Genomic DNA, 70,313 nt, shown 5'->3' on the forward strand with positions numbered 1-70,313 from the left:
TCTGGGATGCTTTTTGTATCTGAATACGGTCTCGTGCTAAGAGAAGGTTGCAGTGCACAAATACAGTTGAAACATTGCAAAAACGTACAGATGAGACATTGCAAAAATAAACATAGGCAAAGAGGGCTGATCCACTGATCCACCGTTCTCTGCCAGACCTGAGCACTGCTGCTGTGCTCTGACAGTGCAGCGGGCAGCAGGGAGCTCTCCCAAGGTCCAAGGACCACACAAGGTTCTAGGTGGAACATAGGACTGATGCAAGGGAAAATTGCCTCTTTCCTGGAAGGGCACAAGATTTCTCAAAGTCAGTCTATGATCCATGGGGGGGTGGATCCTGTGCTGGTGTGAAGTAGCTGAGAGCTCTGTTGCTTAATATCAATTGAGAATTTTGCCTACAAGACCGATGCAGAATTCGTTTCCAGGAGGAACTGCTAGGAGCTCCATGATAGCCAATGGCTGCAGTTCTCTATTTAGCCCTCTCATTGCAAGGAGATTTGTTTCTTTTTTTCCTTTGTTCTGTCTTCTAGTTGTGTTTTCTAACTTCTCCTCTTTGCCCTCTGTGGCTTCCTTTCCCAACAGGTTAAAAAAAAGGGTCTTTAAATGGGATCAGTTCCTCAGTTTTGCTAGTTGACCACTGCAAAGTAGGATCTGCTTCCTTTTTTAAGCTTTTGCATGTATTATTCCCACTCTTCTCAGTACCTGCTGGCATATGTCATGGGCAGTGCTCCCGCTGTTTTCCTGGCTGCAGTGGAAAGCATTTGTTGAGACAAGTATTTGTTAAGAGACAAAATCTTGTTCACTTATTTGAAAATAGGTAATTTTTTCCTCTTTGCTCAGACCATGTTATCTTGCTTTTCAGGGTAGGACTAGCTGGCACAACCAGCATAACCCAAGAGCCTAGGCCAAAAGCTCTGGGAAGGAAGTGAAGTTTTGCCATAGCTATTCCCTTACCACCTGTACCCAGAGAGAACATACTGTGATGCCAACCTTTACTGTCCTTCCTTAGTCAGTGGCTAAGGGTATAGGTCCAGACCCAGCAGAGAAGATAAATATCTGCTGTGCATTCAGCTCCTGGTAATATGTGCAGCCATCAGTCAGTCCCCATGGCTCTCTAGATTGTGCATGGAGGCAGAGAAGTGCTTCCAAATGGAATTTGTGACATCCTCCTCAGAAACGTCAGACACAGATAACGGAGGAGTAAGTCTTAATTCCCGTTGGTCTCTGGGAGGGCAGAGCCTTACTTGGTGTCACAGAGAAGCACCCTGTTCCATGCAGGGTAAGTGGCTTGTCCTTCTTTCCTGCAAGTGGGTGTTGAGGTCCTTTTTGGGAGTCGGCAGAGGAATATCAGCCTTTAAGGCTAAGCAGATGGCAGGTGTTTTATCCTTCTTGCCAATAATGAGGTCTGTTAAAAGCTCTCTTCTGTGACATGAGAGACCCAGATCCAGTTCATGCCTCCTTCTATGGGAATTCTCATACACACTTCCCATTTCCCCCAACAACGTTGGGGACAACATGCAATAAACTATTGTGAGGGAGGGGCTGGGGGAGAATTTTTAGTCTCTCCTGTTGAATTGACACCTTTTTTTTGATTTTCACCATTGTGTCTGTGGACTGATTCAATGTCATTCAGTGCTGAAATAAGCTGAAATGGGTATTTTTGTTTTGGAATGAAAATTTTCATCAAAAATACTCCTCTGTTGCCAAATTTTCATCTTCTAGCAGCAGAACTTCTTTCTTCCTGAAATGCTTTTAGGTGGGGAGGTTTTTAAAAGTCTCTGCAGAAAGTGGATTCCTGGTCAATAACTAAATTTTCAAATTATGGGGAGTCCTAGTATGTTATTTATGTTGTGAGTGAAGTGAAGAATACATGAGACTCTTTCTGTATGTCTCATTTCCAGCCTTAGAATGAAAGAATGTTTCATGGACTAATCAGTTCACATTGTTACCTTCAAAGTAAGAAAAAATTCTGCAAAGAATGAGTGAATTCTAATTTTGTCTGTGAAGTTTAGCTTTGTAAAATTTATGACTGCGGAATTCAATTAAAGTCGGTGGAGTTGAGCCAATAGACCTCAAAAGAATAAATTTCTCTCATGGTCTCCATAGACCTGTTTATTAGTGGGCTGTCAGTTGCTAGAAGTCAACTGCATTTGCTCTGGATAACAGTAATAACTGTAAACAACTCTAGCAGAAGCTTTAAAAAATATTGTTTTCTTTCATGCCTGGATCTTCTATTTCATTGTGGGGTGAATGTGAAGAGTACCTAGCTCTGAATTATGCAAAATTGCCCTTCTGAGTTGGAAAGAGTGTTGGGATGTCTCTAGGTAAAAGGGATGAGATGGGCATTACTTGGAAGAGGAGGGAAAAGAGTCAAAATAGCTGAGTGCAACAAATTTGCTGTGTATTTTCTGGGTTTTTTTGTCTTAGAAATATTAGGTGCTTAATGAAAGCTGCTTCTCAAATTACCATGTTTCCACACCCCTGGCAGCAGTACAGAGGTGGTATGTTCACACAGAACAATTCTTTGGTGACCTCTCTGATGTGCTGAGCACAAACACACTTTCCTTTGCCCTGGGCATGCTGTACTTCTTCTATTCCCACTTGTTTCTTCACTAAACATACATATTGTGTCAGCTATAGAAAACTGCCACTGTCCTCTTTTCTGGAAGCTGCCCCTGTGTCCATCTCAATATATCTCACTGAGGGGCCTGGCAATTCACAAGGGCACTTTTCACTTGAGCGGTCCCGTAATTTCCAGTCTGTCACCTTTGGCGATTAGTGGCAGGAATGCGGACAACCCCTGCGGGCAGACATGACAGCAGTAGGTGTAATGCATGTTAATTTTTGACCCTTCCCAGGTGACAGCAGCAAGCCTCTCTTTGCAAGAGACCAGAATGGAATCATTATGGTTTTGCTTGAATGTTTGAACTTTCTCTATATATTTTTTTGACTTGCAATTAGGATAAGGTAGCATTAACAGTTACTTCTCCTGCTGGATTTTTCCTATGGTTGTATGCAGGAATGGATGCAATTTTCTCATAGCGTCAGGTTGTTCTAAAAGTCTGTGCAGAGTCATGCAAATGCACATAAATTAATGCAAAAGTGAACTTTATGTTTCTTAGAGTGTGTAGACTGGTTTTTAACTCTTTTTGGTTGTTCTGACCCTGCAAGTCCCTATTTCACAGTTTTCTCCTGTGCTTCATTGTCCAAAAACCTCGCAAAGCTACACCTAGTGCATATTAAAGGTCTGCTAGAAACATGCAGGAGAGGCAAAAGGGACCTGGAGGAGATGGCCTGTGGGTCACAGATCAGGTTGAAGGCAAGTATTGACAGTCAGACTCCTAAAAAGATGTGAAATTTCAAATTCCTGTCTGGGTCAGAAAGCTCTGCAAAGGAGACAGTTTAGTAGTGACAAAATTCAGCTTGTGCAGGGAGCCAGCAAAAAAAGCCTCTGTACCCCTTCATGCTCCCATTAAGCTCTTCATTTGACTGCTGTATGCACCCCGTCGAAAGATGTTTCACCCACAGCAAAGACCGTATGTACACACTGGGATTTTGTCTGTGATGCTGTCAGAGTCCCATATTCTCTGACCAGGCTCCTTCAGATATACCACAAGGAGTGTTTAATGTTTAATATAAAATTGACTTCTTCGATACGTTTGGCTTTACACGGGATTTTGGTTTAGAGGAGTGATACCAGCAATGTGCTGAAGGCACAACACAAGCATGGTATCGCAATAGTAATACACAGTGGAACCACAACACAACCGCGATTCCTGGTGCTGGTCGCTGTACGCTCCGCTGTCACCGTGCCGGGTGTCCCCAGTCGCCCAGCCTGTTTGGTGCTGCGCTTTGCTTCGTGCACAGCCTGGCCTTCAGACCCGTGTTGTGCCGCACAGATCCCGTGGCTGCAGGATGAGCTTTGCAGCTGATTGTAGTGGAGGCAGGCCTGCAGGCAGCTCCCTCTTGGCATGGGTGATCAGGCCTCCTGTGTGTCCCTGCCATTATCGGGGTGTGCAGCAGCGAGTTCTCATGTGAACGTTCTTTCTGTTTGGCAGTGGAAAGGATGGAATAGGGTTGTTTCTTATAAGAAAATCTTATAGCAGCTCTAGTGACCGAAATGGGGGAATATCTCCTCTACGGAAGGCATGCTGCATGTGAGTTGGATGCCCATCTGATGCTACACCAGCTGTGGCTTCCACCAGCTCATGAAACTATACCATTCTCTCCTCATAGAGTTAGCTATAGTAAATAGCATTTAAAATGATACCTTACAGAGTCCGTGTGCCTTTTTTACTGTTATCATAATGGACCTGTACCTCCTGGTGCAAAACAGGATGAAAGGCTCTGTGCCTGCAAATTATTATTGTTATTATTAACATTATTACTGCCCAGGCTTTTCTAGTCCTATTTGGGCTTACACATGCAGTTCTAGGAATCTGAAGCAGTAACACTAGAGCATTTCATATTTTCATTTTTCATCATTATACTAAAACTAATAATCTAATCATAAGCAGTAGACAAGCATAAATACACCCTGAAAAACCTACAGTTATAACAATGGATAAATATACCTCAGTTTATAAAAGAATTAAATGTATCTCATGGAATTAAAAAAGACATTTTTGGACAAAATTTCTCTGTGCAAGTCTGGAACTTACTGAGAGAGCCAAGCTGATTAAACCAGACTGCTTCTGGCATTCAAGCTGCTGTTGAACTTTTGAAAAACAGACAAGCACCTTGTGGATTTGCCTGCTGCCCATGCGTGGACTCAAAAAGCCATCAAACACATTCAGAGACAGAGAGGTCCATCTGGGGCTATTAGAGTGGATACAACATCTGGCTCAAGGAGTCTCCAAGGGCTGAGAGGGTATTTCAGAGGAATTACCCATGTTGTTGCCCAATCCCGACAGCCTTCTCATAGACATCTGTTCCTGCCAATGTTTAGAGACAAGATGCATCCACTTTCTGTCTGATCCAGTACGTCTGTCAGTTCTTTTGTGTTAGTCTTGGGAAAGCAGGGTTGGATTAGAGGTGAAGAAAGAGAAGCAAATTGAAAAATACAGTATTAAAATATGCATAGGCATGTTCTTGAAATACAGTTAACCTTGCTCAGCAGATAGAAGCAAAAATGAAAATGCCTGTCTGGCAGCCTCTCACATTCAAAACTTTGCATATACAGGTTTATGCAAAAAGCTGGATATATACAATACAAGATGAAGCTGATTTGTTTTTGGCAAGTAAAATAGCTTTGAAACCATAGATGAGTGGTTTGTTTTTATGTGGGTGATAATTGTTCGCACTGCTGTGAAGTGGCCCTGGGGAGGTCAGCTTTTGTGCTCATGGATCTTAATCAAAGTCAGCTGGACTATGAGCATGTGTGGCTTCATGGAGCCCCGTTTCAGGTTTGTGATGATTAATCTCTTTTGTCACGGTTCTGCCCTGTACCCTGGTCAAATGAGGGCTCCGCTGTTGTTGGCACCATGCCTATTCAGAGATCATCCTTTCCTCAGACAGCTGACAGGACAGACCGTGATGGGGGGCAGGTCAGAGGACAATGTTTTCACAGAGCAGCTGACCAGGGTTTAGGCCCAGTGTATTGAATCCCTGTCCATTATCCAGTGCTGCTAAAGTCTGTAGCCCACTAACCATGGCTCCCATGACTATAATGAACCAATGAAACTCAGGACCTTTAGCTTTTGGTCACCTGGTCATCCAGCAGTCATCCAAAAACTTTTAAAATCAGACATTCAATGAAAATGTTACGTTCATGGTCCATTATTGTTTCCTTCTGTCTCTCCTTGATGCTCTGTATTCCCATATCTCTTATTTCCCAGGAAATAAGTATTCTGCCATCTGTCTTCCCCCTATTGATGTCTGCTTTACTTTAAAGAATGATCTTTTTTTCTTCTTCTTTTTTTTTCTGTTTTTCAGAAACAGTCTACCAGGTACCTATCTGCTTAAAATCCAAGCAATTGTTCTAAACTTGTCTCTGGGTTTGAAGTCTGCTGCTGCTATTTCAGGCCAGAAGAAGGTCTGGAGGGCTCAAAGCTTGTCTAATTTTTCCAAGTATCCCATCTTTATACAAAGTCTAGTACAAGATACTGCCTCCATCTACAGACTTGTCCTGCCCGTGTCCTTATACCATCACGGCTGCAAGGGCACTTGTCTTTTCATGCTTGCCCAGGATACAACAAAAAAACATTTATTCTCACCATGCTGATGTACAGCATGTCCCATTTGTGTCTTCAGATGTCCACAGTAGATTGGCACACATATGCTTTTTTAAGGAGAGGATTTTTTTTGTCCGGAATTTATTTAAAGGAATCTGCCACCACTGGTAGAGGGAAACATTTTGAAGAGAGGCCTTCCTTATATGTGTGCATATTTGAGGAGGAAAACTGTTTCACCAGAGCAGCATGGCCATTGGGAAGAGCTGAAGAAGACTGAGCGAGGAGCAAAGCAAGACAGGTAAGAAGGAGCAGGATGACTGTCATGCTGAGGGGCCGAAAGGCGGGTTTGGCTTTGGAGGAGGAAAGACAAGACAGGATACTGTTAGGATACCTGACTTGGGGAGAGTTCTTCTTTGGAAGAACCGAATACCTAGGCAGAGACACCAGCTTTCCAAGTATGCGTAGGAAATTATCACCCTTCTTATTTTGTGCTCATACTGCTGGTATGGCCAAGGAAGTAACTGCAGTGTTTTGTGTTTGTGTCTGAGAGTCACAGCACTACCAGACATGGCTGGTCCGTACATCAGCTGCCTTTAATGTGTCTGGCTCTACTGTGCACATACAATGGATCCTGTGGCTCACAGGGCCTATTCCTGAGGACTGACACAACAGACTCCAGCTGCAGGCAGGATCTGTGCTGCTTGGATTTTACATTGTCTTTGGCCCTCACACCCAGGGCTGACCCAAGGCACAAGCCTGCCTGACTTAAGCCAGAGGTGCTACTGTGAGAGGGTTCATAAACTCATAAGCTAATGCTAAAACGGTGTGTGTGATATGCTCTTACGCAGGTCATAAATGTTCAGGACACCAAAATGGAGACCAAGGGAATGAACAAAAGGAAAAAACCACATATATACCAAAACTGGATGCATTTTTCACATCAGGTGTGCTATTTACATTACTATCATGAACTGAAGAGATGGTACTGTACTCGTGACTGCAAAGGGGAATGGAGATGATGAAACACAGTGAAGGTTGTAGGAACATCCCAGTCAACGTGCACCTCATGCCCTCCAACAGACCTAGCTTTGCACTCTAGTTAGCAAGTTCTCTTCCTCCCTACTGAATAAGAAAAGGCTTTTCGATCTGTTAGAATCAAAACTGTGATTTTAGTAAGTCTCTCCATATTTATTCAGTTGGTGAACAAACAAGCTATTTATTCAAGCAAGAACTACATAAGTGTGAGTCTGCAAATTAGAAATGGTGGTTGTAATCACTATTGCATTTAATGTGTTGTAATCACTATTGTATCATTCTACTCCATTGTGTGCTGGTTGTTTTCTCCTGCAGGCTTCTTGGTCTCTACAACAGACTGTCATGGCTGTAATTGCATTTCTGAACCTATGAACAATCCCAAACAATTGCAATTTAATGTTAGAGCATAGAAAGCGACAAAAAGAACTTGTTACATGAATTCAGAGTTAGTAAAGCAGTGGCAGATGGACTTGGAAAGAGTTCTAACAGAACTTTGTTCATCCACAGATCTTGTACTCAAGGAGATAACCTGACTGTGGAATTGCAATGGAAAGGATTTTATCTAGGAATTTTAGAGTTCCTCAGCCAATTTGATTCATTCCTGGAAGAGCACAAAAAAAAAGCGACAGAAATGTTGCTACAAAGAATTCTTTGTACTTCTTTGAAAACGCAAGGGGATGAGTCTCTTCTCCTGAACTAGCAATTTGTCTGCAATTACTTCTGAACAAAAAAAAAGTGAAACATTATTCATTTAGAGTTGTCAGCCTCACAGAAATATTCCATGTTGAGCAGTTTTTAAAAGATCAAATCTCAAGGAGTAGTTTCTGGAATTTATTCCCATTCACTGGACATGGTGTATTTCTCTGAGTACAACACTAAATTTTTTGTAAGAGTATGGTATTTCTTTATCAGATTGCTGTGGTCACTTTTATGACAACGGAATATATATGTTAGGACATAGCATGTTTGCAGGCATGGCTAAAAAACATGGAATGAGTTTGCTGTAGAGCTCTGTGGGCTTGGCTTGCAGCTTGAGGGCAGGGAGCAAGACAGGAGGGAGCAGTCGCTTGGTACTCCTGGGGAGCTCCTCTCCTCCCAGCAGCGCAGCAGGGCCGGCCCACACCCTCTCCTGCCACAGCAGCTAGTTTGGATTTCTAGAACTCGGGCATAGCAAAATAGACAAAGGGCTGTCTTTTTCTGCTGTCCTAGCGATCTGCTGCCCTAATTATGTGCTTATTTTGCCCGTGCCTACAACTTGTCCTGGCTCATAACCACGTGATCAAGGCTGACCCTGAGGGTTTTGAAGTCATTTAAAGCAGCTCTTGATTCTTTGGACATGAGATGCAAGGTATAAAGCTTTAAGTCTCACGAAGGGAGATAAATAGATTAGAAACTATTTTGGTTCAGCTTCAGAATTAAATTCTTATTTGTTTCCAGACCTCACAAGAAGAAGATGTGGACCAGAAAACTGTTATTACCACAGTCATATGTATGAGATGAAAATTCAGAAACTGAATCTAAGACACAACATTAGCTTCAGTGCTGTGGTGAAGGAATGAAAACATAAACCAACAAGTAGCTGTCTAGGGTATTTAGAAGAAGCCGTCAGTGAAACTCTGAAAGAGAGAAGGCAATATCTACATCCAGCCATTATTCAAAACAAAGAGGGACAAACAGAATTTCTCATGCAATAGCTGTGAATTTGCTTTATGGGTTTTTTTTTTGTCAGCGATGACAGAAAACTATGGGGCGGCAGATGCTTTAAAGATGATTAACAATGAGTTTTGCAACTGTGTAAAAGAAACAAAAAACTGCATTCTTGGTCTCTGAGGAGAATCACATCTGACATTCTTCAAAATGTAGACTTCAGATGTGGTTTGTGACTTCCTTGCTTGAAAACCTAGGGACCTATCTTCTTAAATTTGGCAATTGACAAGGTATGCTGCTGTAATCACAGAATCGTTTAGGTTGGAGAAGACCTTTAAGATCATCGAGTCCAACCATAAACCTGACACTGCCAAGTCCACCACTAAGCTGTGTCCCTAAGCGCCACTTGTCCAGGTCTTTTAAATACCTTCAGGGATGGTGACTCAACCACTTCCCTGGGCAGCCTGTTCCAATGCTTGACAGCCCTTTCGGGGAAGAAGTTTTTCCTAATATCCAATCTAAACCTACCCTGACGTAACTTGAGGCCATTTGCTCTTGTCTGATTGCTTGTTACTTGGGAGAAGAGGCCGATAGCCACCTCTCTCCAGCCTCCTTTCAGGTAGTTGTAGAGAGCGAGAAGATCTCACCTCAGCTTTCTTTTCTCCAGACTAAACAACCCCAGTTCCCTCAGCTGCTCCTCTTAAGACTTATGTTCTAGACCCTTCACCAGCTTCATTGCTCTTCTTTGGACGTATGGTATGTAACCATTTGTCTGAAACAAATAGAACAAGTGCTTTCTGACTTGGAATAATATGTTGGACACAAAAATGGCCTAGAAACTTTATTTAATTTAAATGTCCTAACTCCCGCTGGCCTAGAGGGCCCCAAATTCTTTAGACAGCTCTGCCTTCATTGCCAGTTCTCACAGCTGGTCATGAGTTAGAGGTGAACATGAAGACAGGAGGTCTTTGGGAGCAGAAAGCTAGTGAATGAAGGGTCAACACTGATGAAAAGTCCTGGGAAGAAAGTGTCCAGGAATATTGACAGAAGTGATGAACTGAGCTAAAGGGCATCACACCCTTCTGCTGACATCAACACAAATGGTGGAAAAGGCAGTGAAAGCTTAGGAGAAAAGGGAGAAGCTGTTTCTTTATTGGACTTTGCAAAGAATGCACAGGAACAGGGGACAGACCTCACTCGGTGAGCTTGCAAAATACCATGCAAGAAACCAGACTCATTGTAGCCACCAGTATGTTCTCACCTCCATTTTTACGTTAACATTTCCCTCCATTTCACCGTATTGCTCTCTCTTCAGAGGATATTTTGAGGCCTCTTAATATTACAGCATCAAATGCAGTATTGAGCCTTACACGAGCAGCAGATGCAGTTCTGTGGTGTCTCGAGGTGTATAACCATACATCCCCTCCCCTGATGTTGCTGCTGTCACTCTGTGGGGAAATGGAGCAGATCTGCTGTGTACCCTGTGTAAAAGTGAGACCATAAATGCATTGTAGAAATGTGTCTGTAACACTTTATTCATGTCCACAATATTTTCTAGTTTATAGAGATTTGCTATTGATCATAGCAACTGGTATTCATCTATGAATCTGCCAATATCAGTCATTCTCTTTTAACTCCACATATGCATACTTAATAGTAGCAGAAGCAATAAATTTTTCCTTGGGGCTGTCAGCAATCCAGCTCATTTGTCATTTTTAAATGGACACCTGGGGCTGATTCTGTCCAAGCAAAACAAATCAATACAGTTAGTTACTCTAAATGCATTCAAACAAGGATACTTGAAGGGGGAGGAGAAAAAGGTGCTGCAGCAAAGGAAATGATGGAGAGGAGAGGTATGCGTGCTACAGGCTTGGCGAAGGCTTGGAAAATGGTCTTGGGAACAAGAAAGGGACTGAGGATCGGGTGAAGGGAACTATAAAAGGGAGGATAGGGTGGAGGAGGAAACTGAAGAAAAGCCAAAGTGGTAGGCTTAGGGAAAAAAGAAGCTAAAGTAGTGGATCTAAGATGGGTCCCCAGGGTTGAAGCAAAGGAACCAATGGAGCCAGTTACTGTGCCACAGATACTGGAAAGACCTGGAGGGGAATCTTGTTTCCAGTCCGTCTGATTGAGGACCCATGTTCTGGACTTTGAAGCAGTTGGGGGATTTTATAGCTCATATCACTAATGCTGCTATCAGGGCTTTAGCACGGCAATAAATATCACAAGAAAAGCAGCTCATGCAACAGCCCAGCTCTTGGAAATGGTGCATAAAGAAAAAAAATCTCTTACATCTGTTTTTATAGAAGTAGATGGTATAGAAGGTAGGGTTTGCTTTCTTTGCCCGCATTAAATTTTAGTCACTGGTGGGGGTTAGTTGTAGGACTGGTTGAAGTGGGTATTGATGTTTTATTTTTTGTTTCAAAATGTTTATGTTTGACAGTAGCAAAAAGAATATGCTTTTCAGTGGGGTAAGCAATCCAGCTAGCTTGTCATTTTAAATGGACACTTGAGACAGATTTGGCTGCAGCAGAGCAGACCAATACAGCCACTTGGACTAAATGCATTAAAACAAATACACTTGGATGGGAGAAGAAAAAGATGCCGCAGGAACAGAAACGATGCAGAACAAAAAGAAAGGAGTTACATGCAACGGGCGGGGAATCAGGAGGGGTGGGAGGCTTTGTCTTCGTGTGCCCGAAATAGCTGAACTGATCCACCAAGGTCGTCATTAAACCAGCTTTAATAATGTGGTGTCATCAAAAAGAGGAAATTGCCTCCACTCCCAGAAGGAGCAGAGCCGAGAGGAGGGGGCTGCACCCTGGCCCCCCCCCCCCCCCCCCCGCCCTGCTGGCAGGCGCTCCGAGGGCCGCGCCGTCTCCCTCTTCTCCTCGGCCCGGGGCGGAGCGGGGCAGCGGCGGCTGGCGGAGGTAGGGCGGGACGGGGCGCGGGGCTGGCGGGGGGCGCGGCGCTGGCGGGGGCCGCGGGTCCCCGGGGCGGGGGCCGGGGCCGGGCTGAGGGGCGGTTTCCCGCCCGACGGCCGCCCCGCTGAGGCGAGAGGCTGGGCGCGGCGCGGGCGGCGGCTCCGCGGTGGTTTTCGTGGGGGGAAAGCTCTGCTTTCTGGCAAGCTGCTTCCCCCGGGACGGCGGTGAGCGGACGGACGGCTCTGAGGTGCGGCCGCGGCCTTTTGGGTCCGTCTGCTCGTTTTTGCTCCGTTTCTCCCCCGAAGGCAGGACTGCGAAACCTCCGCACAGGTTTTCACCGCGGGTTTTAAAACGCTGTGGGGGTTGGGGTTTCGGGTGTTCTGTTTGGGGTTTTTTTTCCAACACTTGAAAAGCACTCGCCTGTACGCCGCTGCTGAAATAGAAGCTCATGCGGCTGCATCGCTCCGGTTACGGGGTGAAGAACGACACTTGCACCTTGTGAACAGGCAGGTCGGTGTCTGAAAGAAGTGGGTTTGACCTTTCAAGTAACTTGCGAAAAGGAGTTTCAGCATGTGATATGCACTGTCATTTATATGGATGTGTATTTAACCCAGTTAAAATGTTGGCGGCATGAAGAAGTTTAGTCCATTTTCCTCTGCAGGCTGGAATTCCTTTTGCTTGAAGTCCGGTGTAGAAAGTGATCCTTCAGATACAGTCCTGTGTGGCCCACTGTTCTTAGCTGGGTGCGGAAGATACATATTTATGCTGTTTCTTCCTGCAGGAGGGTGCTGTTTTAATAATGGAATACAACTGCTTTTTGATACTTCATTAAAATTTTTTTATTTGGCTTTCTGCCAACAGGTGCACAACATTGGCGAGAGTTACTTAACGTTACAACTGTGTTTAAACCGTGGGGTGAATGGACTCCTCTCCGGTATCTGCGGATTGCAGTGAATGGGCAGGTATGACTGTATGGCCCGACAGGTGTGTGAGACTTAGGTGAGTGCAGCTAAAAGGAAATACAGCCCTGTGCTGCTGGTCCAGTTATGTGAAATCTTGCTATCTATTCAGATAGCGAAGATGTCAACTGTGTGATGACTTCGAGCGGGCGTGAAGCATGAGGTGTCCTTCTGACACAGAGGCTGTTACTTAAATTGGAATTTGCAGTTTATTCTCTGATGAAATTGTCCTGATTACCAATGGGACAAGATTCTATGAGGAAGGTCTTAAGAGACGCTCCCTGCAAAAAAGATATTTGAAAAGAGAAATAATCTGTGGTGATGACAAATCCCAGTACCAGGGCAGCACATGAGAAATTCAACAAACAAGATTTCAATTTCCCCTTTACAAACAGATGCAGCAGAAAATATTTCAGCAGTTGTCATGGGTGTTCTTAAGTGTTAATAGTATAATAGTGGTTATTGCTTTGCTCTTTAGTAATGCTTTAGTTTTTTCAAATAGTCATTTGCCCTGAGTATTTTTTTCTTTGATAATGGCTTATTTTTTCCAGTGCTGAACATCAGTGCTTTGATCCAGGAGTGGCTGGAATGTATTAGGCTGCAAGCAGATAGTTTTCTTTCAGTCACTTTACAATTATAGATAACTCCTTGTACAGTTGAAAGTTAATGCAAAAGATTTTTTCTCCGCCTAAAGACAAGTATTTTATCCAGATGGTTATTCATAAATGTGTAGTTGAAATCTGCCATATCTTTTAAAAAATGAATTGATCTGTATAAATGCTTCTAATTAGTATGCCCTGTTATCATCTACAGGTTACAAGGAGAATTCATCTTAGGTGTTAACATATTTTGTAGTAGTAAAAATAAGATTTCATTCGATCATTTATGCATTGCGTACATGATATTCCAGTGCCTCAGGACAGTAAAGCAATGGACAGCAGTAAATAAATCATCAGTGTGGCTGGTAATTTTCTTTTAAAACTGGCTGATGCTTAAGATGATAAAGCTATTACCAAGCCAAGAAAAGAAAGTACTGGAAGAGTAGATTGGCAGTAAACAAGGAGCACATATGGATTTGGAAAAGGGGTTTAATGAGTGTAAAAAATGACATTCTGGAAGTGAAATGTGTCAGGCTGAAGTGAAGGGTTTCCAAAAGCCGATCTGAGTTAGATTTCACAATGGAAATCAGAAGGCAAAGAGGGAAAGCAGCAGCCATCGGCCAAGCTCAGAGTGAAGCTAGTCCCAGAACAAAACAAATAACTTGCTTCTGTTTTGAATGTGAACATAGATGTTGGAACATGGGTACACAGGCTGAAGATCCTATGGGGTTTAGAATATGGCAAATGTGTGAAGAAGCATTTGTTCTGCCTTCTCCCTCAGCCCTCTGGCTCTGGTTGGAGGTAAGGAGAAGACCCTGTGTTGCAGGTACAGTGGGGCTGATGCAGTGTGCTGTTGCCATGGACTGTAGACCACCTTTTAGCTCCTGTCCTCAGCATAGACTGACATTGGTAGTTGCTGAAGCAGCAGGGCAGCCCTGAACAGCCATTGGTATGCTCCACTGTCAGCATAGAAGAATTAGGAGATGGCAGTCAGGATAGATCACGCCAGGCTAACCTGGTATTTCCATGTCAAAATAACTGGGTTCTGAAAATGAGAAAGGCAGGAAAGTTCTCCTTTTTGTGTTCCTCTGAAACTTCTAAGCTTGCCACCTCCCACCAGCCACTTCTTTCCTCGTCAGCCCCTGTGGAGCATAAGAATTTTTGGTACAGGGATTGTCAGTACTCGGAGGTACTGAAAGGCCTTTTGGGGTGAAGAGCTGTCTGGCCAGGGACATGCAAAAATAAACCATGAACAGAAATTACAGGAAACCTAAACCACATTTGAATTCTGGAAAACCTTTCTAGAGGATACAAACATATAAACAGCCTTATCTTCAGTAGGCATGTTTCATGTCATCTTTAGGTTTGTCTGACGTACCTATGGATTTACTTAGATTTAGTAACTTCTCATGGCAAGATCTGTGAGTTAAACTGTATATTTTATGTGTAGTGCAGAGTGATAATAATAGGCTCCGCATTGGTGTGCACACACACATATTTCGTGAATACATCAGCAGTTAAAAGGAAGATGCCTACTTTAATATCCTTAAAACCTCCTTTGTTTCTTGCTGAAGCAGCCTGTATCTATTACAGACACCAACCTTGCATCTCTGGCAGAAACACCCAACTGTACTCAGCAGGCACCAGCACTGTGCCTACAAGGCTGTGGCTGTGTCTGTGTTGCAGGCGTATGTGGATCACTGAGTGTGCACTAGCCTCAGCCTGCCCGTACCTCTCATTTCCGGAGACAATGGGAAGTGGTGAGCCTGCATCTGCATGTAGGCACTGTGCAAAAGGAGCACACTGGCACCTGAGGGTGAAATCTGGCATTCGTTAGCATGACAATGTAGACACACCCCTTCTAGACAATAAAAAGTTAGTGGTAGCGAAACACCAGGCAGTTCTTGAGGACAACACAGAATTTTCATGTAGCATATTCTGGCTGACGAAATGAGATTTTATGAGGAGTCTGAACTGATTCAGGGCTTCAGGCCTTAAGACAGAATCACTGAATCCTTGCACGTTCCTGAAGTGTTTCCCTTTTTGTTGTTTCAGGATGCTCCCCAGAACCCCAGGTGTCATTGCCCAAGCGTTCCTTCTTCTCAGCGTAGTTCTTGTCATTGCTATCGCAGTGATTCAAATAAATCGGCAACAGATCCTCTCCCCAGGGCTTAAGGTAAGTCTTAGCATATGTAAGGAAGGAGAACTGATTTGAACTGATAATGAATGATGTTCCTTTCTGGACTAATTTTTATGGGGTGGTTCAGATGAGCTTGCGGCCATAATTAATGTTTAATCATATTTTCGTCATGGGAAAACTGAAGCAGAGAGAAAAACAGGATGGGTCAAGATCACAGAGTTGGTGGCAAAGCAGGAAAAGCATTTCTTGATTCCCTGTCTGCGATGCCTATCACACAATGTCTTCTCCAAGACTGATAGGCCAAACAAGGAGAAAATGGCACTGCTTTTTTATTTTTGTCAGAGACTGGAAGTAATTTTGAAATAATTTTGAGGTGGGAATTACCTGGAGTTTAAATTCTGCCCCCAAGCACCGCTAGGAAGTTTATGCTGGAATCTTTGCAAAGTGCTCCGATGTGTGAAAAGCATTAGGGCTGTAAGTGTCCACTTTATGATTTACCACGTGTTGGGACTTGCTGTATATTAACAGAAGCAAAGTAGCTTCGTGAGTAAGGGCAGAGCAAACTGGAAAAGACAAACTGAAATACTCTGGAATTCAGGCTTTGCCTTGTGCTGCTGGAGTATGTGTGCGGATCCTTCAATGAAAGATGTACACAACTGAGATGTCCCTGCTCATGGCAGGGCGGTTGGAACCAGATGATCTTTAAGGTCCCTTCCAACGCTTACCATTCTATGATTCTGTGAAATTAGCCTTCCAGAGAAGCTGTACAGCGTGGCATTTGAGTTCTCTGTTTTTTCCCACAATAGCTACAAGCATATAAACCTTGTCAGATTCTTCTTTGAAGTCCTTTCTGCCTTTCCCTCTGCATATGTATTTAACTGGATAGTTCACATGCTGATAGCGGTAGGCTAATGTCTCATTACGCCTCATGGGATTGTAAACACCTTTGGCTTTGTCTGTATCATTTGTTGGTGTATGAGTCAGACAATGGGATCAAACTGTACTCTGGTACCAGTTTTATGTGTTTGTGTGGTGTGGCAGGGGATGTGTGCTGGGACCTTGCATGGGGACAAAGTGCCTCAAGTTTACTCCCTGTTGTACCCCAAATCTGTAATTGTAGCAGCCTTACCTCCTGCCAGTTCTCATGCAAGGCAAGACTGGACTGACGTGTAGGCTGAAGCCACTATCTAAAAGACAGCCTACACATTACTTGTGTTTGTGATTAAGTCAGTTTCACATTCAGAATGACAAAACTGTCTGTGACTCTTTGAGCAAACATCAGACCCGCCTTGACCATTTGGAGCTGGTTTAGATGGGGACGTCTGCTTCCTGAATGACAACGCTTCATGGCTGGTTCTGGAGGAAGAGTGGCTGTTCCTCTGCTAGGTGCCTTGGCTTTGGATTTCTTTTTGGGCTGTAGTGCAGAAAATCCCAGTTGATATGGAGGACCATATGTTTGATTCCTGAAACACTGAGTCGTCCTCAGTGAATGATTAACACTCGCAAGAAGAAATTCTTCAGGAGCAGAGGGAGGATCTTGGTATGCCAGTGTGAAACCCTCCAGTACTTAGCTGATATGATGGAGCCTGGAGACGGCAGTGTCCTGAAGTTAGCAGTTGATTAAAATTAAATATGGCAATAACATGATGAAAACAGACTTATTCTTTGCAAATGACCTTGTCCTCCTTCTTCTGGCTCTTCTCCATGAAACCAAAACAGCTACTGAAGGACAAGCAGAGTTTGTGTTATCTGTGGCTCTTTCCCAGGATGCCCATTCAGAGCATCCAGGTTCATGCCTTTGTGGCACAAGAGATAAATTACCTGCTACATCATTGATGGTTTAAAATGTTGCAAAACTAAATATTTTGGCTCCTTGGTGGTCACGTTATCTGAAGATTCAGCCAGTGATTTGTGAAGGAAGGACCTGCCCATGTGCATGAGTCTGAGGCACTGGAAGAACTCACAACTCATTGGCATGCACCGCGAAGTCAAAAGAGTGACGGAGAGAGCACAAACATCCTTAGTGACATAGTTCGTGAAGAAGTCCAGAATTGTAAATGATGCTGTCTCTGAATGTAGTGAGCCTTTGTACCACCCAGAAAAATTTGTTTGTCTACTGATGTTTTGTGAGCCCTAGAGAGAAAAACACCTTCCTTCTTTATTGTGTTTCTTTAATTTGCCTTTCCAGGTGCTACAGTTTTCTACACCTATATTTTGCACGTCTCTTTTGGCTATTAGGAAGTGTTTTGCCTTGTTTGTGGATGTCATACTTGATTAAAAGTAGTTTGAACCTATGTAGCTGAAGTACACTTCTAGCATGGATCCACTTTTGTGGCCTCCATCTTCCCTGCAACTGGTTTAGCTTGTTAGCGTCTCGTGGCAGTTTTCCAAAGTGATTAGAAGTCAGGTGAGCCATCATAACTATGCATCTGTACATCCTTCTATGGGAATGGTACTCAGGCCAAAAAGGTGGCTAATCTTGGGACTCGTTCTTGCTTCCCTGTTGGGATTACTGCTCTTCAGGATGTACCTGCAAAGCCATTCGTATGAATGTCCTTTATCTGTTTGGGCCACAACCAGACTGATTACGCGAGCAGCATGAAACTGCTGCTGAAACAGCAGTGTAGATAGTTGTCACTCATACAGGTAGCTCTTGCAAGGGAAGGACAAACAGTTGATAGGGGAGGGGGTAGTTGTCTGTTTAGTCAGCTGCAGCCAAAAAAAAGATGCAGGAGTGCACCTTTTGAGACACAAAGTCTGGTTTATTGTTACCTTGCTTTTTATTTAGCTTCTGGTAAGTGTGTACAGTAGTCATAGTATTCTGCCAGACCCAAGAAGCAAAGTGGTACATTTACTTCATGCTGTATACAGCATGGTCACCTCTGTGTTGGATGTACATTGGGCAACAGTAAACCTAAAAATAAGCATTTTCCTTTAAGTCACTTTCTTTTTCCTTTCTGTCTTCTTTCTTTCTTCTGCTGAACTATAAACCAGAACTCTGAAGCTTTTCAGGGTTAATGTTGTCTCCCTGTCTGGTCTGACTAATCTAGTCCATTGACTAGATGGTGCAGTTCTTGAGTATTAGGGAATCACCAGGCCTTCATCTCTCTCTGCTAGTGTTTGAGTAGAGATGATGGAAATCCTCAGTGGAAAAGCTGAGGTAGAGGGGAAAGGAGGGAGAAAAAGTTGTTGTGTTCTTCAATAGCTGCTATCCCAGGATAAAGGTTTGCTTGTGCTCTCTGTCCCACGCAGTGCATTTCAAAGCAGGAAGGCATTGCTTGTCCTTAAAGGGCAGCCAGAGGTGATCTGACTTGCAACTTGGACAGAAATGTAACGTCACCAGCGAATTTTAAACCAGTTTGTCTTAGGCAGCAGGCTGAGACAAGGCATCTAGAATTCTCTCACCCCCTTAAATGCTGAATCCTCTGTCATTTCTGTTTTTTTAATTAAAAACTACTTTTAGTCCTAACATCTGGCACACTTCTAACGGATCACCACTTCATGAGGCTGCATGGGCCAGTTCACACAGAGCGCATCCACGCAAGTTCTGAGGAGCTTCAAGAGTCACCCTGAAATGGGCCCAAGAGTCCTTTTCAAAAATGAGCATCTCTTTAAAAGGAAACAAGAGGCTGAATAGGAGAAATAGGAGGAGGAGGAGGAAGAAAATAAAATTGCCAGTCACACGTTGGTTCAGATAAGTGTACCACTACTCTTTGCGATGGAAATTGGTTACTTTCAGGACGGAGGCTGGGAAATGCAGGGGAGGATGGAAGTAGGTCAAAAAGCCCCCCAGTTAGCTGAGGTAAAAACACTTACATTGTCTTCCAGCTCTACTTGGGCATGATAGTTAGCTCTGAAAGTAGCCAAGTTAAAAGCTTATGTTTGGCATTTCGAGCTGACCAAGACTAGATGTAATTAATAGCCCTTGAGCAGACTGACTGTTACTGTATTGTCAGATTCCAGAGTGCTCATCTCTCTTTCAAGGAGGGGGAATACACTCAAAGTATCTTTGCTAAAGTAGTTACTGGAACAGAACCTGGTGGCATACTGGTTTGATAATACTGTGGAGCCTTTCACTTTTTAGTTGATCAGGATAAATATCATCTGGATAAATCTAAATGAAATTTTCATTATCTAACAGTTCTGATATTGCTGGTAGTTCTTTGGGGGCCGGGAGTTTGCAGGATTACAGTAGAAGCTGGGAACTAATGAGGTGTGGAAGCTGAATGTTTTGCTACTTGAAGCAGTGATCTTTCTCAGTCAGACCTGAGGCTCCCCAGGGAGGCAGTGGGATGAAATTTATCAGCCTGCGGCAGGGGTCTCTTACTGCTTTGCAGCCAGATGTAGGCTCTCATTTTTCAGTATTGTCAGGCTCCTGGGCATCTGTCTCTTTTGAAAGAAAAAAGTTGACAGAGAAATGAGGTTGTGATTTCTAGCAATTAGGTGACTTTGGAAGAGGGGGGCAGCTAAACATACTTTCAGGGATCATACAGAGGATAAGAAATACTGCAGTTTTCTTCCCTTCATGTAGTCTGCCTTCTCAGTTGCTACAGTTTTCTGCTGCCATGAAAGCGATGGGAAAGGGGGAAAGACTGGTCTGGTGAGCAGTGTAATGGGATGGAGAAGCCTGTGCTTTAATCCCACAGAGAGTCCAAGTGACCCGGGGCAGGTCACTTAAATATTTCTCATTTATTTCGTAAGTAAACATGAGGTAATATTGATTCTCTTTCTCTCTTTGTTGTCTCACGCTCTGGCACAGCCTGATTTTAGTGGCAAACTCCCAGGTGGACTGCCTAAACCACTCAAAGGGAGAGGTTTATAGGGCAATTAGAAAAGAACCAGACTTGTTACATCGTTCTCACTGTGGGCTATTATGTACTTTACCTCTTTGTTCATAGCTTTATGGATCCCTTGTGCATCTTTGAATCTAAAGCCTGTGCTGAGGTATCAAACCCTTCAAGAGTCCAGGGAGTGTAGCTGGGGTAATGGGAAATGAACTTGCTGCAAAATCAGGTCCTAACACAGTGTATCAGCATGGATTTTGAACCTGATGCTGAAAGGAGATGGGCATTCTCCATCCTCACTGAATTCATTACTGAAGATACGTAGTATGTTCTTTGTTTTGCAGCCAGATTAATTCTGTGTTTGGCTGTTGGATTCATGCCTAAGCGCCCAACACTAGAATTAATCTCTCTTGTAAATATACAACGCATACATTTTCTAAAGTGTTTGATGGTGCGAAGAACTACAGCTGGGTATGGGCCTTAAAGCCGTCACTGTTTGTTTCTTGATCTAATGTATTATTTTTTTCTCCCCAGTATGGAATAGTCCTTGATGCTGGATCCTCTCAGACTACAGTCTATGTCTATGAGTGGCCAGCAGAAAAAGAAAATGACACAGGAGTAGTAAGCCAAACGTTCAAGTGCAGTGTGAAAGGTGAGCTCAAACTGAAGTTCCTTATTTCTTTCAACCCTCCAAGAAGAGGTTATCTGGAAGCCTATACTGTTTTTTGCTGCTGTGTTCCCTTTTCACTGCTGGGGAGCAAGAACTGTTAAGACTATGCCTCTATCTGTCAGCATCAGTCCTTCTACTGATACAGCAGGGTGCGGTAGTCTGTAACAAAGATGAAATTGTAGCTAAATTTTATTTATTCCATTGCAGTGCATGATTGGTGCAGACAGAATTCGATCTAAAGAATATCAGGCCCTGTAAATGTTTAGTCCTTGTGCCTTGAAATAATTTCTTTTAAAAGGAAAGTATAAAATATATTTTAAAAGTGCTTGGAATAAGAAGTCTTTGAGAAGAATGGGGATCTAGCCCTTATTAGATGTTAGTTATTAATTGTGATAGAGGCAAAAATAGGTGTTAGCTATAATATAGGAGTTTGACAAATCAGGGTTCTTTTTCCAGAAGTCTTAGTGATGTTTGAAAAAAAATCCCTGCTGTCTGAGTCAGGTTTCATAGAGAAGCATGGCTTATGCAGTTCATCTGGAATTGTTCTGTAATTACTTGGAAAGAGGCAACCGAGGGGAAATTATGAAAGGCATGCAGAAGGTGAACAGGAAGAGCTTCTCCATACTACAGAACCTGGAAGCATCTGATAAATTTATCAAATAAAATAGCTAAATTGCAGAACTGTTTCTGATAGGATGTCATAGTTGTATCAAATATGCAGGTCTAGCCTTTGGCTCAGGAAGACGTGTGGTTGTGCACTGCTAAAAGGTGTCCCACGACAAATACCTGCCTTGTCTTTTGTATGAGGTTTTGCACTGATTCCTCTCAGAGAGAAGATGCTAGGCTAGACTGACATTTGCTCACACTCTGGTATGGGTAAGTATATGTTCTGATAGCTTGTTGTGGATTCCTCCATAAGAGCTATTGCATCTCTTTATCAGCTTCAGTGACATTTGACTAAGCTTTCAAAGATACCAAAATTCCACACATTTTATGGAGACAGGTGGCCAGGCAGGGGAGAGAAATCCAGATTATTAAACAGTAGCTAGTCCATAAGGGATTTCTGCAGGAAGCCAAACTTCATAAATTCTGCTACTCTGAGTTAAATGAGCTTTAGATTATCCTCTAAGATACTGAGTTTAGCAGTACTGCTTTGTTTAGTGTACCGGCTTGAGTTTGCAAGTTAGCTGAGAGAAGCTGGGGCAACTCAGGAAGTCTCAGTGCAGATTTTGTTGACCTCTGATAATAACTGTGGCATTCAAGGATAATTTTTCCCTTTCTTTCTCTCTCAGTCATGATCATACAAAATGCTGCATCCCATTTTGTGTCTGGAAGTAGATGCTGGAGGTGTAGCCATAGAGGTCCATGAGTAACTAGGAGATGAGTAGAAGGCAGTGGTTTCTTAACAGCACCAACGTTTCTATCTTCAGCGTTAAATATATGTGTGGACATCCTTAGCAATTTTACAACAAGGAAAGGAAAGCAAGTGTAACATACACAGAAGGAATGCACTGTCGTGTGCCTGATGGTGTGTCCTTACAGGTTACAGGAATGGTGTCCAGTCTGCCGAGGTGTGAGGTACACTGCTAGCTCCTGTCTTGACTCATTTGGAATGTTACCTTTAGGAATTCTGGTGTGAGAAAAATGCACAGAGAAACTGTGTTATTCTTCTCCTTTAAAAATGACAGAGGAGTACTTTGTGAATTTGTTTTAATGGGTTTAGGTTTTGTTTTGCCTCTGAGGAAAATGAAAAATTGCAAAATGGAGGAGTCTAAATTGCTGTGAGCTGTTCAGGGCCAGAGGGGTCTCAGCCATGGTCAGCCAAAGTACTCCTCATTCTCCAGTGTACAAAATCACCAGGGTTCACTGCTCCAGTCTTGGGTGACTGTACTGGAGGAGGCCGAGGGCTCGTGGGAGAGGTCCCCAGCTAAGCTGTGGGGGGCAGTGGTGAACCCATCTGTCAGCATTTCTTTCATGACCCCTAACCATGGCCTTAAGCACTTAAATTGGGGTATGGTTCTGGGCATACTGAGAGGCAGGCTTTAACATACCTAGTGAACTTGAGGTGGTAATGTTTATGTTGAAGTTTATGCTGTGGAAAAGGAAATGGTGGAGTGTGGAGTCTGTAAACTCTCATATATTTTTTCTTCTGTTTTTATCAATGCAATGTGGCTGAACATAAATGGTATCTCGTTTTACCTCTAAGAGCCACCTTTTGCTTAGCTTGGGATCAGGTCGTGAGATGGATGGCTGTTACAGGAGAACTACATAGAGTTCTGGCAGAGTTATTCTCTGTGGGGCAATGGCTTCATGGGCATGCCTGGATTTCTCCCTGTGCAGCTTCCTCAGCTGGGGAATTTTAGTAAGGAATGTTTTTATTCACACCCAAGTTGAGCCTGAGCAAGCTCAGGTCCTGCTGGTCTCCTTGGAGTATTGAGCAAAGGAGGAAAGACTTTGATGTTAAATGTTCCAATAGTTATGCCTTATGCAGCATGGTGTAACTCTCATTCCTGTTATTTGAAGGCTTTGGAAATTTAGAAAACTGTGAAATACTTAGTAGTTTATGCACCGGCCTAGAGTTGGACCTCTATGACTTCAAGAGCCATTTGTGTGCATCTTGAAATTTCACCAGCAGTTCCTTGCAGAAGCTTCTCTGTTTTTTTTTTTTTTTCACTCAAGAGCAGTGAGCTGTAGAGGTGCCATGGTGTCCACAACAGTTATGGCAAAGCAGATTAGGAAATCTTTGTTTTAGGAGGGATTTTCTATACTTTAGCTTACCAGAGAAATTTTACACCCATTACAGATGCTATTTTCTACAGCGTCTCCCATGAGGAAGCCTGTTTTCCTCATGAATATAGCACTGCTGTCATTGTGTTACATGGTTATACTGTATATCTTACGCTAGGTATGCTACTCTAGTTGTATATATATACACACAGAAATACAGGCGAGCAGTGTTCAAGTATCTTCTCTTATGTCACACAGCTGAGACAGTTACTACATTGTTTAAGCACTCCTAGTTTTCAACCATCCTGTCCTGGTTTGCAGTTACAGGAGCGAAGAGGGAAATCTCTTTCTCTTAACACCTGTTTGCTAATTGGGCTAATTTGTAGTTGGCAAAGCAGAATGAAATCAATCTGCTTGTTCTCTTTTAGGCCCTGGCATATCCAGCTATGAGAGTAACCCTGGAGCTCTTGCCAAACCCTTTGATGACTGTCTGAATAAAGTCAAGGAGAGAATACCAGTTCTTCTGCATAAAAACACTTCTGTTTATCTGGGGGCTACAGCTGGCATGAGACTACTGAGGTATGACAGAAACTTGAACTCCTCTGGATGTGTACTAGCATGGCAGTCTAAAAACAGAGTGTGAAAAATGTACTGGACACATTTTTATCCATTGGAAATTGGGTATCTCAAAAGGAAATGGAGCCCAGCCAATTTAATTTAATTAACTGTTTTGATAGGGAAAGCGGGGCTGTATAAAAATCCTGTGTTATGCCATATTGAAAAGAAATGCTTGCTTTACTCTAGAGAAGGCAAGAGTTTAATTTTCTCTTCCACATCTGTCTTAAAATTCAGTGTTATGTAAACAGATAATGTTTGTGTGTATCTATGGGCAGCAATGGCAGATTAAAAGCTCAACACTGCAGAGTTTTCTGAGTATGAATGTGGTGTAATGTAGCTTTTGGGGCCTGTCTGTGGCTTTAGCCCTGGCACAAACTGGCTTTTTGTGTTTGTTCCATGGCTAAACAGAGTGGGAAGAAAGGCTCCAGGACTGTTCTAACCAGCAGCTATCATATAAGCACTCGGTTCACTAAAAAGAAAAGTATATATAAGAAACAAAACACCCATGAACTTGTAAGATAAAGAGTGAAGTTTGTACATAGTGAGGAATTTTCTTGCTGAAACAATGCTGGATATTTGGCTGTTCCCTATCATAAGCCTCCCCTTTAGGAAAGCAATGTCTGTTTTTTATTACGTGATTGTAGTTTTCTTGAATTGATAGTCAGTGAACAATAAACATGAAATTGCCTTTCCAGATGCTCAGTGTCTCATGTTTTGTGAATTGCTTAGGTTGCAAAATGAAACAGCAGCCAATGAAGTCCTTGCAAGCATTCAAAACTACTTCAGAGCACAACCTTTTGATTTTAGGGGTGCACAAATCATAACTGGGCCAGAGGAAGGGGTGTATGGATGGATAACAGCCAACTATTTAATGGACAATTTCTTAGAGGTGTGTGGAAAAAAATGCATGCTTTTGTTTTCACTGTTTCTTTCTTATAAATGAGAAGTTTGAGAGAAATGCCTGTTCAAGCATTAAAGCTATAACTTCCGTTTGGCACTGAAATATAGAACAGGGTCTTTTTGTGGCAGTAATAAAACAACGCAAACATAAATCAAAGAGTATGATGTTACAGGAATGTGATATGGCAAAGGTAAAATTGTTGATCTACAAAACAGCACTCTTCCCTAAATGATATTGGAAGTCTCACCTAGAAACAGAAGTTGCATTGCTATTAAATGCATTGGTATTTTGAGTGTGACAGGTGTTGATTGTCTTGACAGTGGTGCCAATTAAAGATGATTTCCTCTGCTTTTCTGTGACTTCCTCGGGTGGTTGCTGTCCTCGCAGCCATACTGGTGAAGGATCTGCACGGTTTACGGGTCTCCAAACCGTTTGGCAGTGTTGGCTCGCTTGTCTTAAGCAGACAAGACTGAAGCAGTGAAGGTGGTCAAGTTGATGTGGCCAGATGTGCATCAGCTGAGACAGAAATCATTCATATACAGTTCATTCCAATACTGCTGAAAAGCTGCAGGCTACGAGTAGTGGGCTGTGATACCAACTGTCATGGCTTGTGCAGACAAAGTGAAACAAGTATAAAGATACTTGTGCTGTTCTTGAACTCAGAATAGTGTCAGGCAGGCACCTCATAGCAGAGAGGGAGTCAAATGTGTTGGAAGATCCCTTTTTATATATAGATATTCCATATAATTTCATTCCCAGTAAAAGCTGTACCAAGATGATCAGCAACTGCTCATCTGCATTTAAGGCAGCTGTGTGTTGTCCTTAGCATTAACTGCACTTCTTCCAGATAGCCTCACTAGCTTGAAAGAAATTTCAGCCAAACCCCAAAGTATTGTTAGGTGTCCTGGTTCAATGGTTCCTGTTACATCATGGCAATTAATAAACAGGAATTAGTTGCTGGTGATCTGAGTGATAGCTCACTCAGTGATAGTGATTGCAAACTGAAGAAAAATGGTATTGGAATCACACGCTCTGGAAGGGTTTTTCTGATTGTGTGCATTTCATGCAAGGAAAATGACATAATGAACTTCAGTGTGGTGTCAATTTTCTACCTCATGAATTTTAGTAATCCAAATACCAACTTCCACATGGGAGATTCTTAAGGGCTACTGAAAGGACTGCAAGATGTTGTGAAGCCAGTTTAGTATAGAGAGTTGTGTGAAGACCTATGTGTGGAATATCAGTAGTAGAAGAGAGAAGATTTTCACCATTCTTGTGACCATGAGCTAAGAGTCAAATTCTGCTAGGGGCTGTTAATGGGAATCTTTCACTGTAGGATTTTCTTGGGACTATATTTGCTAGCTCATAAAGTTTCTTTTCCCTTCTTGTCTATATAATCGTATAATCATGCTCAGTACATAATACTGCAGTAATATTGAGATAGATAATCATACAAAATCCATATTCTGCACTGTGACTGTGTAGATGAAATACAGACTTTGGGGGATGTTTTGGGGAACAGGGAAAAATGCCAGTGGAATGGATCAGATTTATTGCCACTGCAGTTTCAGTGAAGGAGGCATGCAGATAAGGGATCCTTGTTCATTTGATTTTGATGGAGCTTTCATTTGACTTTTCTCTGTGTTTTTCACTGTATTTTCACTCTCTTTTTCTATGTGATCTCTTGATGTTCTATTCCTTTAAAAATTTTTCTTGTCTTGAAACAAGCAAATTGTCATACTATTTCCATGTGGATTTGTTCAAGATCTCATGGATACCTGGACTTTAAGTCCCTGCATTCTAGTACAGACATTGATCTGCCTAGTCCTGTGCTTTGATCATTGTGCTGTCCTCTGAGTTGAAAGCTGTGCTGCATTCCTTTCTCCATCTTTCAAGATCATTTCACTCAGTGAAAATACATCCCTCGTGAAAAATATTTGCACGTTTTCCTCAGAGCGAAGATTTTTTAGAAGGGGTGCAGGACAAAGAGGTGGGGAAATCTCAAAAAGTTCAGTAAAGAGTAGAAAAGCTTGAAGGAAGAGTAAGCAGATAATGTTTCTAATTAGCCTCGGTTTTATTTTTACTTGTAGAGAAACCTTTGGAGGACATGGGTCCGTCCTTACAGAAAAGAGACTATGGGTGCACTGGATCTTGGAGGAGCTTCCACTCAAATTTCATTTATCCCAGAGGACTCTCAGGAGAACTTCAATAGCACCTTGCAAGTGAAGTTGTACGGTTACAACTACAATGTCTACACTCACAGCTTCCAGTGCTATGGCAGAGATGAGGCTGAGAAAAGGTTTTTAGCGTTGCTGCTCCAGGTCTGTTTAAGACCCTTTGCTGTTTTGCTCTTGCTAGTGTTCAGTAATTGTCTGCGTAGGTTCTTACACTTGTGTTTGCTTCCCTTTGTATGAAACCTAAGTGCGTTCGTCCACAACTAAGCACAACAGAGCTCTTACTGGGGTCTCCAAACTCCACCAAAGATCTTCATATTTGTTAAAAATTGGTGAGCCCAACTAGTCCTGTAAGTGTTTTGCTGATTTTGCCAATGATTTTTGAGAAAGGAATTTCTGTAGATTACAATGATCAGCAATGTTGTCCTGATCCGTTATGACAGAGAACAAACATACATGCGTATGTGGTTTAAAAGGATTCCTGTAGTTAATGTCAAATTAGGTCTTTCTTGCTTTTGAGTAGCCTTTCCCCCCCCCCCTCCTTTCCCCCACAGAAATCAAACACCAGTTCCAATGTGGATAATCCATGTTACCCTCAGAATTATAACACTACATTAATGATGAAGTACTTCTCTGGCAGTCTTTGTACACAGTCTCTGAGACCAGCAAATTATTACCCAAACCAGCTTGTGAACTTCCATGGAACAGGAGACCCAGCTCGGTGCCGGGAGATGGTTTCTTTGTTGTTTAACTTCACTGCTTGCAGAGACAGAGAAGACTGTCCATTTAATGGAATCCATCAGCCAAAAGTTAAAGGGAATTTTGTGGTAGGTTTGCAAACACAGCATTTTTTTTTGAGCTTGCTTGCTCTTGATTTCTGTAGTTCTGAAAGTAACAGGCCTGTCATCTACTCCTTTTCTATAGGCTTTCTCAGGATTCTACTATACAGTTAATGCTTTGAATTTATCTGGGCACTTTTCCCTAGCTGACTTCAATTCAAGCATGTGGTTTTTCTGTTCACAGAGCTGGGCACAGGTAAGTGGGTTGATATTTTTGTTGTTGTTTTTTCTTTTGTATCTGTAAAAGGGAGATAGAAGAATAATATGGACTGGACAAGTATTCAGAACTTTTCGGAAGGCCTATATCAACCTCAACATTTGTTTTCCCACTGTGCTTCAAACCATGTAGTATTTCTAGCATGCTTAAAACTTGGATTAAGTTTGGAAATTTCATTCTCCATGATTCGAAGATGACTTTTCAGCCTATACTGAAATGTGGCCAAGCGGTATGTTCATTTTCCTCTTTTTATCTTTGAGCTTTGTACAGCCAAGATGTCACAAAGATAGTGAGGGGTGTTGCGACTGAATATATGTGGGTTGAAATTTATGCATCTCAGGGGATTAGAGATTGCCCTCATGGGATTTTTTTTGGAAGGCTAATATAACAGGTCAGTTTATATTTTAAAACAAAACTCTGCTAGACTGACATTCATTAACAACACACTTCAGTCACACACATTATCAGCATTACCACTATATATTCAAAGCAGTTAGTATTTACCTGTTGTGTGCTATGTTATCTGTGAGTGCGCGGTAGCACAGAGCTGATGCAGTGTAGTTGGAGGTGATGATGTGGAATTAGCACCGCTGCCTGAAGATTTTTACTGGTGGAAGGCAAATTGATTTTTTGGGTTTTTTTTTCCCATTATTGTCCTCACAGAGCTCATCTGAGGGAAAGGTATAGTCTCATATTTTTTGCTATTATTTATTTTAAGAAAAGCAAGTAAAGAAAATTGTCCCCAGCTGGCAATCCATGACCTTTTCCAAACAGCTTTCACCCAGGAGTTCTTCATTTTCCAGCTTGCCTGATCTGTCTGTATACTCTGGTCCTGATCTTCTCGTAACCACTGGAATCGCAACAGCACTTTCCGATCAGACTGGGAGATCAAAGCACTTTGCTTGGGTCTGTGAATTTCAGCTGATACTCATGATCCAGATGAGCACCCGAGGTCCCATCTGACATCCAAAGAGCAGTCTTGTGATTTTTTACTACATAAGCTATATCCCTGTCAGGGTCTTTCATTTTCTATATCTCTGTATCTAGTTGTCCACAGCTTTACTTGGTGTTTCTGAAAAATGCTAATAAATTCTAATTAGAATCCAAAGTATTGTCTAGTTTTAGAAACCAAAGGCATTTGTTTTTCACAATGTACATGTTTTTAAAAAACTTTTGCTTTCAGCTCCAGTTTATGCTGCCTAAATTTGAAGAAACATATGCTAGATCCTACTGTTTTTCAGCCAATTTCATTTATTACTTGCTTGTACATGGTTACAACTTTGATGCAGAAACTTGGCCACAGATACATTTTCAAAAGGAGGTGAGTAATAATAATTTCCTCTTACTGTTATTTTAATCCAAAGAATTTTAGAAGGAGACAGAGGATGCAGCAGCCTACAAAAATATAATGGTCATAAACAGCCTTTGTAAATTACTGTCAAATGTTTGGCATAAGACAAAGCCACTTTTCAAACCTCAGTAGCAATTTCAGCCTGGTTCCAGCGGTTGCAGCATAGCTTGGAGATGCTGCCTAGATTCTTTCAAAGAGCTTTAAGAAAGGAACAAATAATTGTGTTTTAAACCTTGCCCGAGTCTGCTGAAGTAGTGGCTTGCTGTAGGCAGTGATATGCCCGAAACACCTCACCGGTCAAGGTCAGTTTGAGCCAACTCCGCTGAGCTGGGCAGGAGAACTCTGGCTTTTCTGCCTGCTGGCAGAGCCTTGGGGAAACCGGCAGTGCTGGTCTGTCAGTGAGTGGTGGTGAGGCAACTAGGGCAGCTTTCATCCTCCGCTGGCACATCCATCTGTGCTGTAATCTGGTTCTATGGAATAAGATTGTATATTGATGGGGTATTGGCTTTCAGTTAGCAGAGAGCAGGTTTACAACAATGTTTGTGTAATAGCTGCATTTCTCTTTTACCTGACCTCATTTTTTCTCCTGATAAACAGAGTACTTGGGATGAACTTGTATACATTCATTCTAAAGCTACTGCTAAGAAAACTTTGCTTCCAAATCAGAAGGCATGGACACTATTTGAGCTTGGCTGTTACATCAAGTAGTGTGGTCCCCACAGTGCTCTGTGACTCCATCCTTTCCTCTCTGCTACTGTACAGAGCCTTATGCTAAAACCCTGTCCCAGACTGTCTCTTAATCTCTGTACAGTTTGCAAATGCTTCAGCACTTGCATGCAAAACCAACAAACAAATAGGTTGAAGATCTTCATGCATTGTTCTTAAATGCAGGGTATGCTGGCAAGATGTCAGTGAGAAATAGGAAGCAGTGTTTTCTGAACAGTTATCCTCTGTTACCGGTGCAGTAAGGAAACAAATAGGATTTTCTTGCCTTATGTTGTCCTGTGGTGGACAACCATTAGCAGCTCTGGAGGAGTGTCTAGAGTTAAGCCGTTCTGCTGGGAAATAAGTATAAAGCTTACTTTGGGATCTTAATCTGGGTCTGGTCGGTGTGGATGTGTCTGGATATTTAAATATATTTTGTATTATCCCCAGCAGATAGCAGCAGCCAAACACAGCAACATTTTTCTGTATTGAGCCAAGACTATAAAAAAACTGAGCAGAGTTAAAACCCAAAAGGCTTATTTGAAATTAATACCTTTGTGATCTAGATTTTGCACTAGGATAATCATGAAATGCCAAAAGGAAAAACTATATTCTCTTAATTAGATCTGCCTCTACTAAAATAATGGGATCTAATGTTAACTGATCAGCTAAGCTACCCCAGAGGTAACAGAACAGTTTCTCGAAGAGTGGAGGGTAGGTTTTTTTGCCTGTGCTAGAACTATATTTTCTTTTAATTAGTGAACACAACCAATGAAAAGAAACTTAACCCAGTGCTAAGATCTGGGTGAGTTCTAGAGCTAGATGATTTGCAAAAGTTCTAAACCTCACAATGAGAGTTTTTCCCCTCTCTTAGCAATGAAAAACCACCTTGATCCATCTTACTTCTATGCTCACTTGCGTATTCCTGTTGCTGTAGCTTTCTTTTTATCAGTTAAACAGCAGGTATTAGGATATACACAACTACAAAAAGGACCAAATACTATGGGCCCTTATGGTCTCTTACAACCAGGAGCTGACTGCTTAAAAGACATTAAATTGTTTATTAAATTTCATCCCTCAAGTTCATCATGATGCCTTTTATACAAGAATAACCAAAGAGGTTTGGCTTCCCAAATTTGCTTTCCCAAATTTAAGCAAACTACTTACGGGCAGCCATTTAGTGGCATGACCTGTAATAAAGATGGAAAGCCAAATGAGTTTGGGAGAGCTGGTTAGTTGTAGAAGAATGCAACTTGAGCTCTGTCTGTTCTGTAATATACCCTAGAACTACCTGGACTAATTTGAAGGTGGTGCAGGCCCTTTGAAAAAGAAAGCAGCCTATGCTGGACTGTAAACGAAATACATATCTTGCAGCTGGCCCTCTAGGCTAGCCCTTGTTTTATGAGTTCCACTGTTTTCTCTTGAAATGCCTCCGCTCCCTCTCTATTTCACTCTGTTTAACAATAGATCTTTTTTTTTTTTCCAAAGTTGTGGTTTGATTTGTAGGAGGCAGTGATGTGTACTTAGATGTTTTATATAAACAGGCAAACCATTATTGAAGCCTGGGCATGTGGGAGGAGGACAAGGGGCACTCTATCTTCGTGCTTTGATCCTGTCCTTGACAAGTGGCAGGATGATGATTTCATGAAAAAGACAGTAGAAAATTGATAAACTCTGTTGCTCAAATTAGAAGTGGGGAAAGACAGCAAAGCAGGAGGACCATGGAGCAAATACAAATGTACCCCCTTTGCTTTTGTCTCACCTGTTCCTAAGTAATTTTCCACATATGCTTACTTTTTATATTTTTTAAATGGAAGAGCCTAGTGCTGGTTCATTTGTAGGCACAAAACGAGCCACGGAACAAAAGATGATGAATAAGAGTTCCTGTTTTGGGGACTTTACCCTGGCCTCCTCTTTGTCCATGTCGGTGGGACTCTTTGTGGGGTTTTTTGTTTGCTTGAACTAAATAATGTCCTAGGATTTGGCTGGGCAGCTAATTCTAGGAATTAGCACAGTACTGCTGATTTCCCCCCCCCCCCCCCGATGAGTTTTTTGCACAGAAAATTTCATAACTGGCTGTCTGCATGTATATCAGACATCCTTGTACCCATCCATCTGATACCTGTGTCTCACTTCTTCAGCCCAGTGACCAGTTTTATTTGCATCCTCTGGAATTAAAAAAAAGGGTAATTTAACATAGTTTTGTATCTTCTTCGTATACTCCACTAAAGTTTTTTCCTTGCTAACTTAAAGGGCAGTTGCCAGCATCAGCAGTTGAGCTTTTGGAACCTCTTTTCTTTGACTGAAAAGTCCATGGGAACTCTTCTGTCTTTATTTCTTTTATTTATTTCAGGTTGGTAACAGCAGTATAGCATGGTCACTCGGTTACATGTTAAGCCTCACAAACATGATTCCAGCAGAAGGCAAGCTGATCCAGTTACCTCTGAAACCTTCTTTGTTTGCTGGGCTCCTCATCTTCCTCACAGCTATGGCGTTGTTGTGTCTTCTCTTCCTTGTTTACTTGTGTATTGTATCACATAATCGGAAGAACATCAGTCACGTTGAACATATATTTACTCCAGAATGAATGAACTTTACTGAAGACCAAACAAAAATTTTACAGTGCTATTAAGTAGGACTTTATTTTTGAAAAATGGAGGGCGAAATAAAGACAGGCAAAAAGACTTCAGGACCAGAAGCATAAATAGAGAAGAGGAGAGACAAAGGAATCTGTGATATGATGAACTGGAGTGCTTTTGAAATATTTTGGCAGTTGTTGCTGTATAACAAGTTTGGCCAGTGTGCAGCAGAGAAAACGTGGGCAGATATGTCATTTTGCATGATAAGGGATTAATAGCCTTTTCCTGCCAGGTATGTATTATTTTTTTGTTCATTATCTCTCCGCTAACTGACAAACTGCAGTGGTGATGAATTCTATCATGGCAGTGGTTTAAGATAAAATTAAATGACAAGTCAGTAGAAGCTGTGGGAGGCAGCAACATGGTAGCTGTTCTTCTGTGCAGTGCTGACACTAAAAGCTCCCAAATAATCTAATTTCTGAAACTCACACAAGCACTGGGTAATGACAGGAACTGAAGGGAACAGCTGGGATAGAATTGTTTTTATTGCTGTTCCAAACTGATTGATCCCCACCATATAAAGATGTCATAAACTGCCAACATCCCTTAGCACCTTCAAGCCTGTCTTAAAGCTGAGCCGTATCTTTTGGTACCATGGAGATCTTGGAATGCCTCTGCTATGGTATGTAAGATTTGCTTTGAAGGTGGAACAAAATGCTTTCACGCTTTAGTAACTGAACCTAAATTTGAATGTCTCTCAGTTACCTCCAGAATCCATTAGAGTTTTCAGTGTCCTTTTCCCTAACTTTCACAGAAATATGTTTTGTAGGTTCTCATACTGAAACACTGGCCTGTATTCCCCACGTTGCTGATCTCAGACAGCCACAGTGACTATGGACTCGTCATGTGCATATTATTTCAACTGTCTGGATGAAGTCTCAGACCTGGGACCTTCTGAAGCATTGACATGTTAAGCCCTTCAAGGCCAAGAGGAATAGGAGCCAGTCCGCAGGCCAGCAGAACACCCTTTCTGTGGTGGGTTTGGGAACACATTGCTGGAGCTGCAGTCACAGCAGTAGGGCCTTGTTCAGCCTTTCCACTGTCCTGGCCTCGGCGGTCCTTCAGCAGCACTGGCATCTACCTAGCAGGTGCTTCTGTCAAACCCATTAACTCCAGAGCTTTCCTGGAGATGCTGCTGCCTTCATGCTCCAAAGAGCTGACTTCCTTGAAAGCCCAGGCGTTCTTCACCAAGCCTCTCGTTCCCTTAAATCATCAGACTACAATTTTATCCACTGCTCAAGGAGTTCTTCGTGGTCAGTGCCCCTTTTACCTGTCTTTGTATAGCTTTGGTCTGCTTCAGCTGGCTTCTGAAATAACCCCTGAAAAAGCCTCCTGCCCCATCATCTTTGTACGCTGTTTCTGTTAATTCCTCTTAATATTGCTGTAACATGATCTGTGAAGTTGCAGGGGGAATACATCTGAAGGGCTGTAGAGTTAGCAGAAAGAAGTGATTGTTGTATTCTTCAGGACGTGCCAGAGGAGAAAAGAGCATCTGTGCTTCACTTCCACCCTCCCCTTCTGCCATCTCCTTTCGCCCAGAGTCAGTACCTACACAGAGCTGTGTATTTCCCCAAATGCCCTACAAATAGCTGCTGCCAGTCACTGTAATATGTTCCTTCCTCTCCGTCTTCTCAGGATTACTTCCCTCTGTGTGTAGTTTTGCTTGCTTCCATCGTTCCTCTCTGAAGGGGTGGTTACTCATTTCATGCATGGAGTTTTTCAGCATGAAAACGTAAAAACTAAAAGGGAAGTTACCGTGTTCAACATCTATTGCTAACAAGCTAAAGCCTGTGAGGCCACCTGAGGAGGGCTTTCACGCAGGTGTGTTGCATGTATGAGATCTACTTGTTGATGCATACACTCAAAGGTCAAGTTAACATTGGATTATGAATTCCAGAGGCACATAATGTGTTTTCTGTCCCAACTTCATTTATTCCCCATATTGATTAGGTTGAGAGAGAGAATAGTGGCCAGTATTTTTACCCATTAACAGTATTTTCGATTTCTGTCTCTCGATTCTACCTCATCTTACTTTCAGGTTTGGTTGTGTGGTTGGGTTTTGTTTTGTCTTGTTTTTCACAGGCTCATAGATGATTTAAAAGGAACTAAGTATCTTTTAAAATGAAAAAAAAAAAAAAAAAAAAGTTAGTGATTTTTTTGAGAGGATCAGCAGCGAGGGCTTTGTCCCTTGTCTGTTAGTATACTACAATGTCCTGCCAGTCTTACTGGAGTAGCAGTAATTAAGGCAGAAGGTATTACAAGATGATGAAGTGCTCTGTGGCACCCAAGTTATATCTGATAAAACATAAAATTTACTTCAGACATTGACTAGGTTGGCATGAGATAAAAGCTTTATCTTTTGTGTGATGGATCTGGAGCTGAAGTTAAGGGTAAAAAAAAAGACAGCTGGATGAGAACATTAAAATGTTTTCTTCAGTTGTCAGATTTCATGGAAAATTGTATTCGGGAATGTTTACTTGCCCTACAAAACCTTTGCTTTGCTTTGTGAATGCAGGGCCATTCACACATGGTTTTGCACAAGTGGAACATGCTTGGAAGTTAAGTCTCCTTAGACTTGGCAGCTAAATAACAATAAATTTGTTCAAAAATCATTTGGCCTTCCAGATGTACCTGGATAGAGCCAGGATCGGTTCAAAGAATGTGTTCCCTCCACGAATCACCTTCTGTTTTCTCTTTTCAGTAGTTCCCTCTTCTCCCTACGTGCGTAATCTCCCTCCTGTATCGCCATCAGTGTTATGTCCACTGTTGGTTTCAGCTGGGAAAGCTGAAACTATCGAACTTCCAGCCGGGCAGCTGCACCGCCATCGCTTACGGCTTCTTCCAGGCCAGCACCATGGCTCGTGGCTGCAGTTCAGTGTTACAGCAAAACCACAGGGCTCAGACATGCAGCCAGCGTGGCTACCCTTGGCTGGCGTGGTTGGTTCTGGAGGGGAGGTGGGGCAGTGGGGACGGTAATGGCTTCAGTAACCACAGCTAAGTCCTCCCCCGAGAGTGAGTCAGAGCCAGAACAACGGGTGTAACTTTCCCTGTCATCTGGAACTCAGCAGATCTCTGGGAGAGCCAGTGAAGTGAACGGCGTTTGGGAATGTGTACAAACTATAGGTTATTTATGTTTTTATACTCTTAACTGCCTGCTTGTGAAGATTAATAAAATTGTGAAAAGCTAAGCCAAGTGTACTCCTGTACTCCACACCCCCACGCCCCCCCCCATTGCTGACATTTTCATCATGGTAGACAAGTTACTCTTACTGGAGGGATAGGGAATCTCTGAAATGCTTTCCTGGGGGATGGAAATGTGCACGCTGCGAAATTTGATCCTGCAAGAGTCTGGAGGGGACAGTGCTCGTTATCTCCAGAATCCATATTCTCAGCAAGGAAACCTGGTGGTTAAAACCAACCCCCTCTTCTGATTTTTTTTTTTTTTTTTTTTTATATATACACACAACACACATAAACACATATAAACAACTTCTACTTTTAAACGCTGTTAACGTTTCACTCAGGGACAGTGACACTGTCTAGGGCTTCTTTCAGGTTCGCCGCCATAATGTAGATCTGAAAGCTTACGTGCCGAAGAGAAGCGACAATTACCAGTTATCACAGTTGACTGAGATACAGATTGATCAGAAAAAGAACTGTCAGGCATTGGGAACAGGGACGGGATTCTGTAATATGAAAATCCTGATCTGTGGAGAAGCAGGGAGAAATTAATCCACCAGAAGAGACAGATGAGAAGTGAAATGCGTATGGACGTTTCTGAAGGGGGGGAAGTGACAAACTCCTCGTAAAGCAATATGCAAACTTGGCAGAAAAAAGCAGTAACTTGTACTGCATGGCATAATTCAGCATTGTGAGATCAGTTAAGAGAACAGAAAAGTAAACAACGCTGAGTATGAAAAGTGATCATACCCCAATTTGGGGAGTTTTTATTCAGTTTTTAAATTCATTGTTATTTCAAGAACAATGTGTGTTCACTCGGATGTCAATGAAGTCTGTGTATCACAAAAAGTGCTCCCCTGCACTTGATTTATGAGTGTTCTTCTGTGTAGTAAGAGGAAAGCGGTATCTAGTTACATGCTTAGAAACATTTATGCAGGCCTAGTTTTAAAAGCGGGAGAAAATGCTTTTAAGCTCTGAGTCTTGAATTGTTTTCAGTGTTTGATGTTGAGGCACAGCCCAAGTTCGGTGTGTTTTATGGTGCCTCTTCCAGTCATTGCACGCGTGCGAGCTACAGTTGTGTAGAACAGATGCAACCCTCGCATACTCAGTGAGGCATCAGTGCAGTCACTACCGACATTTGAGTATCTCTGCCATAAAACGTACAAAGGTCATTAAAAAGACCGAGATTTTAGGTCACCTCTTTTCCTTCCTCTTGAGTAGTACTGGAGAGTAACATTAGATCAAATGAAGAAAATGAAAAATACTATTTTTCCAAATCGCTGCAAAATGGAAGAATCCAAAAGCCATCACCTTCTACTGACTTGACCTAGAACATGTTGTTTAAAAATAACCTGTTTAATATGTGTATTAATATACTGTAAAGGACAGTAAAAAAAATACTGCTATAATGGTGTTCTGGACGGGACTTTCAGAAATACCTGATGGAGTTAAGTGCTCATTGACATTTAATGATCCATTCCCTGGGCACTTGCATGAAGTATCTACACCATGTAAAATTGCTTAAGTGCACTTTTTACTTGCTCTCTTTTATTGTAAAAGCGAAACTGTACAAACAGCAAACACCAGGCTTCAGACAGGCACATGGGGATGTTTCACTCCGCTGCTGGGAGAAGAGCCGGGAGAACGGTGGCCAGACCTATTTCCCAGCAGTGCTCAGCAGTGCGTTCTGCTGGCGCGCTGCTGCTCCCAGAGCTCCTCTCCCCGTACAAAATATTTTATCTGGCGTTCATGCAAGCTCGAGGCCGGGCAGCTCCGCGCCGCGCCCTGCCGGGAGCGCGCACTGTGCCTGCGCTGCGGGAGGGGCCCCGAGCAGGGAAGGCAGAGCTGCCCCGCACTCGGTGGAGCTCGGAGGCAGCACCTTCTTCGGGCAGCGCACGCGTCCGTCTGTCACACCCGCGTCACCGCAACGCCTGTGGCCACGAGCAGAGGGAAGGGACTCGCCGGTGACAGCACAGGAAGCGCCGGCTGTCCCTCCGCACTGCGGTGCCCATCGCGGAGTCATCAAGGTTGGAAAAGACCTCTAAGATCACCAGGTCCAACCATCAACCCACCACCACCGCTCCTGCCAAGCCACGTCCCGAAGTGCCGCACCTACACGTCTTATGAACGCCCCCAGGGACGGGGACCCCACCGCCTCCCTGGGCAGCCTGTGCCAACGCCTGACCGCTCTCTCAGCAGAGAAATTTTTCCTCATATCCAACCTAAACCTCCCCTCCCCGCGGCCCGGAGCGCCTCGGCTGTCCTCGCCCCCTCCCCTCTCACCCCCCGCGCGAACCCCGCGCCCAGCTCGGCGCCGCCCTCCCGCGCGACAGGGGGCGGTGGCAGCCACGCTCCCCGCCGGCCGCGCGCCCCGTCCCCACTACGCACGCGCGGAGACAGGCACGCCGGCCGCCTCCACGCGCCTCCCCTGGAGCGCATGCGTGCTGCCGCGCCGCCGGCCCCGAGGAAACGCCGCCGCGCGGGGAAGGCGCCCTGCGCATGCGCGCTCCGCCCGGCTGTACGCGGGGCCCCGCCTCCGCGCATGCGCAGTCGCGGCGCGGAGGCGGTTTCCGGCCGCCGCCGACACCGCCCCTCCCTTTCTGCTCGCGGGCGGCCATCATGGTACGTGCGGGCGGCTGGGGCCTCCGCGGCCTGGTGCCCGGCCCGCGAATGTCTCCCCGTGCCCGGCCTGGCCGCGCCGGCCCCGGGAGCAGCTGGGCGGCGGGGGGAGGGCTGCGGCCGCCTTACCCGTGCTGGGCTGGGCTGGGCCGGGCCGGGCCCGGGCCCCGCGTGCGGGCGGCGGGAGGCCGGGCAGGGCCGCGTTCGGGACACGGCGCCTGGCACCGCCGCACCGGGCTTTTGGTGGCCCGCGGGGCTCAGCGCTTCTCCCCGGCGCCTCCCCCTCTGCCTGCCCGCGGCCTCCGCGCCGGACCAGGGCCGGCAAAAAGCCCCTGGGGCCTTCCCGCGGGCCCTGCGCTCCAGCGAGGGGTTTTCGTGCGGTTCAAAGGCTGCGGGAGCCTTGAACCTAGCAGTGGCCTCGAGTGTGTCCTCGCCTAACTTCTGCTGATTCTTGCTGCTCCCAGGTGTTCAAACGCTTCGTCGAGATCGGCAGGGTTGCCTTCATCGCCTTCGGGCCGCATGCTGGCAAGCTGGTGGCCATTGTGGATGTCATCGACCAGAACAGGGTAAGCTGAGAGCGCCGCACCTTTGTTTTCTTTACGTTTTAACAGAAGCTTGTGCACTAGGGCAGAACATCGATTTTAAAGGAAACTTTCTGTGAATAGATTTTTCAAAGAAATAAGCAACTAACCAAAACATGGGTTTTAATAGCCGTTGTTGTATTTGAAGTTTTCAGTAGCAATCTTTTTTCACTCGCAAGTGATGTATTCCCCTTTCTGCTGTGTTTCCTAGGAGTAGAAGTGGACAAGTGATGTCAGTTGGAGTCTAAAACTTATGAATGGAATGGCATTAATGTATGTTTAAAGCAAATGTTTGGGCTAGGGGGAAAAAAAATAAAAGATTAATTCTGTCATCTTAGTTGTGTTCTTTTTTTAAAGTTCAGGGTTTTTGTTTTTTTCTCTGAAGACAAAGATGGGCTGTTAAAATTATTCTGTAAAGCTTGGGTTGTGTACACAAAACTTAACAATCTTGGGTTTTGTCTGCATAATGTTCATTTCAGTTTTGGACCATTGTTGTCAAGCTGCTGTTCATGCCTTACTAGGAGGCTGCTGTCTAAATCTAGTATAATGTGAAAACTGCTGCAAACCCCCCCCATCTGTTTTGCTTTTTCAGGCACTAGTTGATGGCCCCTGCAGTGGTGTCAGAAGGCAGGCTATGCCCTTCAAGTGCATGCAGCTGACTGACTTTGTTCTCAAGTTCCCACACAGGTGAGTTTTTGGCATTTTTTGGACCTGTCTAAAAAACATGCTGTCACTTGATGCCTGAATTACGTGATCTGATGCTTGTTAAATCTAGAAAGTTCACATGACGGATTAACGTGGAGAGTACGAATTTGGCAGACGGTATTATCATAGTTGAATACATTTAAGTTTTCATTATCAATAATGGCTGATAACCACTGTTCAGGAGCAAAGGAAATAGCACACTGGCCCAGGTACCTTGCAGATAGTTGTCGGGGGAAGCAGTTGCAGTAAATACTGTGCAGTTTCACTTTTGCTACTGCTTGGGTCATCCTTGGGCATTAAATACATTCCCTGCCTGCAGAACTGCACTGGAAGTGTAGGAGGCTGAACTTACTCTGTTCTCTTTAGCTTAATTACTGCATGAGTTTCTGTAATTCAGAAACTAAAGTTGCTGCCTTTCTAATTCTAAAGCAGTGCTAGGAATAGTGCGCGAGCGCGCCTCTTGGAGTTCCTCGTCTGTTCAGTCCCAGGAAAGCATTTACACACCGAAATAGGAATTAGGACACAGAGATGTAGGTGGCATTGGCTTAAAGTAAGTGTCTGAAGTAAGGTAGAAGGATGCTCTGCCTTTGTATGCAAGTCGATGGGCCAGCATCAGAGAGAACCTTTTTTTGTGAAGACTGTGGGTGTAATTATGTGACTGTTTTAATGCAGTGCTCGTCAGAAGTGTGTGCGACTTGCCTGGGAGAAGGAAAATATAAATGAAAAATGGGCAGCGACAAGATGGGCAAAGAAGATTGAAGCCCGAAAAAAGGTGCTGTTTTTCACTGGATGAGTAATAACGCGTTGTACTGCTACTGCTTCTGCTTATTAAAATTAGGTGCGAGCTAATAATGTATTTTCAATTGCAGGGCTAAGATTAAAGGTAGACAAGGCATAGATTTTTAAAAGTTGCTACCTATCAGCTTCAGCTTGTTGTATTTCAACAGTAAAGGTGGCTTTGTTCATTCATTTCTATAACCACCTTTTTTCCTGCACCACCACTTCCCAGCGAAGGCCTTAAATAGTGAACTAGTTGCAGAAGTGCAGCTAAACCTAATTTGGAGATGATCAGAGTTACTTGTGGAATGCTTTGAAACACTGAGTTTTACTACTTGCATATGAGCAGAGCTTCACGACTGATTCTTTTCAAACAGAAAGCCAAGATGACGGACTTCGATCGCTACAAGGTTATGAAAGCAAAGAAAATGGTAAGTGTTTGAGTGCCACTTCTTCATGGGGTTGGTGCTTGTAGCTTTCGCTTCAGTCGTGTACAGATGTTAGTAGCCTTACTTTTATAGCTGGCTCGGGCTATGGAGTGACACAAAGTATGCAGATACCTTGAATTTTTCATGCTTCTTTGAATGCCGCTTGCTCTTCAGTCGTTGATCAGACTTGAAACCGTATGGGCTGTGTGTCAGTCCTCCAGGTTATAGCTGAGGAAGGAACTACCTGCTGATGAAATCAGATATTATTGATGAGTTGCTGTTAGTATTTCATTCTATAATGAAAGTCATTACACATGAAATACTGGGGTGCCCAAGTTACCAGCCAGAATGATGTCCACTCGGTAGATCAGAACAGTTAGCTGGAATTTGACAAATGTAATACATGGTAAATCTTTTGACTGTATAATAGAAATTGATTAGCAAAGGATGATTATCAAAAAGGGCAGAATCTGAGAGCCTAGAATTGAAATTGAGGTGTAATATTTATGAGCTGTTGCTGTTTCTGTTCTGATGAACAGTAAACGTTTTCCTTTTTTTACAGAGAAACAGGATCATCAAGCATGAAATGACGAAGCTCCAGAAGATGGCTTCTAAAAAGGGCAAGAAACCAGAGAAGCCAGAAAAGTCAAAGCCAGAGAAGGCTCAGAAGTCAGAGAAGGTGCCAAAGGCACAGAAGGCACAGAAATAAAATGAACCTCTAGTTATGTATGACTTTGTGTCCTTGTTCTGATTCTTTAACAAATGGTTAAACATCTGATTTAAATTGTAATCATGAGTTCACTTTTGCTTCTGACCAAGAATTGTTGTCTGTCTTGTTTATCCATGTCCAAGCATTGGGTTCTAGTGTTTTTCAGGAACATGCAGAAGTGTTTTTGTCACATTCTGTGAAGTTCACCCTGCAGACTGCGCTCAGTACTCTCCGCCTAACGCCAGTTGAAATATGTGCATACCCAGTTACTTGAAGTAGGTCGGTTTCTGACATTTGAAAGCAGTCTGACAAATTGCTGTTCAAATGCTTTAAATTACTCCATATTTTCTAAAAAACTTCCACTGCTCTTTAAGTAGTGACTGGGAACGCTTCCATACTTAGATGTCTAAAACCACAGTTGTCCTGTAAGTGCAGTTACAATAACGATGAATTAACAAGATGGAAATTGGTGATTTGTGTTTAAGCATGCTTGCTTTTCAGAAGGTTTAAAGTTAAGAGTTTGTGTCAAGACGTGAGCCTAATTCCAGTTCCTCAAACTATGCAGCATATAATTACCACTTTTTAATCAAAACTGTTAAGCAAAAAGGGGCATGACCTAAAAATTACTCAATCCATCTGAAACTGAAGTGCTCGATTTAGTCTTTGCACTATAAAATTCCATTCACACATCATCAATCTTTTCCTGTGTTTTCTCCTGTGTAGTTTGTTGGCAGAGGAGGTGTTTTCTTCATAGTGAACAAAGAAATTGTGGAAGTCTGAGGTCTCTGGTAATTAAAAACAAGTTATTTTCACAAATATGAAGTGGAGGAGGGACGTTATATATTTTAAAAAATGAAGTTTGTAAGACCTTTAAAGATACTGTAAAATGTCTGTCATCAAATACACCGAGAAGCACGTGCTTTTAAGTAGGTACATTGGCTGGTGTTGCGTATTTCAGCCAGAATTAGGCGTCTGCATGCTCCAGCACTTCAAGCTGTACAGTGTTGTCTTGAGCTATTTCCACGCCCTTGGAAATTGAGTTCAATCACATGGTTGGTACGAAGGGATATAGAAGCTAAGGAAAAAAGATCAGAAATTATGCAAATTGGGATTAAAGCCCATGTTCAAGCGTCTAGAGATCTTGATTTTAAATTGTTTTTTAGAGTGATTAAATCCACCTACTCTGAAACTCTTTAACTCGAAAGTGACTTGAAAGGTGTGTCGATGTGGAGGTCTTCTGAGGTGAAAGAGTTCTGTGGGGTGATTCTGGGTTTTTTATGTGCTACTGTTCAGTTATATAAGACTGGGGAAAGATTGGTGTAAGGGCCTGCAGAGAACATGGATGTGCCTGGAATCATAATGAGCTCACAAATGCTTTTTTAAAATTATTTGCTCATTTTTAAAGGTGCTTGCTCCCATAGAAGAACTTTGGCTACGACTGCAGCGATTTATCCAGTGTTTTCCTTCCCACCAGCACCGCTCGGCGGCGACGGAGGTATCTGGAACACTTCCGTGATGGGAAGCGTGCTGCAAGCTGCCAAGCTGCTTGGCAGCTGTCATTTTTGTGAGGGTACAAAACATGCCTGGGGGGGGGGGGGGGGCGGGTGGGCTGCCTCTGGCTGGCCTGTCGGGCCTGCCTTGGCGCCGCACCGGGGAGAGGGATGTGCTGGGATGGAGGGGCGTGGAGCGTGAATGCGCTGTTAGGGACGGAGGGTGCTGTGTGTGCCTTAGGAGCAAGCTCGGTTCTGCAACACCATGTCTGCCATCGAGTGCTGCCGTGAAAGTACCATTTTTTCACAGTTTGGAGGAAAGGGGAGAAGACCAAAAATAGAACATACTGACCTTTGGTGTCTGCGCTGTGTCTTTCTGACAGCATGTGCCGTGTGAGCAGCGTCTGGGGCTGCTTTCAGCAACCCGTGAAACCTCTGCAGCCTCCTGCATGCTCCGCGTCGTTGGTGGGCACCCTTCCTTCCAGTCCGGGGGCGTCCTGCCACCCGTGGTGCTGGTGCGGGGAGCTGAAGAAGCACGGGTCTCTTTCTGAAGGTCACCACACGATGGCAGCGTTCGCGAGGTGGTTCCCAAGGCTTACCCAAACCAGGCAACTGGGGTTTTTCTCAGCAAGGAGCAGTGCTGAGCAAAACGGACGGCGGAAACGTTTGAGAGCAGTGGGCATGCTTATCCAAGTCTTTATTTTGCCGGCATAGCTGTAAAATCTGCTGTTGCTGTCAACCTGCTGCTGTTCCGGGCGGAGTGGTTTGCAGGTGATGCGTACTTCTTCAAAAAAGGCTGTGTTTAAGTGTTTTTGCTTCTTGTCTAAACATGTCTGTTGCTGTGTTTGGCATCTGAATGTGTTTCAGGGCTTTTTTGAGATGTGATAGACCTGAAAGAGGAACCCCCGGATTTACTGATCTTCCTGGTTTCCAAATATTTGTATTCAGACTGTCCTTCAGTCGAGGTCTGCTTGGCAACCATGACGTTTTCAGATCATTTGGTGTCGTAGTTACGTACGTGTTAATAGTAGATAATACTGTCTGTTCTGAACTACTTCTGCGCCACTGATGCTGACCGTGGACTTGTGGCAAACCTGGTCCGGCTTACAGCTGGATTGGCTCTGTTCATTTTGTCTTCCTTCGCTTGTAGTGCCCCGTCAGTGTCTGCAGCCCTGCACGTTTCTCTCCTTTCCCCTTGCCCACGTTGATAAGGTATCTCTGAAAACTGAGATGAAAAGGTGCTAATTTTTATTACAGAATCACAGAATGTTCGGGGTTGGAAGGGACCTCTGTGGGTCATCTAGTCCAACCCTCCTGCCGAAGCAGGGTCACCTACAGCAGGCTGCACAGGACCTTGTCCAGGTGGGTCTTGAATATCTCCAGAGAAGGAGACTCCACAACCTCCCTGGGCAGCCTGTTCCAGTGCTCCGTCACCCTCGGAGGGAAGAAATTCTTCCTCATGTTCAGATGGAACTTCCTGTGCTTCAGTTTGTGCCCATTGCCCCTTGTCCTGTTGCTGGGCACCACTGAAAAGAGTCTGGCCCCATCCTCCTGACACCCACCCTTCAGATACTTGTAAGTATATATTAGGTCCCCTCGCAGCCTTCTCTTCTTCAGGCTGAACAAGCCCAGCTCCCTCAGCCTCTCCTCGTAGGGGAGGATGTTCCAGTCCCCTCATCATCCTCGTAGCCCTCCTCTGGGCTCTCTCCAGTAGCTCTTCATCTTTCTTGAACTGGGGAGCCCAGAACTGGACAGAGTACTCCAGATGAGGCCTCACTAGGGCAGTGTAGAGGGGAAGGAGAACCTCCCTCGACCTGCTGGCCATACTCCTAATGCACCCCAGAATGCTATTGGCCTTATTCTTATGTAAGTGCAGCTTACAAGTGGTAAGTGGAGCAAATTATGGGGGTGGCTGTGTGGTTTGGGCTCTACACATTTCAGGTCTTCGGCTTTTGGTTCTTCCTTTGTGTAATTTCTGGGGGTTTTTTTTGGTTTTTGTTTTTTTTAATTTGGAAATAGTTTTTAATGTTGTTTTGAGCTTGAAGTTGCATATACTGTCACTACACTCTGGTAGTTTTGAGTTTGTACTGGGATTTCCTTCTCTGAAGCAGAAAGATCTGCTCCTACCTGTTTAAGCAGTGCATCCCTAGTTGTGCTGAGGTTCTGCAGTCCTTGTCCCTGCCTCGACACAGTGAGTGGCCCTGGGGATGCTGGTGAGTTACCCGCACTGCCTCTTTTTCCCTGAATTTTTAACAGGCTTCATTCTTGGGTGCTGCGCAACCTTGAGTTCATAGTGTCCTGCAGTGGGAGTTTGGGCCAACCTTCACTTTGAGCAGCTGAGCCCCGTGTCATATTCTTGTTTTAAATAAATGAAGAGCCGGTCATTTTTCCCTCGCCTCGCTTTCAGTGATCATAAGCCAGTCTGAGTGGTCTCCAGGTAAGTCTTTGCAGCAAACTCTCCCTCCTCCCCAAAAGCTTTCAGACCACGATGTGCATCTGAATTTGAGAAGTCTTACACCTGCATCTGCTGTTCGTGCTGATTACCAGCCTAGAAATTATGCCGCTGCCACCAGCGCAGACCCAATTCCTCCTTCATAAGATGCATTGACCTAGTTCATATGACAGAAGAAGTACTTTTTAACATTTCCCCCGTGGTCTGCCGGTATGAGGGTACTTTTCAGGATATTTTGTTCTGTAACTGGGAGCATCGCCCCTTGCATATGGTGAGGAGAGGCCCTGACCTGCTCATCATGGCCCTCAGCAGAGCTGAGCTCTTCCCTTGCGTCCGTTTTGGGCTGCTTGCGCAGCGCGGGTGGTGTTTCGGGGCACCCTGTCGCCGGTAAAGGTTTACATGGCAGGATCTCATGAGGAGCCTCTGCTTTGATGATGATGATAGATGCTTTGAAAAAGTAGTAGTGTTCATATCCAAATAGCATGAAAGAATATTATCTCAGAGATCAGCTGGAGCTTTATCTAAGGCCACACAGTGGAAGGGCACAATGTGAATATTTTGCACAATAAGTCAGCAGCCCAGACTTTTTAGAGCCACTGTTTGAACCTCATATTTATAAAGGCCATCAGACAAAAGAAAGGGGCACTTGGTAGCTGTGTTATTGCAGTTAGATGCTGTATAAAGGTGATCTAAAGAAACGATGGGAAATAGGCTTGCAGGCTTTTTCTTTCTTCCTTCTCCTCCTCCCTGGAGCCTCTGAACAACTTTAAAGGGTTTGGGTTTTTTTGCTTGTTTATCTTTTGTTTCTACCGCTTGTCTCATTCGCATTGCACATGTAAGTCTTAGCTCATTCTGGAAGTCTCTGCGGATAATGGAAAAAAAAATCAGAGAGCTTATGATATAATGAAGTAAATTAAGTCTGACTAGCTGAAAGTGGCATCATTTTTGCTCCGGTTGCTTGAAGCATTTTTCAGGGTCTGGGGGGAGGCTGGCAAGCTGCTGCTGTTGGCAATGCATGCGGGTCTTCATCCCAGACCTCCACTGCCAGCCACCTGGACTTGACCTTGGAAGGAAGGATGCTCACGCAGTGGGTATGCCTGGCCACTGCTGGCAGTGCCACGCTTCTGCATGGGAGGAAGGTGTCAGGGCACAAAGGATAGAAACCAGGAGGTGTGGGGGTTGATGTGCTTCTCCAGCCCACAGCTTCACAAGAAGTGGGGCACGGTCCCTGTCATGGGACAGTGGTGTGGTCCTCTGGCTCTCCTTGGTCCTCCCTGCTCACCAAGGGGTTTTGGGTTGCTCTTCAGAAGGCAAAGGCGTGCATAAATCAGTTGACAGATAGGAGTCGCCACTTGGATGTGGCCGCGGTGACCTTTCTCGTTGGCACTGAGCTGCACTAGACTTTGCCGGCAGCCCCATAGGGGCTCTGTTGGGTTGGACCAGTGGCCTGTCTCACCCCAGCCTGGGTCTCTGACGCTGCCGATGGGAGATGCTGTGTAGGGAGAGGACGTGAGTTTAGTCCCTCCTCTTGCAGGTCCCCAGCATCTACAGTAGCAGGATTAGGGGTCCTAGAGGATACACCCCTGCCCATTCCTCTTAGTATCTCTTTTAGACCTGCTGTCCGTGAATTTGTTCAGTCTTCTGAGTCTGCTCACACTACCTCTCTCCACTATCTTGTAGTAATGTATTTCAGAAATCCACTGATTCTACGCCGCTGCGTAGAAAACTGCTCTATTTAGTGTTTTAAACCAGTCTCCTACTATAAGAAGCAACCAGTGCTTGAGACAGGAGCTGCTGTCACGCCACGTGGCATCCTCACCAGCTGTAACCTTGGAGATGAAGGTGAGAAAATGTTACTTCACAAACCAGTCCATGGAAAGGAGGTGCGTTACGATGAGTCCTCACTGAGAGTGCCATGACTTGGTATTTCAAGCACCATCAGAGCCACAGTTAGATGTCAACGTGGGCAATTGTGTCACAGGACAATTATTCCAGTAGGAGACTTAAAAGTGTCCACACGCTGCATGGTGCAAAATGCTTTCTAGCATCCTATAACAAATATGAGATTGTGGGCAGAAGAAAGCCCCGGTGCCATGCCACAGGACGAGAGCGCCCAGGGTCACTGGCACTGCTGACAGCCTTGGGACACTGCTCAGGCAGGAAATTTGGTGTCCTCATGGTCCTTGGAGCAAGGTAGCCCCTGACAACCTGACCTTTCTTTCTGACTCTCCCACTCAAAGCCTGCGAGGAGCTCGGCTCCAGGGCTATTGCTTTGTATCGTTAGGAGATGATATGGAGCAGTCCCTGTGGGCGTGGACAGGACAAATTCTCCAAGCCTTGAAGATTCCTCCTCTCCTCTCCTACATTGCTTCACGGGGGTGTGACAGAGGTTCCCAGCCCACTCCCTCTCCCATCTCAAAGTTCCCAGAACTTAATTCCTCTGATTATTATAAACTTTCTAATTGTCAACCTAAATTTATTCATGACCAATTCATAACAAGGAGGCTCCACTTCTTGCTTGTGTAACTGTGGGGCTGTCAGGAAAGATTCATGAGCCCATATGTTGGTCTGGCCCTATTTTCAGCAGCCACAACTCAAAGCTTTCGGATTAAATACTGCCTGGTTACTCCATGAGTTTTCTCATGCATATGTTGTCTCCCATCCTACTGTCACGGTGACAGAGGACTTTTCCTAATGCAAAGGTATATAAACAACCAACACAGTGTCTCTGTGGACCCAACTCAAGCATATGCCAGTAACTCCTTCCAGGAAAAGAAACAGATTGCTTCTGTCTTGTTTCCTCTCTTTTTTCTGGGTGGGAAATGTTCTGTGCATCAGCCTGTGTTCATTTTTTGCCTTGTTTCTGTCCAATCCCTCAGGTTAGAGCTGGAGGCTTGCTGAGGTGCTCTGAGGGAAATGAAGTTGTATCTCAGCCTGGTTCCCCCCCGGGCTTTGGACACCGGCGCATCCACAGTGAATCCAGGAGGGCAGGCTCTGGCCCCAGCCTCTGACCTGTTCATGTGTAGACGTCGGAATTGTTTTTGTGGGTGGCTAAACAAAGTCTTCGTCAAGGAGGGGCAAGGAGTGAAGAGTGTAACAATCACCAGCTGACGTGGTTTCATGGTGAGACAAACTCGTTACCTTCCCGAGCAGACCATGGCATCTGTGCTGGCAGGGCACGTTTGGGTGTCTCCAAGGCAATGGGCACAGCACCATATGCCATTGTGATTTTGAAAATGGTATCACTTAGAGGGAATGCTTTATGTAGTAGATGAGGAACTGTCTCAGAAACAGATCGCAAAATGACACATCGATGCTACGCTGGGGAGGTGGAGTTTCATCCAACAGCTTCATCCAACATCCAGTATTTTTAGACAATGACCAAGGATACACAGACACATGCACGCATTGATTTGCTAGTAAAGTTTGCAGGTGATGCAGGATTAGTGGGATGGTAAATAACAGAAATCTGAACCCTTTGATTTACATAGTGAAAGTCCAAGAAAATGGTGTTTCTGATTCATCCGAGTGCTAGGGTTTGCATCTAGAAAGGAGAAAGAGAGAGGAAGCAAAGACAAGGCTTGTATTGAGAGAGTGTGTGTTGGGAAGGATGGACCGTGAAGAGGACAGAGGTGTCTAGAGTGAGATACAGGTAGAAACTCAGTGTTGAAGTTCGAGTTGCTGTACCAGCTGCCAGGAGTGAGGGAACACAGGGGCATGGGGTCCTACGAAGCACCCACGTCGTGCCACCCCGGCGGGTTCGCCCCCTCCCATGGGCTTGGGTTGTCACGACACGAATGGGCTCTCAGCAACAGTCCACTTTCACACGGGGCTGAAGTTCTGTCGTTGCCAAAATACAGTGGAGGACGGAGGCCAACAGCCTCTCGGCGATGCAGAGCGGTCATGAAAGCCACCTTTCCTAGGAGGAGCAGGCTAGGAAATGGTTGCTTCTCTAATAACCCAGTAAATATCTTGGACACGGGACATGGATGGTGAGAACTATTTCTGTCTGAAGATGGGAGAGCTTTAAAAATAGCCCCGAGTAATTAAAAAATGAAAAGAAAACCCTAACTCATTTGAATCATCACAGGTCATGTCCTGCAAAAACAATGCTGAGGTCTAACAAGTGATCCAGATTTTCTAGCGTTTATCTAAAACGTAAGCCGGAGGAATGAGTAATCACCTCTGAAGGACTTAATAACTCTTTGTCCCTTCCTCTGTACACTTGTGTTTTAATCATGATAGCAGGGAGGATACAATAGGTATTTGTGGGAAGCATAAAGCCCGCATTCTTGGGGAACGTGTGGTTCCTCTGCAGATGTTACTGTTTTCTCTGGCATCTTAAACACTGGTTATAAAGGATTTCTTTCCCTTCAGGATGTGACCCCCTGCCTTTTGTCTTGAGTCAGACAAGTGATGACGAAAGCATCCTGGCAGCATTAATTTACTCTAATTATTGGATTGGGGGTGTGCAGCTTCTTCAGCGTATTTATGAAAAAACGGTGCGTTCCGTAAGTGACCTGGGTGGGCTTATTTCCTTGTGAACAATGAGGAAAACCTGAGACACAAGAGTCTGTTCCCACACACAACGCACTGAAAGAAATCACCCACGTCCGACAGTTTTTCTCTACACTAGGGACTTGGAGCTTGTCCCTTTTGGGGGCAGGGGCTGGGGAAGTGGGGCATGGGTACATGTCATGCTCTGAAACCAGATGCAAAACAATTTTGCAGCTCATCTGCTTCTCGGCATCTTCTGGGTCCCAGCGCCAGACCCAGACCCCCAGCGCTGAGCAGGAGCCCAGCTCTGTCCCCGTTCTGCATGATCCCTATAGCCTTAATTTCCCATCTTTTTCACAGCTGCTACAAAGGAAGGCTGAAGTGGCAGGGCCTCCTTGGTAGCCTATTCCTTAGCAGAGTGTCGAGGCCCATTACTGACAGATATAAGAGACAGGAGGGGGGAAAAAAAGAGAAATATGAAGACTTTGAGCAGCTCATTTGTAATCAGTGTTTGAGAGGCAGTGATTTATCTGGATTGGATTTGGGTCTCAGAAATCCATTCAAGCTTATAATTATCTCGGCGTATGTGGGAAGTAATATTCATAGTCCCTCAAACCCATTAAAGCCTCACACTTTTCTGAAAGGGAGGGAAAAACCCTTCAACTTTTCTTTCTTAGAGGTGGAATAGCTTTCTGTTCTTTGTCAGCTCTTGAAATCTGTCCCCTCGCTGCTGCCTGTCTTTATCTCCTAAGGGAGGAATGAATGTGGGTCCACTGTGACAGAAAGGGAAAGAAAAAAATATTTCTGGAAGAAATCACCAGTCAGCCTATTTCCATCCTTTCCATCGGGATGCTACCGACGGGGGCGGGGCTGTGCCGACAGGCGCAGGACTAGCCCGCCCAGGTACAGCGTAGGCATGGTCCTGTGGATCTGGGGGGACCTCCTGGGCCTCCTCAGGGAACGGGTTCACAATGCACTTGCGGCTTTTTTAATCTGATTTTTGCACTGTGAACATCATTAAAAATCTTCTCCAGGGGAAATATGATTGAAATTTCAAAATGCTGGGATCACAGTGTTTGTTTCGAGGCTCGGTGGATTTTTCGTGTCGGTTTGGCCACTGATCCCTTAAGTCTGCCTCCCACAGCAGCCATCCACGCCTGCTGCTGACAGCGAGCTCCTCAGATGTCAGGCGTGCGTTTTAACCATTATCTGTGCGGAGAGGCAATCCAGAGAGACCAGCCGCAGCGCTCGGCTGTCAGTCACGGCTTGCCATGCTGCTGCGCCGGCAGGAACGATTGTGACAGAAAATTGCATATAAATTGAATCATTTCAAAATTAAGAAGGGGAGGTGAAAGCAAATGCTTCCGAAATGAGGTGCCATCGAGGAGCCGTGCCGCACAGGGTTCGGCCTCGGGAGCCCTGCGGATCCCTCCCCAGCCATCGGCTGCTGCCTGCCCACCATCTCTGCGCCGAGGCCACCACTAGCTTATTGCTAATTGCCTAATATTACTGATTTTATTAGAAATAGTAGGTCATTAGCTGCCCTGGTGGCAAATGTTTCAACATGTTGAACGCTGCAGTGCCGAGGACATCCGGGGGGTCAGTGAGCTCGGCGGCAGCAATGGGGGGACGCAGGGCTTGGTCTCTGTACCACGAGGGTGGCATGGAGGGGGGTGTGCTGAAGCCGAAATTGGATTCGTTGCTTTTGTGCGTAACCTTCAATCCACGTCTTTTCTTCTCTGTGGTTTTGAGTAGCAACAAAAGGTGTTGGGAGTCGTACCATATTAAATATAAAATGCGCTTAATGAGGCAAGGGGGTATGGAGGGACTGGGGCGCTGGGACTCGCAGAAGCCCACGCTGGGCAGAGCATCGTGATGCCGTCATTGCTTTCACCCAACACTTTGCACGGCCCCGTGAAATGTCCCTGTGGGACTGTGCAGGGTGGGTGAGGTTAGAGGGGGGCTTGGGGATGCAGGAGCATCTTCCCGGGCTCTGCCACTGCCCTCCACTGCTACCTTGGCCAAGTCACTTGGCCAGCTTTCCCTCAGCCTCATCCTCTTCTCTTTTTAGAGCGTCATGTCCTCCATGTCCCTCACAGTAGTTTCTACTGTGCCTTTGTTGGACTCTTCAAAATGTAAATATCAGTAAAGAATAATGCTGATCAACCCTGTTTGATTTACATGTTCCTGGCTAATGTAGTTGCACCCGTTGGAGAGCTGGAAGCCCCCCATCCCTGAGATGGAGGGTTCCCTCCTGTGCCCAGGCTGGGATGCCAGGGGCTGGAGCTGGCATGGGGCCGGGGCAGGTGACGGCATTGCCTGCCTTGGTGGAGGGCTGATGGGTTTTTCTTGGCCGTAGGCCACGGCTGGAAGGAGAAAGTTATAAGAGGGGGAAAAAAAGTGCTTTGCAGCCTGTATGCCCTGCTTGGCCATGGAGGGCTGGCACAACACGTTGCTTTCCAGAGCAATGCCTCCAGCCCCTCTTCTCCTAGAGATCTGAGGAAAAGGCATTTCGGATGCACCCTACACCCGGGCACTGGTCGGGAGCGGCGTTGGCCGGGCATTGCGGGGCTCACCGTGCCTCAGACCTGCCGTGTGGTGCTGGTGGGTGTGAGAGTCTCCTTCCCCCAGATCGCCCCTATCCTGGCTGCCTTGGAAAAGCAGCTCCTGAGCACCCTAAACATGGTTTTAGCGCATTAATGCCTTTTAAGTGGACAAGAAATCTTCTCCCAGGGCTGCAGCCACTCCAGGTGCTCGTGTGGCACGGCTGGTGCTGTTGCTGAAAGGCAAAACAATGTCAATAAAAACCTGCACAGGGCATTTTCTTGGGCACCTGTGAGCAGACCTGGGGGTTCGCTTTCCCAGCTCCCGGGCCAACGTGGTCCCTGAGGTTCTGCCTGTCCCTCTGCTTGTCTGGCACTGGAGTCACTGGGAGCAGAGGGGCTTGGGCGGAGCACGTGTGTCTTCAGCCTCCTCTACCTCTGCCTCCTGGCTCAAATCGGCCAGCGGTATTAAAAAAAAAAAAAAAAAAAAAGGGAAAAAATCAGCAAGAAGGGCTTTTATTGTGAAAAAGAGACTCTTCAAATGCCTGTTCCCCCCTTCCCAGCCTCTCCGCTGCTCTCCTCCCCACAGGGAGGTGGGTCTGGGATGAGGCAGAGTTTGAAAACTCACAGCTGAAGTTTGAAGGGTGTCCTCCCGCCGGGGGGGACACCGGAGGCAGCTGTGGGTGCGTCATGGCAGGGGCCCGGCAGCCCCCGGCGATGTGGAGTCGGGCGGCAGGGATGGCGGAGAGCCTGAAGCAGCACCCCTGGGTGACAGCCCCTGGCCGCCGTTAATAGCTTGGCGAGAGGAGGCAGGCTGGTTAGCTGCTGAAGGATTTTAATTTTTATTATTTCTATTTTTTTAATTTTTGTATTTTGCGTGGGTTGCTGGTGTTGTACGGCAGCGCTGCAGGTGACCAGTGCCCGGTGCAGGAGGTGAGCGCGTCGCCCACGGGCGGTGAAGCACACGAGGAGGAGCGCCTCGACCGGTGCAGCGAGACATGGTAGGATTCAGGGGTCTCCTTGCTGAGGTGGCGTCGGGAAGCGCTGCTGGGTCTGCTCAGAGACACCAGCCCCATGGGAGGAGGTGCGAGGCTGTGTCCCAGCTGTCTCCATCGTGGGGGCAAGCTGAGTAGGACCCCTCGGAGGGTCAGGGCATGGCAACGCAAGCAAAGCACGGACCTGCTGCGGCACGTGTCTGTCCTTAATATCACTAGGGGTGGACAAATGGCCCCCCCCGTAGAAACGGCGTGTTTCCCTGGCATTAGCAGACCTCTCCGCATCAGCAGCATGTTCCAGACCTCACGGTGGTTTTTCATCTGGCCTAGTTTTAGCGCTAAAGTTTGGGACATCCCTTGGAAACCGGTTTCCAGACCCATGGGAGCAAGCACGAGCCAGCTGAGCTGGGACGGGGCCCCCACCGCTCCCCATCACTATCGTCTGGCTGGGAGACAGCCGAGACATTGGGGGGCTTCGCACCGGGGCGGGGGTCTCAGTCTCTGCTCCGCCGCCTCAGCCCTTGCAAAGCTCGTGTCTGGCGGGGATTGCAAATGCTTGTGATGGGTGAGCCGAGGAGGCGCCCGGTGCTGCTGCCAGAACCTGGTGCTTTGGTGTCACTTGCGTTGCTGAAATGTTTTGATGGCCTCATGATCGTGGTGATGACTCGGAGCATCTCCGGGAGCAGTGGGGCTGTGCCAGCCTTCGCCAGAGTGTGTGAGTGTGTGTGTGTTGGGGGGGACACACTGATGTCGTGCTTTATACTTTCCATCCTACAATTTGTATAGGCTGCTTTGAGTTTCTTAATTAACGAACCTTGGCAGCCGGAAAAATTGACAAGGCTGGGGCTTGTGTCACCCATTTTGGCATTGGCAATAACTCCCCCCTCTCAAAGGAAAAAGCAAGGCAGCTCTCCCCACACCAGCCTTTTGGCCACAGTAACGCTTGCCTGTACGAGCCTTCACTATGAAGCCTTTCAAAGTGCATATAGCCCATGCCAGGTACCTGGTGTGGTCTCCTCTGCGAGAGCAGAGTATTCAGTTTTTGCCAGGATTTCAAGATTTCCTTGGCAAGGGAAGGTCTGCTTCTGCAGTCCTTTCCTGTTTGTGAGCTCCTGTATTGATTGCTTTGATTTCACCTGTAATCCAGGTCTGCTCTGAGCACCGCTCACCTGTGGGCAGGGCAGCGATGGTCACGAGGAATAAGTTCAGGCTGTGCCGTAAGCTGATTGTCCTGTTGCTTAGTTTGGAGAAAAACCCTAGGCAAAATGCTCAAGCTGATTTTTAGCTTCTTTCAAAATCACCAGGAGGGTGACCACTTGCAGAAAGCCAGAGAGATCCCAGCTGTGAGCTTTGCTGTGAGTACGGCGCGTGCGCTTGCGACCAGCTCCTTGCCAGATCCGGCGGCTGTACGTGCCTGACCTGCCAGAGCCGTCAGGGCTGGGGGATGACTGCATTACAGAAACATCTTCTTTCTTCTGGTTTCAAAATCTGCCAGTGAGTAATTTCCAACTGCTCTGTCATTCGCCTAGTATGAGGCAGTCTAAAGAAGAGGGACTGATTACACTTCGGTAATCCTCTGGCTTAGATGCCAAATGCCATAATTTCCCCTTCTGTTTCTAACGCTCAATAACTCCAGTGCGCCTGCAGCTATTTGCCTTGCCCTGCAGGAAAAGCCCCTTTTTTCAGAGCAGGGCCGCACCGGTGCTCGTGCCGTGCTGGCTCTGCTCGCTCGCCCCATGGGCCTCGCTGGGAGAAGGAGAAGCAGGCTGGAGGGTGGCTGCTGGCAGGCTTTGCCCAGGATGGGGTCTGCGGGACGCAAGCAGCACCCAGAGCCAAGCGGCAAGCAGCTTTCTCCCCTTTTTTCTCTTTAAAAAGGGATGGCTTAAGTGGAGGAAAACGGGGTTACCTTTCTGCAACTGAGGCCAGGGCTTGTATGAACAATTCTGTTTTGAAGAAAGCCCTCAGGGCTGAAAGGGCCCGCTGTCCTCCTCCTCCTCCTCCTCCCTTGGCTCTGGAATCCCACGAATGCGCTCTCCTGCTCTCCGGGAAGGGCAGAAGCCTGACAGTCAGCTCGGGGAAACCCGGCCAGCCAACTTGGGCAACCTCCGCTGAAACACCGACCGGGGAATCCGGGGCTGCCCCTCACCGGGGGGCACCCAGCAAGCACTCCTGCTCCCCGGAGCTGAGCCACCAGTTAGAAGCGAACACAGACAACAAGCGGATCAAAATCCCCTCCTCCCCAAAACAGAGAAAAAAAACGTGACCTCCAGTAAAATAAATAAAACGGGACTGAGCTCCAAAATCTGTGAGAGTTTTAGCAGTTTTTCAGGCACTCATCAGCAGGGTTGGTGAACTCATCAAGAGCAAGAAGGAAATAAAACTTGATTTTATTTTAATGTGTTCCTCCCCATATTAAATGCAGCTCAGAATGAAGAAAAAGATGTGGCTTTCTAGCACTTCTGCGCTTTGCTGCTGGTGAGCAGCCCAGAGGTACAGCCAGAGAAGCCGTCTGGGGTGAGGGGGGTTGTGAGGAAGGGGACCTGCAGTGGGATCCCGGCTTCTGGCTCTTACTTCCCCAGGTTTGGGACCCCCACAGGAATCGCTAGCGTGAGCCACTCGCCGCGGCTGGAACCGAAACGCTGAGGAGCAGCACTGTCGAGTCCCGAATGCCGCGGGGACCGAAGCCTGTTGTTTCTCACCAGAGGAAACCCAGGTGTTTCGAGGCGGTTGTTGTGCGGGGCTCTCAGGGAAGGAGACCGATGCCCTCCTCCGAAGCATCCCCTGGCCAACCCCTCACCAGCAAAGGCAAGGCCATTCAAGATGAACGGGGGGACGGGGCACAGATGTTGCACAAAGATGAGCCACATCTGTTTCACCGGGGAAGGGGCCCCCCTGCTTGCTGTCTCAGCAGGCAGATGGGAAAGCTGCTCTGAAAACCTCTGGAGCCGAGTGCGACCGGCTGGCCGGGAATCTGGGACGAGGGGAGGGAGAAAAGGGGAACCTGGCGGGATGCTGCACGGCAGCGGGGCGGGGGGGAGCGGGGGAGCAACGGTCGCCCAAAACCTCTGCTTTCCCTCCTGGACATCCCTGCCAGGATTTCGAGGCTCTGCTGCTCTCACGTAGGAGCAAGGGTTAGAGGAATGAACAGATGGAGAGGAGGGAAGATGGGGAGGACCTCCCTTGTCCCGTGATGCTGGCAGGACGGTCGTGCCTTCAGGGCTGCTTGGATCCTTGCTGTCTCCTGTGAACACGAGGTGCTGTTTCTGGTCTGCAGTTACCTGGCTGGTTTGGGTGCAGGTCGATGTCACTTAATATAAGGCTTTTAGTGGTGGAAAGTAGTGGAGATCTTTGCACTTGTATATGGCAACAGACCCGTGCATCTTAGTGACAGGTCCTGAAAGACAACCAGCAATCTCTTAGCAGATGTGTCTCCAAGAAATAGAAGATCCAGCTAAGTGCAAGAGTCTGCAGTGAAAGCCCTGACTCTGAACTTAAGTAGGAGAAGGATGAGACATCTGAAAGCTTTTGGTTTGCTTAAAGCAAAAGAAGTATGGCATCCTGCAGACTGTTTATTTTTGTGGTGCTTTGTGTTGACTTCTGGGATTGAACTGGAGGGTCCTGAGCTGCGCTGTACACAGCATTGGGATGAAAAGCGCCCTGTCCATCCCTCACAGAGCTGAGTATTAACTTCCTGCAAGCCAAAAGATTTACACTGTGGGAGTGAGGAGAATTATGAATCTTTCCTTTGTTTCCTTTTTCTCAGTGAAAATCACACAGTTTGGGGGTAAGGACAGTGCTGTCACAGGAAGAGCACGTCCCCGCCAGTACCCAGCAGGGCATTAGTCCGTCCCAGGTGTCGGACACGGCGTGTGTCCTCTCTGGGTCCCCTCAAGTAGCAGCCCTGCCCTTGGCTGCATGAGCTGCACCCCGTAGCGCGGTGTCCTTCACCCACGTGGTGGCCATCCATCTCCTCCATGGTGTCCTCCATCTCCTGCCAAGGTCCTCCGTAAAGGTGCTGCACAGGACATTTGGGATGCTGGGAGCCTTGCTGCTCTTGCAGGCTGCTCCCGGGAGGTTTCTACAACGCTGTGTTTTGGCTGTGCTTGTTGGTCTGTAACTCAGCTGGGACCAGTTAGTGCAATGGGAATGGCACTATTACGTGCAAGTGCTGGGATTTTCTCATTACACAGAGCACTGGCTGAAGATTTTGTTCCAAATGGTCTTTTGGATGATGGAGCATATGAGAAGAGGCTGTGCTCAGCAGAGAAGCACCTCCAGGGTAAGGGGCCTCCCAAGAACAGAAATAGTGGCACTAGGTGAGGGGGATCGAGCAAGAAACAGGACATCTCACCCCTGAGAAGCAAAAAGCTCAAGGGGCTGATGCAGGGCCTGAAGTCGAAGGCACGCCAGGTTATTACTAGAGAGGCTGTGGAGCTCGAAGGTTTCAAGGTTTTTATTGTTCGCTGCCCCAAGGCTTTAGCAGCAACTGGGAAGAAACGTGAAGGCAGCATTGGTTTAGAAGTTAACGGAAGCATGTTGGCCCCATCCCTTTAGAGTCGGTGCTCGAAGTGGCCGGTATCAACACCATTTCATCCCTTTGTGCTGCTGCCACAGTGTCGTCCTACGCTAGCGCGAAGCATGCTTGTCTTACAATTGGACTATAAATTCTCCCTCTGGGGCAGAAGCTTTGCAGACTGTCCAATATTTAGCAAAGTACAGCATGTTTATAAGTTTCACCCTGGGCAATTTAACTTGGTCATTTTCTGGTTTGGTTTTGGACACGCTGGTGGGATGGCTTATGTGCCAGCTACAAGGACTTTGCTGACTCTGCAGGGAAGGACCCAGCACCATGTGGCAATGTATCAGGTTTCCATCTCCCGGCTTTCAGCTGACCCAGCACTTGCTGTGACTCCCTTGCACACTGTTTGTGGCAGAACAGTCCCCCTTCCCACCTCCACAGTGCCTGGCTGGAGCTTCTGAAGCCACTCGTGAGGAGCAACACGTGGAAGCAGGTCTGCAGGGGCACCTTGAGCACCTCCGCATCCCTGCGCCGGCACCCAGCAGGGTGGCCTTCAGGGTACAAAAATGTGGTGGGGTTGTGGTCCTTCCCCATTGAAGGGCATTTTAGAGGAAAAAACCTGCATGCCTAGCGGAAACAACCTGCATCCCTGGCAGAATCAGCCCCAGACACACAGCTGGTGCAGGTCTCCGAGGAATTATGGCGGCTTTGATGGATCATGAAGGGACGCCCTTTCTTCATGCCCTGTGGCAGCGCAGGTTCAGGCCAGTGGTGGTGGGACTTGGTACCGTGCCTACGTCTGCGGGGAGCGCAGTGGACCTGCTCCCCCCGGCAGCTGCTCCAAGCCAGCGCTACCTTTGAGGCTGGCAGTCATCATTTAATAGCTGTCTTTAGTAAATGCCCACTCTGCAAGCTGTCTGTCTTCCCCGAGCAGGATGATGTAGGAAGGCACTTAAGCACGTGAATGATGGGCGACGGACGCTGCCAAGGATTTTCTTCTGCTGAGGCTTGCCCAGAGTCACTCTGGAGGCAGAGAGGTTTTGTCTCCTTCCACGTCCTCAGCACAGTCATGTGTCCCCAGCAGTGAGCTTAGCCCATGTGCCATGCCCTTACAACCCAAAAAACTCCTGGTCAAAACCAAAAGGAAGGGGCTGTCCTCTCCTGGATCTGGTTGACGTACCCGCTCTCAGCTTCCCTCCCCGACGCGCCGGGAGCTGCCACAATCACCATGTGTTGTGCGCGAGGCTCTGGAGATGTTCCCGGGAGTGGTGGGCAGCCAGAGGAGGTTTCCGGGTTGCTTTTCAAGCAGTCTTTGTTCAAATTGGTCACGGCAGGCTGTGTCTCCTGCTGCCCAGGCGGTTTTGCGGTTCGTCGGGCGGGCAGCGAGCACGGTGCCGGAGTACAGCTCTCTGTGTTGCAAAAAATACCCTGCACGGTGTGCATCCAGGTAGACGCGCAGACCTAGTTTTAACCTGGCCACTGGTGGTCTGTGGCAAAATCCTCCGAGCTTGGGAGCCCAGGGCAGTCAGGTGGCCAAGAGGGACATGGCCATTGCCAAGCCATCCTGGCTTCCTTGGGCACCAATTTGGGACGGTGGGATTTACTGCTGGAGGGGTCTGGCAGTGCCGGTGCAGGAGCAGGAGCACTCTTCTAGATGCCAGAGGAAAGCAGGGATGAGTGCGGCTTTTAAAGGCCACATATTTCCATGGCATCTTTCTCATTTTAGGGCTGTTTCTTACATTCTTGGATAATGAAGTTTGGGGTTTGTTTTTCTTTTCTTTCAAGTTCGACAAAGCCAATTTGATGCACTTTGAAAAGAAATTGAAAACAGGCTTCTCTGCTTCAAACTCTGCCAAGGTTCAAGCATCCTGGGAATACAATGTCAAGGATAACCTCGCCCCCCCCCCCCCCCCAGCCACACTTGGAAAGTTTTATTCTCGAGCGGTCAGGCTGCACAAGCTCTCCACCGTGCCTGTGGGAGCCCGGGCTGTGCTGTACATCCCTCTGATGAGGGAGGATATATATTATTTACTTATTGGCATCCTGGAACAAGCAGTACCTCTCTTGAGCTTTTTTATGAGTTTTGCCTGTAGCTTGCCCGCTGGAGAATGGACCTAATTCCTGCAGCAGACGTGCTGTACTGTCAGTACGTCAGACTGGCAATGCAGAGCTGTACGTATGGTTTGCATTTCAGGCTGAACCAAAGCCATAGCTTAAACGGCAGCATTTTTTTTTTACAGCATGGGCTCAGAGAAATTCTCCTTGGAAAAGTATTTACCCCGAGCTAGTAAATACGGTATTATTTCTGCAACGTTCTACCATCTAGATGCTTATTAAATTTGCAATGTTGACTGCCAGAAATAACACAGAGACTGTACTTGCCCTTTTTTTCTTTTCTTTTTATTGTTGATGTGGCAGGGAAACCCTGAATGGCGCTGGGAAAGGGAGCCTGCGGTGGCTCTTGCCCAGCTTCACAGTGCAGGATTTCAAGCTCGGGATGGGAAAGCAATAAAGCTCTAACTCGCGGTGCCCAAACCCGAGCACGCTGACAGAGAAGGCAGAGTGGGTTTGGACAGGAATGATGACCACTTTGTCTGTAAACTGACTTGAAATTTTAAAAAAAGGGCAATCGTTGCCATCCGTTTGGCATCCACTGCTCTCCAGCTGCGGATTAAAAAAGATTTTTCCTGCAATATTTCCAAGGTTCTCCAAATGGCTCCCACATGCACCCCCACCAGGATACAGGGATTTTTGGCAGCCAGGCTCTTTGCACGCCCAGGGATCGTGTAAGTGAGCAAAGGGTCATTCTCAGATGGATAACAAAAACGATCACCCTGTAAATCCTCCTTGCAGAAGAGGAGGGTTACAGGGGGTTGTGGCGAGGCTGGGGTGGGCCGTGGCTCTCCAGAGGAGTGGGACTGGGGAGGTCCTTGGAAAAGTTGCCCAGGAAAGCACGGTTTGGGGAGGCAAGTTGGGTGGATGCAGATGGGAGTACTGAGATTTACGGTTAATCGTGTCCATTGGGATTAACCCCACAGATGTCTTTGCAAGTTAATTCAGCGTACTTTGAGGCTGGAGGGACAGATTGTGAAGCCCTTACAGTGATGCCTTGAAAGGAGTATGGAAATCAGGATATCAGGATCTGGCCTTTTTACGTCGCAGCGTTACTTTACTGTGGTTAAACTACGATTTAGACATTGCACCTCCCCTGAGCTCTTGCTCAGGATGCCAGACCTGGATTGTGGGTCCTTGGGAAGAAGCGTGTGTCTGCTATCTACAGGACTTGCTTGAAATCCAGGGCATGAAGGTTTTGGGTAGCTGAGCTTGGGTGCTGGCTGTGTTAGTTGGCGTGGGCTATGGGTCGGCAGCAAATCATTATCCCCTCCAAGTAGGAGGGAGCTGGGGGGCCATTGCAACCAGCCACTTGCCAGAAGTCCTGCTGCCCCGCGGGGCTGCTTGGGGAGATTCATGCTCATCCCTTGCCCAGAAAGGGGCCTAAGGCAATAATTTAGCCTTGTAGGATGAAGCCTGGGACAGTTAATACGGAGCCTTGAATAACCCTGCCCGTGATCTAGGACAGGACATCGCCCTTTGAACAGTCTCTCCCTGGAATAGCTCCTTTTTCACTCTGGGGCTTTAAGGGGGAGCTAAAACGGGGAGTGCTCCAGCAGGTCCCAAAGCCCCACAGCAGGCAGCCCCGGCTCCCGGTGTAAGCCACGTGCAAGCTAAGAGCTTGGCCTGGCGGAGGTATTTTGCTGCACTATGTTGTATTTCTGGGAGAGAAACAAGTGAGAGCTATAAAACTGAATCACTTCAAACGCACCATCACTAGCTCTTATAAGCTGCATTAAATCTGCTCAGTCCTTGAGAGGGAGACCTCAAAGGAAAACCCCCATGGTTGCTGCCAGTGAGTTGATGGTTTTGTGGCTCCTCTTATCTGCCTCGGCTGATGCAGGGTCTTTGGGAGGGATGCGGCTCCTCACCACGGGGCCATCCGAAGCAGCCACCCCACAGCGAGGGCACGAAGCCTGGTGGATTTCAGGGTAGTGCTGGATGAGCTTATGAAGGGGCTCGCACACTGGGGTCGCCTGGGGCAGCTCCTCTCGGGGCTGGAGTCGTGCTGGTGCTGGGTCCCTGCAGCCAGCGGGAGCCTGCAGTCCTGAAAGCCCCATGGCTGGAAATGCTTCTGCTCGCCCAGCTGCCTTCGGGTAGTCATTCTGGCTGCTGGCTCTCACCCCCCCCCCCTCAGCTTTTTGGCTCTTTTTTTTTTCAAGCTTTTCCTCTTATAAACAATCTCTTATCCCTTCTTTGGCAATATATTGTCCCACTGTGTCTGCCATGGATATACTTGTGCTTCCAAAATAAATAATTGCGAAAAAACGTATCCACTCGAACATTGCTTTGACTTCCAGCGTGGGTTCAAGCCACTTGGAAATGCCTGTTGTAAAGCCGAGAAGCGATGCCAAGGTGCCTTTTGCTGCGCCAGCCCCTCGAAGTGTGCTAGACCTTCAGAGCTCGGGTGAAGGTGGCATGGCTGCCGTGTGGCCCTGGGACGGGGCGGGCTGGGAGCACCTCCTCGCTCCCTCCACCTCACCCCGAACGGGAAGGTGCTGTTCTGGGGCAGAGCCAGTGCTGTACGTGTGGGATTGCTTTAGGCCAAAGCGGAGATACATCGGCTTAGCAATGCGGGGAGACTTGCAGAGCATTTGCTCGTAACTGCCTTTCCAGCCTATATAATTTTTTATGAGTCCCTTCAGAGTAGAAAGTGTGACTAAAAGGGGAAAAAGAAAAGCTGTGTGTGTAAAGACACACCAAAACTTGGTAGTACCCATCTAAAGGCAGTTCCTTGATGCTGGTATTTTAGGTTCCAGATACAGCACTTTGCATCTTTTTTAAAGGACCAGCACTCGGAGCTGCCTTGCTTTTTCCGGACGCAATGATGGGCAGAACTCCAGAGGCCATGCCTCAGCACACACCGAGGTGTCCTGCGATCCAGGGTATGGGTGCAGTGTGCAACTGGGACAGGAACTGCTGAGGGTGCCCAGAGTAAGATACGAAGATAAAAACCTCTTAGGAACTAGAAAACATTTGCATCCAGCTAGGAAATTGCTCTGGTTTGGTCTGTTTTGGGGTTTTTTTTTCATTTCTTGAGTCTTTAAAGTGAAATATTTGATTAATTCATCGCCCATGAGGTGATCCTGTACATCAGACGTGGCAATGTCTGTGGCAGGTCAGCCCTTGCCCTGACCAGCTTCTGAAGGGACTGTGGCAAGTTTCTGGCACAAACCGTACTGCCAGCCGTACCTTTCCTGCAGTGCCGCGGCGGCAGCAAGCGCTCGGGGGACCCCGTTTCCCAAGGAGCACACAAGCAGAGAGGCTGCTCCTCCACAGCAAACCCCTTGCAGCTGATTGAGAGCCCTGCCTGGGGCGGGGGCACACCGGTCTGGGGGATCCCAAGCCATAGGACCCATGGGGACCTTCGCTAACTCTCTCCCTTTCTCTCCCCGCAGGCCCAGCGACTGTGGCGAAGGATGGGGCTGAAGCCCCCTGCCCCGGCAGCCCTTGGGGGGCTGCTGGCCCTAGCCCTGCTGGCGCTGGCCCGCCTGCCCACATCGACGGACCATGCCCCCCACCCGCTGCCAGCGTCGTCCCCCCCTGGCCCCCTCGGCCCCCCGTCCTGGGGACAAGACCACAGTGAAAGGCTCCCCGTGCCCCCCACCCACCTGAGGTGGGAGCAGCCCCCCGGCCGGGGCAGGAGGCAGTGGCGGGGGGCGGCCAGGGATGCTCCCCCGTGGCTCTCTGATGACGACCTCCAGAAGATGCGGCTGCTGGCTGGCGGGCGGGTGGTCTCCAAAACCCGCGTCCCAGCCCACGGACAAGTCCTGCGAGTGGGGTTGCGGGCCGTGGGGGATGCCGAGGGGGACGCCTCGCCAGCCAGCCCGGAGGAGGACTGCCGGGACGGGCGCTGCGGGCTCATCAAGCGCCCCGGGGACCTCTACGAGGTGCTGGCGTTCCACCTGGACAGGGTGCTGGGGCTCAACCGCAGCCTGCCTGCCGTGGCCCGGCGCTTCACCAGCCCCCTCCTGCCCTACAGCTACACCAATGGCTCTCCACGACCCATAGTCTGGTGGGCGCCCGACCTCCAACACCTGGAGGATGCCAACAATGACCAGAACTCCTGCGTGCTGGGGTGGCTGCAGTACCAGGAGATGCTGCGGCCCCATGGACCGGCGCCGGTGGCCGGGGATGCTCCCTGCTCCAGCATCCCACGCGGCGAGTGGAGCCGCCTGGCCCTCTTCGACTTTCTTCTCCAGGTAGGGCTGGGGCGATGGAGACCGCCTGTCCCACCGGCTGCGCCTGCCTTGTCTGGCCGTGGTCTCCTTCTCCTCTGTGGGATTGCACAGGCTGTGGTTTCTTGGGATGTGTTTTCACTCTCTGGCTAATGGGGAGCAGCGGAGCTTTATGCAGCAGCGGTTTGGCCAGAGCGTGGTCCGTGCTTGGGGCTTGTGGGGAAACACAGGCGGGTTTCGGACGTGGCAGGTCGGCTCTCACGTGGCTGAGCTTTCCCCCGATGCGGCTCCGTGGGCTCCGCTTCACGCGGATGCCGGCAGCGGCTCGGGATGAGGCAGCCCAGGGGACAAGCAGCGTGTTCTGCACCAGCCCCAGGGGGGTTGGCACGCTTAATTCGGGGATGCACCGCGGGCGCTGGAGACCAGGAGGCCTGCCCCTTCGTACGGCACTGCTTTACTCCTTCTCCTCAGGATTAATAGTGCTTAATCTTCTGCCTGGAAAGTCATACCCTGCTGCTATGAGGGATTACCACAGCTTCCCAGAGAGTTATCGTTTCTCAGAGGGCAGCTGCAAGGAGGCAAAAGTGGTTTCTATGGAAAAAAATCCTGTTTTAGGCACCTCGGGGCTGGAGCTTTGATTATCAGACAAGGGGAAACTGTCTGAAAGGGCAAGTAGTAAATAAAAAAAAGACAGAAAGGAAGAAAGAAAGAAAGAAAAAAGACTATTAAAAACACGTGTTGTCATTGCTCTATCTTTTTTTTTTTTTTTTGGCAAAGCCTGACCATTAATCTTTATAACCTCAGACTCTGGCTGGCAGAGGCAGAGCAGTGCTGGCTGAGCTTGGAAATATTTTAGCTGAAACAGCCAGAGAAATGAGACGATTAACCAAGCCCCTTCCCTTTACCAGGCCAAAATACCGTGGAGTGCAATGGAAAGGCTGAGTCTCCAGGATAAAGTATCTAGTTTTAAGCAGACTTTCCCTCGGAGGGCTGAAGCAGTGCAACGATAAATCAAAGGGCAATCCACAAGTTTTCCTCGATGGCTCCAATGGGATCCTCCCATGCGGAAAAGCCATGTAAAGGCAAAGAGGCACAAAGTCAGCAGGATGTTATAGAGGTGAAATAGCATCCTTCAGAAATGGCCTTAGACTCTCATAGCCCTTGCTGGGGAAGGAGAAGCTGTGAGCTTTGAGCCCCGCTGTACATTGGCATTGAAATCTCAGTCGTTTTCTGCAATGAGCTGCTTCTATACTAATTTATTTTGGGGTTTGCCATAAGGGAACACCCCTCTCAGTGCAAAGCTTTACCAGGGGCAAAATGCTGAGCCCAGTGGAAAGGGGGCAGCTGCTGATGGCTTCGTCCTGCGCTTTAAAAAGGACCAGAAATACGTCAACTCTGAAGCCTTGCAGCTGCGTCCCTACCTTGCAGAACCCCGTTCCCAGCCAGAGGGAGAGCAAGGCAGTTCTCCTTGGGGGAAGCTGTCCCAGGCGGAGTGACAGCTGGAAAGCCCTCCGGACCCAAGGGGATGCCCTGGGACAACCGAGCTCCATGTGGGAGCAAAGAGAGGCTGAAGGCAAGCTTCTCACAGGGTTTGAGCTTGGGTGGCAGAAGGTGTGCCTCACGTGTTTGTGTTCCAGCAGTAAGACCTAGCAGTCTGTTCATTAGCGCCGTTTAGGCTCTGGTGAGGAGAAATTAATACAAACAACCCAGGCAGGGCCAGGCGGAGAGAGGGCTTGTCAACGTGTTGGCTTTTCTCTCAGCGTCTCCACAACTGACTGGTCCCTCTGCTGCGGCTCCACCTGGACACCAGGTCCAGCCTCCACCTCGCACCTTGGCAGGTCAAGCACCGACCCATCTCAGTTTCACAGGTACTTGCGGGTGGGTGAACGGAGACCTGAGCACATTTAATGTCTCTGTAAGTCACCTCAGGTTGTCTTCACCTTCGGTGCAGCCTGTGAAACAACACTGCAGGTGAGAGAAACTGGTGTGCTGAGCTTTCCAGTAGGTAGACCAAGGAGATGCATGGAGGAAGTGTGATGCTTTCTTCTCATTTCAACACATATCGCATCAAAAGATGCTCTAGCACTTTGAACTGGCAGGTGTCCGGGTGGAGAAATGCTAACCTGAGTCCCTCATTAGACGTCAAGAGAGAGAGGGACTTGTTCAGGGGCTCTGGTGTGGGACTAATCTTGCTTCTCAAAGGCTTATGAATATAATGGCCATGGAAACCAAACTTTGTGTTTCCTGCAGCATCTTCCTCAGCGCTTGGTTAGTGTTTGGGTTCAGACTGAACTCTCTCTCAAAGCACAGCCTGTAATTTTATACATAAATAAGTATTTTTATACATAAATAAGTATATTTATACATAAATAAGTTTTGCTAATTATCAGGGTGAGAGGAATAGGCAGCTGCTGTGGGTCTCTTGGTTTCCATCTAGTTATCACCTGTAGATCTCCCCGGGCTCACCTGAGACCTGCTCCAGCTCTCCCGGCAGTTCCAGGAGCCGCTCTGCACGCTAACCCCTGGCTCCCAGGTTGGCACCAGCAACCCTGTGCAAGCGGGTCGGATGCCTTTGTGCTGCAAAATAGATTTATTTTATATACATTTATATATATTTAAATGAGATTTTTATATGTATATATATATATGGGGGTGTTTTTGCTGTAATGTTGCCAACAGGCCTGCAGAGCTGGAGGCGGTGAGGCTGTCAAGAGCCAGTGAAGTCCCGTCTGCCCCAAAGGCAAAGAGAGAGGGTACGCTGGCTTCTTCTGACAGAGCTGAAGCAGCTTCGTGAACACCGAGGCAGGGTTACCGAAGCTGGGTCTGACAGAGTTTTATGTCTTTTAAAACTCCCTCGCCCCTCCGAGAGTGGTGGGGGTGGTGAAACACTGGAAGCGGCCAAGTGGCACCGGGGTTTCTGCAGGGATTTGGGGTGGAAAGGGGGGGGGGGGGGTTGGGCTTGACAGACTCGACAACACAGAGCCTTGGCAGTGCCTGCAAATAATTAAACACAAATGCAGTTAAATCAAGTCACCATGGCCTAACTTGAATGTCAGGCATGCTCCGTATAAAGTAGAGATCCCTTTTTCCCTTGCTGATTCTTTTCCATTCATCTTTCCGTTGAGAACTGTTTAGGTTGCCGGTAGGGGTGGATGAAAGGGTGTATAGGAGCCGGGAGCCAGATGAAACCATCATCAGGTCCATCAAGATTCAGCCCAATGAAAAAATTCAATGATGTCTTTCTGAGGTTTCAAAACCTAGGTTTCCTTGGGTGCTTCCCTTCACTGCTGTGTAGGTCTTCCCTCGGTTTCAGCTGGAAGCACGAACCCTTTGCTCTGTGCAAATACGGAGTATGTAAGTATGGGTTGCAGGTGTCTGAACTCCAGCAGGAAAGCCTTTTTTTTTTCCTCTGAGCAAGCAAAGTTCACAGCTGGACCTCTCCGCCCCAGACACCTGTCCCCACTAAGGTCCCCAAATGTCTCCCACAGGTTCACGACCGCCTGGACCGCTACTGCTGTGGGTTTCAGCCTGATCCCTCCGAGCCCTGTGTGGAGGAGAGGCTCCACGAGAAGTGCCGAAACCCGGCGGAGCTGGTCCTGGTCCACATCCTCGTATGTCCACCCACTCCTCAGGGGCTGCGCTGGGGCTAAGATGAAGGTGCCTGGGAGGCCCTTGCAGGGCTGATGTTGCAGCAAGGGGGACGTAGGTCCCAAGGTGATGCAGGGTCTGTGGTGGGAGTCGTGCCTCGGCACAGGGCGACCTGGGCTTTGGCAGACGCCAGTCCCCAGATGCTCTCGGGATTGTTCAATGCATTAAAAAAGCAGCTTAAACATCCAAAATGGTGACTCCCCACAGTAAGAGAACTTCTCCTTCCCACCCCACTGGCAGGTCCGGAGTAGCGCGCCGTCCCGCCTGGTGTTCATCGACAATGCGGGCAGGCCACAGCACCCCGAGGAGAAGCTCAACTTCAGGCTCCTGCAAGGCATAGACAGGTAGGAAGGGCAATGTGCACCCTCCTGGGGACACGTTCCGGGCAAGGGCTGAGCTTGCACATGTGAGGTGGACACCAGCCCTACATGCATGCCTTTGTGCCTCCCCTGGCCTCCCTGGTCCGGCAACCCTCTGAAATGGGGCCACCTTCCTCCCAGGATGGTGCAGGTGGGTGGGCTCGCAAACCCATCACACATGCCCCTGCCCTGAAACTGGCTCCTCATCCTGCTCTGGGTGGCTGGTGGCAGTCTCCAAAACCTGTTTTCCCCCCTCTAATTGGCAGCTGCACAAAAATAGTCATCAGGTATTTCAGCATCTCTTGCGCTGTTGCCCATCAGGCATTTGGCACACTGTTGGCCCCTTGATTTGGAGCTCATTTGGATCCATTTCTGATGGACCTGTCCTGCACGCTCGCTGCAGGCAGGGTTTTAAGCAGAAGGCTCCTCACCCCATGTTCTTCTGGGTGAACATGAGTTTCTTCTTGAGGCACCAGAGGGGGTCACCTTCCCGCACCCCTCCTCCCTTCTTGGCCTTCCCTGGGTAACCCTTTCCCTCCCTCTCTCTTTCGCTCCTCCGCTGCAGCTTCCCGGCGACAGCGGTGGCCACGCTGCGGTCGGGCAGGTTGCAGAGCCTGCTGCTGGAGTCCCTGCGCCTGGACCGGGAGCTCTGGGAGAGCCAAGGCGGCACCGAGGGCCTGAGACCCCTGCTTCGGACCATCGACCAGCGGGCACACGTCCTGCTGCGGTACATCCAGGAGCTCAACCTGACGGTGTTCGGGGACTCGCCCCGCTGAACCGGCCGCCGGCCGGCACGGCGTGCCTGCCTTGCAAATCCCGACAGCGACAGATGGACCTCACGCCCTCGGCATGGGCGATGTGAGACTGTATGAGGGTGTTTGGATCTCCAAAAGGTGTTTGCCTGCCCTTGTAGAATGCCCTGGAAAAGGAGACAGGATTGCAGGGAGCAGGAAAGAGGAGGAGGAGACGTCTCCTGAAACAACCCAGAACTGCTTGAGACAGGCAACATTTATCAAGTAATGGTCTCCGCATGGATTTTCAAAGGAGGGGCACATCCATGAGATTTTTTTGGGTGCCTTCACCCTCCCCGCCCCCAGTAACCTTGAAAACTGGAGGCTTGGACAGTTGAACAGCTAACGGGGACCCTGGGAAGGGTTAAAGAAGTGGTGAGAGGCACTGCTCATGGCTGGAGGAAGTCACTGGCAGCCCTTTCGTGGTTTGCAACTGGGTTTTTTGATGATGCCTTTGCTGTTTCCAAAACTTTACAGGCAGAGAGGCTGGAGCAGCCTGGGGTAAGGCAGAGGGGAGCTTTCTGACGGGATTAAGCAGGGACAAGTCGCCTGAGCTGAGCTCCTCTGTCTTACCCCCACGGAGGAGGTGACGTGTGCCTGGGAGAGGGTGTAAATCACTGCCCGAAGCCAGGGC

At 46.9% G+C, this 70,313-nt stretch overlaps 2 protein-coding genes across 2 annotated transcripts; both read left to right on the forward strand.

Annotated features, from left to right (window-relative positions):
* Window positions 1-15,387: 15,387 nt before the first annotated feature.
* Window positions 15,388-36,194, forward strand: ENTPD3 (ectonucleoside triphosphate diphosphohydrolase 3). Its single transcript, XM_009938058.2, has 10 exons — window positions 15,388-15,507; window positions 20,790-20,907; window positions 24,081-24,231; window positions 25,000-25,159; window positions 27,262-27,492; window positions 27,900-28,172; window positions 28,270-28,380; window positions 29,585-29,722; window positions 32,811-33,328; window positions 33,866-36,194. The coding sequence occupies exons 1-9, from the start codon at window positions 15,388-15,390 to the stop codon at window positions 33,042-33,044; spliced, it is 1,536 nt and encodes a 511-aa protein (XP_009936360.2). The 3' UTR covers window positions 33,045-33,328; window positions 33,866-36,194.
* Window positions 36,195-38,826: 2,632 nt separating this feature from the next.
* Window positions 38,827-42,118, forward strand: RPL14 (ribosomal protein L14). The gene is made up of 6 exons (XM_075418936.1): window positions 38,827-38,898; window positions 39,360-39,461; window positions 40,069-40,163; window positions 40,854-40,953; window positions 41,336-41,389; window positions 41,949-42,118. Exons 1-6 carry the CDS (start codon window positions 38,896-38,898, stop codon window positions 42,093-42,095), a joined length of 501 nt encoding a protein of 166 aa, XP_075275051.1. The 5' UTR covers window positions 38,827-38,895; the 3' UTR covers window positions 42,096-42,118.
* The last annotated feature ends 28,195 nt before the right edge of the window (window positions 42,119-70,313 follow it).

Source organism: Opisthocomus hoazin, chromosome 4 (assembly GCF_030867145.1).
Source record: "Opisthocomus hoazin isolate bOpiHoa1 chromosome 4, bOpiHoa1.hap1, whole genome shotgun sequence".
NCBI classification, from domain to species: domain Eukaryota; kingdom Metazoa; phylum Chordata; class Aves; order Opisthocomiformes; family Opisthocomidae; genus Opisthocomus; species Opisthocomus hoazin.

What these genes read in the sequence shown, in the direction of transcription:
- ENTPD3 (XM_009938058.2), top strand. Translation starts at nt 15,388, where the DNA reads ATGCTCCCCAGAACCCCAGGTGTCATTGCCCAAGCGTTCCTTCTTCTC. An exon ending in GCTGGCATGAGACTACTGAG is followed by an intron (nt 24,232 to 24,999) that starts GTATGACAGAAA and finishes TGAATTGCTTAG; the next exon opens with GTTGCAAAATGAAACAGCAG. An exon ending in AGATACATTTTCAAAAGGAG is followed by an intron (nt 29,723 to 32,810) that starts GTGAGTAATAAT and finishes TATTTATTTCAG; the next exon opens with GTTGGTAACAGCAGTATAGC.
- RPL14 (XM_075418936.1), top strand. An exon ending in GTTCTCAAGTTCCCACACAG is followed by an intron (nt 40,164 to 40,853) that starts GTGAGTTTTTGG and finishes GTTTTAATGCAG; the next exon opens with TGCTCGTCAGAAGTGTGTGC. An exon ending in TTATGAAAGCAAAGAAAATG is followed by an intron (nt 41,390 to 41,948) that starts GTAAGTGTTTGA and finishes CTTTTTTTACAG; the next exon opens with AGAAACAGGATCATCAAGCA.